The sequence below is a fragment of the Anomaloglossus baeobatrachus genome, chromosome 5 (assembly GCF_048569485.1).
Source record: "Anomaloglossus baeobatrachus isolate aAnoBae1 chromosome 5, aAnoBae1.hap1, whole genome shotgun sequence".
Taxonomy (NCBI): domain Eukaryota; kingdom Metazoa; phylum Chordata; class Amphibia; order Anura; family Aromobatidae; genus Anomaloglossus; species Anomaloglossus baeobatrachus.
Window position 1 is genome coordinate 441,294,373 of NC_134357.1, and position 56,410 is coordinate 441,350,782.

The window sequence follows — 56,410 nt, forward strand, 5'->3', positions numbered from 1 at the left end:
GAAGCTGATTGGCAGTTTAACGGCTTGTAACTGCAGACTAGTGAATGCTTATTGCATGCGCACAGCGAGCTGTCAGGGTTTTCCAGTGCCGGCGGTGAGAGTGGCTGTCATGTGACCACAAGTGTGCAATTTGCATACTTCTAGCCACATCGGCATGAGGCTTCAGACTGATTCACTGGTAGGGGCAGCATGAACCCCAACTACGGCCCTGCCGCTACACTTAACTGTATCATTGTGCGCATGCACGCTGCAATTTTTTTTTCCCAGACCACTTGGTCCAAGAACAAAATTGAACATAACCACTGCCTCATTGGATAACATTGGTCAGAGTGCGATCCAATGTTATGTCAGATCGTACTCAGGACAAAAATACGGGTGTCTACACAAGCTCTGAGCTGAAACCCTAGCTGCGCCTCTGGTGAGGACATGTTTTTATTTTTTTTAATCAGTGAGTAAACAGTGGCCAGAGGTCTGTAGGGGTGCATTATACTATATGGAGGATTATGTTGTGTGCATTTATATGGAGGATTATGGTGTGTGCATTTATATGGAGGATTATGGAGTGTGCATTATACTAGATTGAGGATTATGGGGTGTGCCTTATATGGAGGACTATGGGATGTGCATTATCTTAAATCGAGGATGTGTATTATATGGAGGACTATGCTTTACACTATACTATATGGAGGACTATGTGAAGTGTATTATAATACATGGAGGTCTATGGGAGGTGCATTATAATATATGAAGGGTTATGTGAGACCCATTATACTATATGGAAGGCTATGTGAGGATCATTATAGTATTTGGATTACTATATACGAAGTGGACAAAGATAAAGCATGGCATGGGAAAGTTTTGTGCTGAGTAAAAGAGGTTCTTTCCCTCAGCACCTCAGCACCCAGCTTTTCTCATGCTCTGATATCATGGGAAAGCTGCGTGCTGAGGGAAAGATGTATAGCAGAGCATGGGGAAGCACATGATGAGGACAAGATGTAAAGCAGAACATAAGAAAGCTGCTGATAGAAAGAGATTTCAGATCATAGGAAACCTGGGTGCTGAAGGAAAGAGCCAAGTGTCAGCGACACTATCCTGTACCCCGAGTGTCGTGTACGGTTGGGGGGGCCCAGGTCCAAACTTTGCATCGGGGCCCATCAAACTCTAGTTACGCAACTGCTGGTCCCCTATTGTGCCATTCCACATACGCACAAACACACACACACACACACACACACACATTATGCTCACCTTACCTTCCGTTCCCTCGTCGGCCTCCTGGTTCTTGTAGTCCGCCGGTACAGGATGTGTATTGGGTAACCATTGCGACCGATGCCGGAGCTTCCGCTGCCTGCGCGCTGACGTCGAAGGCATGAGCCGCTTGCCTCTGATTTGTCAGTGCGCTGCCTTTGAGAAGCGGCTGACAGCAGAAGTTTCTCCATCGTCGCCATGGTTATCCGATTCAAATCCTGTAACGGCAAACTACAAGACCCTGGAGGCCGGCGAGGGAACGGAAGGTAAGGTGAGCATAATATATGTGTGTGTGTGTTTGTGTGGACTCCAAGAGCGGGTCAGAGCGCGGTGAAAGTATGGAACCGGAAGCGTGTGCGGCATTTGCTCGAACAGCAAAGCTTGCTCTTAAACTGTTACAAATTTACAGCAAGCTTTGCTCGTATAGCGAAATACTCGCACACCAAGTTACTCGTAAACCGAGGTTCCGCTGTACGATGATCACGCTTATGTTTTCGTGAAATATCTAATGTTTTCATCCCTTGTACAAGGCATTGCAGTATTTGATGCTTTTCGGCAGCAGAGAGATCCTTTTTCTTTCCCATGAAACTTGAAAACTGTGGCCTGCTTAATATTGTGGAACATCCAGTTTTCCTTATACTGGGCTCACCTGGCAAACTAATTATCACAGGTATCTGAGATTGATTTCAGTGATCCAAAGAACGCTGAGACACAGTACCATCAACGAGTTTCATTGTAAAAAAAAAAATGTAATCGCTATGACACTTACATCGAATTTGCATAATAATTTGGATCATGGTATACATGTGATTTCCACAGTCTTCTTTCTCTACATGACGGATGTGGTAATGGACATTGCTGCTGGCATCAGATACAGTTTTTGCACTGGAGTTCCCCTGAGCATCACACGTCCGCCCTATATCATGTGCCTAGGCAGCACTGTCCCTTTAATAGGTGGAGAATGTGGATTTCTTAGAAATAGAAAGTGAAACTCAAGGCTGAAGTTTGCACTTGTCGGTAATCAGGGTAAAAGTTTCATTTCAGTTTGCCCCTTAATATCTTCACTTCAGAAACTCACCTGTACTCCTCCATTGTCCTATAAGAGAGGTAAGTGCATAGTTCTGGCTTTAGAAGCAGGGCTCTGTGTTAAGCTACTATCGTATATTTACCTGCAGTCCTATGTAAGACCACAGATAACACTGTAAGATATGATGTCAACTGTGACAAACCATAAAGCAGATCCAAAAGTAGAAACAGGCTTGATGAAGGCTAAAGTATGACCGAAATGCTGCATCTTGGCTGTATATACATTTGGTTGAACAGTCCTTTGGTGTGCGACTTTCTCTAATTTCGGATGTGTTTTGGGACCACCAAGTCCACTTGATGGTGTGCACCCGAATATCACTACCATACTGCTAATGGCGGCTGTCTGCTGATATGGGGCATGTATTGAAAAGGGCCAGGTGCAAAATGGCACTGCCCCCTACCTTCGTCCAGTTTCTGTATTTTCATCAATGTGCAGATACAAAATAGCTGAATACAATGGTGGAAGAAGGAGCCATCGGCTCCCTGCTCCACCAGTCAGCCTCAACGCACTAAGGCCGGTTTCACACATCCGGCTTTTTGCCGGTTCCGGCGCATGCCAGTACAGTGTATATAGTACAGTGGCAGCGCTGTAACTTCCGGGTCACATGCTCCGATCACATGACAGCATGTCACCGGAGCTTGTCGTGCTGCCACTGTACTGTATACACTGTACTGGCGTGCGCCGGAACCAGCAAACTGGCGAAAAGCCGGATGTGTGAAACTAGCCTAAGTGCAATGATATCACAGATGGCGCTTGCCTGGAGCAGCGCATCAGAGAAATTGGGCTAGGTGAACGGTCTATTTTGTTTTTTTAATTCCAGTATCATACTGTCTCTGTGTGTGTAGGAGGCTTGAAACATTTATAGGGGTGTGTGGAAGCATAGTACCGTATGTGGGGCTGTGGGGGCCATCATACTATGTCAGAGACAAAGGGGGAATCATACTGTGGGGAAAGGCTGGGGTATCGTACCTTGTTGTTGGTCACTGTGGGGACCACTTGTGTGTGGAAACATTACTCTTTGGGGGGGGCACTGTAGGGGCATCATAGTCTGTTGGGAAGCAGAGGACATTATACTTTCTTACTGTTTTGGGGGACAGACATTGGGGTCATCATACTGTGCATGGGGGACATTCTTGGTGGCATCATATTTTATGGGGTATAATAGTGGATGAGAGTGTCGCGGGCGGAGGGGACGCGCTCGCCACGCTCGGGTCCGGGGCATCTGCTGCTGCTCGGTGGCTCGAGCGGTGGGCCGGACCCGGGGACTCGAGCAGCGCTCCTCGTCCACGAGTGAAAAGGGGGGTGGTTTGTTTTGGGAGATAGTTTGTGACGCCACCCACGGGTCATGGTGATTATTAGCACCACCGCTGCTGGTGACTGGGATCCCGGGAGAGATGGTAGGGAGCAGCTAGGATGTTGTCCCCTCCGTGGGTAGGGGTTGGTGATCCCAGGGCCCGGTGGTGTAACGGGGAGGCTGGGATGCAGGGTTGCAGGGGCAGCGCGGCGCGGTGCCGGATGGCACTGGTGTACTCACTCAGGAAGTCAATGACAGAGTCTCTGGTAAGCCAAACGGCTTGATGGACGGGTCCCGCAGCCGGCTGCAGTGTTGTGCTCTCCCCGGACGGCTGATGGTGGTTGTCTTTCCCTGCACCTGTTAGAATGTTCTGGCCTGCTCTGCCGCTTGGCAGCTACATCCCCGCGGTGCCACGGCCGAGGCTGGGTGTCTGGGAGTGGTCAGCGTAACTTGCGGTGCTGGCGTCTGATCGAGGATCACCTCCGTTGCGGCCAGGATGAAAGCCAGGACGGGTGCCAGGGCGGTGACAATGGTAGGGTCCGGGCCTTCTCCCACAGATGCTGCAGGCTCCGCTACCGGTGACAGGGGTAACGGGTCGGTCAGGGCGGTGGACCGCGGGCGTGGGCAGTGAGGAAGGTGGCGTAGTGGATGGCAGCAGGCCGGGCCCCTCAGACGCAGCGGCCATTCCCTCGGAGACATAGGGGCGTGGGTCGCTTACCCGCTCCTCTGAGACCACCTCCACTCCAGATGCCCGCACGGTTGCGATCAGGCCTTTCTTCTCCGACGTCCACTCCGCCATCATGGAGTGGACCTTGGCCTGGAGTTCCTGGCACATCTTGCTGCTGGATCCAGGAACGTGTTCCGGCAGAGTCCTGGCGTCCCTGCACTCTGTAGTGCTAATTACATGCGGTCGTTAAGCACCGCCGCTCCTGCGGCCAGCGCTCCTCCGCCAGGCACGGACATCTTTTTCCCGTCCCCCCTTGGTTCTTTCTAGCACTTCCTCTTTGGGGGCGAGGCTTGACTTTCGCGCCTTCCCTGCTCGGGGAAGACGCTTGAGCGGGAAATCTTCGCGCCAAAGATGGCGGCACTTCAAATTTTTTGGCCGGACACCGCCGGCGGGGACTGCAAGGCGCACTTCTACCGGTAGGTAGACTGGTTCTATCCTGTTTGTGACGCCAAGTTGTCGCGGGCGGAGGGGACGCGCTCGCAACGCTCGGGTCCGGGGCTTCTGCTGCTGCTCGGTGGCTCGAGCGGTGGGCCGGACCCGGGGACTCGAGCAGCGCTCCTCGTCCACGAGTGAAAAGGGGGGTGGTTTGTTTTGGGAGATAGTTCGTGACGCCACCCACGGGTCGTGGTGATTATTAGCACCACCGCTGCTGGTGACGGGGATCCCGGGAGAGATGGTAGGGAGCAGCTAGGATGTTGTCCCTCCGTGGGTAGGGGTTGGTGATCCCAGGGCCCGGTGGTGTAACGGGGAGGCTGGATGGCTGGGATGCAGGGTTGCAGGGGCAGCGCGGCGCGGTGCTGGATGGCACTGGTGTACTCACTCAGGCAGTCAATGACAGAGTTTCTGGTAAACCAAACGGCTGGATGGACGGGTCCCGCAGCTGGCTGCAGTGTTGTGCTCTCCCCGGACGGCTGATGGTGGCTGTCTTTCCCTGCACCTGTTAGAATGTTCTGACTCCTGTGGTTGCCCACCGGTAGTCCGCTCCCCGGCGTATAGGTGCCGTAGGAGCCCGTTTTGCCCGCAGGCGCTGGCCCTTGGATCTCTAGCCTATGGCGGTGGCTGTATATCCTCTCGGTGTGGACTGTTGCCTTCTGACGGGTCTTGGTTGTTTGGAAACCCCTGGGGTTCCGGTCACACTCGGATTTGACCGTTGTTGGCGGCTCCAAGCCTAGTCGGGGTCCGATGGGCCTGCTTGTGTGCTTAGCTTCACTCCGCTCCCCGGTTCGGTACCAGCGGGCCAACGCCCGACCCCGGTCCTACGGCTCTGCAGAGATTCACTAACTCCTGCAGACGGCCACCACCGTCTGCCAACCTTGCTGTTTGTGTCTGGGCCCCTACCCAGACACCGACAGTTTGTGTCCTCTCACTTTCACCTTTAAAACTAGACTGACTGTTTTCCCGCCTCCAGACCTGTGAACTCCTCGGTGGGTGGGGCCAACCGCCTGGCTCCGCCCCACTTGGTGTGGACATCAGACCCTGGAGGGAGGCAACAAGGGTTTTTGTTTGACTGTTGTGACTGTCTAGGGGGAGGGGGGGTGTGTTGTTATGTCTGTGACTACCTGGCTAGTCCAGGGCGTCACAAGAGCACTATGGGGTTTGCGTAAGGGTTCAATTACTGTTTTGGTTTTTATTATACCGCAATACATATCAAGTCGGAAGGCTTGCCATCAGTAGTATGTGCCATGACTCCATTGAATATATTTTTTGAGGGGGAAGTAAGACTGTTAAAGGGAACCTGTCACCACTTTTTCGGCCTATAAGCTGCGGCCACCACCACCGGGCTCTTATATACAGCATTCTAACATGCTGTATATAAGAGCCCAGGCCGCTGTGTAGAACATAAAAAACCCTTTTTTTAATACTTACCTAACGGTCACGCTCCGTTGTCCGGTGTCGGCGCCACCTCTTTCAGCCATTTTTGTTCTGAAGCCTGTGTCCATGTCGCGTCCTACATCATACACATTTGCCGGTCCCGCGCATGCGCACTACAATACTTTGATCTGCCCTGCACAGGGCAGATCAAAGTGCGCCTGCGCAGGACCTCAATTTTCTGGCGAGTGTGGATGACGTAGACGCGTTATGCACCCCGGGTACAGAAGAAGGAAGACAAAGATGGCCGAAAGAGGCGGCGCCAGCACCGGACAACGGAGACGCCCATAAGGCCCAACTCCACCGCAGCGTGACTGTTAGGTGGAATTATAAAGTGATTTTTATGTTCTACACAGCGGCCTGGTCTCTTATATACAGCATGTTAGAATGCTGTATAATATATAAGAGCCCACTGGTGTTGGCCACAGCTTATAGGCCGAAAAACTGGTGACAGGTTCCCTTTAAGTATAGGACACTACGATTTCTATGTAGAACTAGGAGTGCTGCTCAGCTCTGACAAACTGAACTGTAAGGAGTAGGACTCATCAAGTGAGGTGGATCCTCTAAGCCCCAGGTCCGGATGGGCAAATGGACCCTGGGCATTGATGCAGGAAGGCACGTGGGTTCGTGAGGACTGGAAAGGATCACCAGGAATCCAGGAAGAGCAAGAAGGAAGCGTGGACCGGGATACCTGGGCAGATTTGGTGTAACATCAGCTCTGCTTCATCTTGTTACATTATGAGTAACACAGGAAAATCTGGGCCGGTCTGTTGCTCATTATACCTTGCAGAAATCATAAAAATATAGGGAAAAAAGTTTCCCAAGGATTGCTGTATCCACTATATCTGTTTATAGAAAAGCTGTGTGACAGTTTAAAATGGCCGAACAGCTATCAAATGGTTGTCACTCAGCTTCCCTGGCTCCTGAATAACTAATTATATATTAATAAATCAACTCCACCCCTCATCTCGTCTTAGGCTATGTGTGCACGTTGCGTAATTGCATGCAGTTACGCTGCGATCTGCACCGCAGCGTAACTGCATGCGTCCTGCGTCCCCAGCATAATCTATGGAGATTGTGCAGGGGCCGTGCACACATGGCGTATTAGAGCGCAGCGCTTTGGCTTCTGCCCGAAGCGCGCGTTCTAAGAAGTGACATGTCACTTCTTTCGTGCGCTCTGCATGAAGTCCCTGCTCTGTCTATGGGAGGGGATGGGAGGGGCTACATGCAGAGCGCATGAAATCGGCTTTTGTTTCTGTAGCGATTTGAAGTGCACGTGTGCTGTTCAAATCGCTGCAGAAATTTCTGCAGGGCCAGTATGCAATGTGCGCACATAGCCTAAGGGCGGCTTTGCACACTACGACATCGCAGGTGCGATGTCGGTGGAGACAAATTGAAAGTGACGCACATCCGGCATCGCATGCGACATCGTAGTGTGTAAAGCCTAGATGATACGATTAACGAGTGCAAAATCGTCGTAATCGTATCATCGGTGCAGCGTCGGCGTAATCCATAATTACGCTGACGCGACGGTCCGATGTTGTTCCTCGTTCCTGCGGCAGCACACATTGCTGTGTGTGAAGTCGCAATAGCGAGGAACATCTCCTACCGGCGTCACCGCGGCTTCCGTAGGATATGCGGAAGGAAGGAGGTGGGCGGGATGTTTACATCCTGCTCATCTCCGCCCCTCCGCCGCTATTGGCCGCCTGCCGTGTGACGTCGCTATGACGCCATACGACCCGCCCCGTTAGGAAGGAGGCGGGTTGCCGGCCAGAGCGACGGTCGCAGGGCGGGTGAGTGCATGTGAAGCTGGCGTAGCGATAATTTTCGCTACGCCAGCTATCACACGTTATCGTACCTGCGACGGGGGCGGGGACTATCGCGTGCGACATCGCAGCATCGGCTTGCGATGTCACAACGTGCAAAGCCCGCCTTAGTCAAGTAGGCAGATTTGTCATTCATAGGCTTAGAACAGCTGGGCAAGACCAACATGGACTTTATTACATCTTTTATAGGGCTTGTCACCCAGCTTTCCTGGACTACAATGTCACTGTCTGTTCTGGTATATCGGTACTGATAAAGGATTCTTTTTTTATCCACCTCAGGCCTCAGTCAGACATTTCTTTTTATGATGGTGTTCTATCCTTGTGCATCACACACAGAATGTACCCGTTATATTCTAAAGTTTCTACACGAAAACCTCCAAAAATAACTCCATGTGACCATACCCATATCTACTTTTGTATTAGATGGCTGTCTGCACACATGAGGACAAGGATATGGTTCTGTTTCACTTCATTAAATGGTGCAGGCTCATTACACATCATATTTTATGTATATATACACAAATTACACTCTACGTGAGACACAACAGCGCTGTCCTTCAGATTTGTTGGCCTGAATGGAACTACAGGTGCCAGCATATTCCACATATCCTGGCCGTGAAGGCCAAGTTCACACTTCCGTTATTTTGGATCAGTCACAATCAGTTTTGTGGCTGATGTGACTAATATGTTGCAGATTGTGGTACAACTAATGGGCCGGATCCGTTACCTGGCAAAGGGGAGAGAGAGGGAGAGCCCCCATCATCACCGCACACACCGGCACTACTGCCCCCGTCATCACCGCACACATCGGCACTATCGCCCCCATTATCACCGCACACACCGGCACTACTGCCCCAATCATCACCGCACACACCGGCACTACCGCCCCCATCATCACCACACACACCCCGGCACTACCGCCCCCATCATCACCGCACACACCAGCACTACCGCCCCCATCATCACCGCACACACACCGGCACTACCGCCCCCATCATCACCGCACACACACCGGCACTATCGCCCCCATTTTCACCGCACACACCCCGGCACTACCGCCCCCATCATCACCGCGCACACCCCGGCACTACCTCCCCCATCATCACTGCACACACCCCGGCACTACCGCCCCCATCATCACCGCACACACCAGCACTACCGCCCCCATCATCACCGCACACACACCAGCACTACCGCCCCCATCATCACCGCACACACCCCGGCACTACCACCCCCATCTTCACCGCACACACCCCGGCACTACCGCCCCCATCATCACCGCACACACACCAGCACTACCGCCCCCATCATCACCGCACACACACCAGCACTACCGCCCCCATCTTCACCGCACAGACAAACGTTACATTCTGTGTTGCTTCCACCCGACTGTCAGTCATTTCACAACTGATCAGTCGCATAGCGGATGCAAAGCAAGGCCATCAGTGACAATCCGTCATTAATACAAGTCTGAAGCTCTGCAGGATTCAATTGCTTCTCAAAAGGATGGATTGTGACTAATGTAAAACGGAAGTGTGAACTTAGCCTAAGGGGTATGAACAGCCAGTGATGTCTCCACTATTTCCTGGACAGGCCTTGCCGTGTTTTCACTGACCACTAGATGTCAGCACACAGGTCACACTCCACCCTGGAAAGGAATGTCATCTCACTTTACAGCCTGTAGTAAAGCTGAACATAGCAATCTAACGAAGTGCTATAGCCCTATCTGAATAACGGTAACATTTCTAAACCACCAGGTGCTGGGTTGATGGCATTTTACTGAATCTACACGTTTCCTTTTCAGATTGCAGGACGATAAGAATTTTCACATCTTCATTATGTTTCGATTCAATATGGATGAGTCATGGAATTCAGATTATGACTCCACCTGGGAAGATGAGGAGCCCCCCGAAAAGAAGCAGAAGCATCGGGTATGACCCTGCCTCCCATATTAAAACACTGGTGAAAGGCCGGTACTCCCATCCCAGAAATGTCGCCATGTGGCACCTACTGAATCATCAGAAAGTTTTGCCTTTACTTTTACTTCCTCACAAGATCTTTTGCTTGCTGGCAGAAAACAGGAAGACATAGCCATTAACCATGGGTTTATCCTAGACAAACTCTTAGCTATTGCATTTACCAGAAACAAAAATTTTCCCATTTACTGACAGCAATCAGAGATCTTAAAAACACAGACTACAGCAACAGCCCGCTCATGATAGTTTCCCATGCAAAAATCAATGAATCGCTGTGAGTTGCACTCTTACGTTAGGTTAGGCACGTCCACGTGACTTGATGCTGAGGAGATTTTGGTTCTTATCTTTACAGAGCAACTTCGTTAACAGACCGGCGAGAGACATGCAGAACTACCGACATGAATATGGCAAACCGAGCCTGGATACTGCTGATCACTCGGTAAATAAAGTCTCACAGACGCCATCATCTGCCAGATTTGAAGATTCTTCCATGGGCGAACACCTAAAAATAAGGTGGGCTTTGCACGTTGCGACATCGCAAGCCGATGCTGCAATGTCGCACGCGATAGTCCACGCCCCCGTCGCAGGTACAATATCTTGTGAAAGCTGGCGTAGCGAAAATTATCGCTACGCCAGCTTCACATGCACTCACCTGCCCTGCGACCGTCGCTCTGGCCGGCGACCTTCCTATGGGGGCGGGTCGTGCGGCGTCATAGCGACGTCACACGGCAGGCGGCCGATAGCGGCACAGGGGCGGAGATGAGCAGGATGTAAAAATCCCGCCCACCTCCTTCCTTCCGTATAGCCGCCGGCGGCAGGTAAGGAGATGTTCCTCGCTCCTGCGGCTTCATACACAGCGATGTGTGCTGCCGCAGGAACGAGGAACAACATCGTACCTGTCGCGGCACCGGCATTATGGAAATGTTGGTGAATGCAACGATGATACGATAACGACGTTTTTGCGCTCGTTCATCGTATCATCTAGCATTTACACAGTACGATGTCGAAAGTGACGCCGGATGTGCGTCACTTTCGATTTGACCCCACCAACATCGCACGTGCGATGTCGCAACGTGCAAAGCCGCCCTAAGTGTTAGGCTATGTTCACACAGGGCGTTTTTGCAGCGTTTTTTTAGCTACAGATTTGCCTTGGTTTTATGCAAATCCATGCTAATAAAATGCTGCTTTTTACAGTCCCAGCAAAGTCTGAGATTTCTGAAATCTCGTACACACACACAGACAAGTCATGATTTTTTCCTGACGGTTTTGTGAACCAGCTCCGGTGTGGCTGCGTCCTAAAAAGAATGAACATGTCAATTCTTTTTAGCGCTTTTGCTACGGTTTTCACCCTAGTGACAGGCGGACTCCCAGATACCCTGCAGGTCCACCTGTCACTAGATACCTGGAATTGATCCACGGTATCTGGACGGCACTTAAATTGTGGTGGGGATAGGGGGATGGGAGCAGGCGCGGTATATTATGACTGTACGCTCCCGCGGCTCCTCCACTTCCTCACTCATTTCATATTCACTGCTTTGAGCTGTGATTAGTTGCAGTCAGACGCACCCCCAGCATCTAACTTCAACCAATCACAGACCTGGTCTGTGCGTCTATACATGAATGAGTGAGCCGCGCAATCACCGGTGACCTCACTCCGGCTATTTACGGTCACAGTTATTTATTTATTTTTCTTTGTCGCTCCATTGGGAGACCCAGACAATTGGATGTATAGCTTCTGCCTCCGGAGGCCACACAAAGTATTACACTTTAAAAAGTGTAACCCCTCCCCTCTGCCTATACACCCTCCCGTGCATCACGGGCCCATCAGTTTTTTGCTTTGTGTTGAAGGAGGCACACATTCACGCAAGCTCCACATTTTAGTCAGCAGCAGCTGCTGACTTTATCGGATGGAAGAAAAGAGGGCCCCTAACAGGGCTCCCGGCATGCTCCCTTCTCACCCCACTATGGTCGGCGGTGCTGTTAAGGTTGAGGTACCCATTGCGGGTACAAAGGCTGGAGCCACATGCCGTTATCCTTCCCCATCCCTTAGAGGCTCTGGGAGAAGTGGGATCCTAACCGGTCACCATGCACTGGGACCGGGCTCCCTCCGCAGCCCCTGGGGGAATCTGACGGACAGGAGACCGGGTATCATCAGGGACAGGCCCTGCTTCTCAGAGGTACTCTGTGTCCCCTTGGGGACGGCGCATAGAGCGCCTGTGTAACAGACGCTGCAGCTGCTGCTGTGTGTTTTGTGTCGCCGGGACTACCGCGCCGACCGCGCCTGTTTGCCGGCCGCGTTACTAAATTTAGTCCCCGGCTTCTGCGGCCTAGTACCACATACTCCCGCCCCCGGACCTGCCAGTCAGGGGTAAGGGCAGGACGCTAGACTGGACGTCAGCGGTGAGGGCTGGAGCATACTTAGGTATCCTCCTCCCCCCTCACTGAGCACTGTGGGGCACCAGATTCCCGCACTTTATGAGTCACGCCCACGGCTCCCTCCTCCTCTGAGAACGCTGGCAGCCATTGTTATAATCACTTCTGCCGGTGGAGAACTTCAGACCGAGCTCCACAGCTCTGGGAGGCCCAGGCAGGGAATCTGGTGGACACACAACCGCTTTGGGCGGTCGGTAAGCCGCACCGGTTACCAGGTGCTGGCCCCCCTGGGTGCCGAAGTGTATATATATATATCTATATATTGTATACATTTGCTCTGTTCGGCCGCATTATTTGTTTTTGGCTATATACCCTCACTGATTGCTCTAAGAGGAGACAACAGCATGTCGTCCGCAAAAAGCAAGGGTGCCAAGGCACAGGCTTATTTTGCAACCTGTACCTCTTGTGCGGCTATGTTACCTGCAGGTTCCACCTACCCTCATTGTGTGCAATGCTCGGCCCCTGTGACACTCACTCAGCCGGAGCCTCAGGCACTGGTGGGACCCTCGGCCCAGGTAGAACCACCGGCCTCCACTGTCCAGGTGGCAGGGACAGAGTTTGCAGTGTTGGCTGAGAAACTTTCTGAGTCACTTTCACAATCCATGGCTCAGTCTATGGACAGATGGTCTGCTAAGATACTAGAAGCTTTGCAGTCCAGACCGGTAACACAGGCCCCGGGCACTGTTGAATCATTGCCCCCAGGCCCCCCTCGGACGGCGCAGCAAAGTGCTCCTGGGGTGACTCCTAGGTCCCACGGTGAGGACTCCGACACGGACCGCAGTCCCAGACCGGCTAAGCGGGCTCGCTGGGAACTTCCCTCGACTTCATCACACTGCTCAGGGTCTCAGCATGAGGACTCTCTGGAGGATGAAGCGGAGGTTGCAGATCAGGGCTCTGATCCTGACGTTGCTCTCAATCTTGATACACCTGAAGGGGACGCCATAGTAAATGACCTTATAGCGTCCATCAACCAGGTGCTAGAACTTTCTCCTCCAACTCCACCGATAGAGGAGTCAGCTTCACAGCAGGAGAAACACCAATTTAGGTTTCCCAAACGTACACGGAGTGCGTTTTTCGATCACTCCAACTTCAGAGATGCGGTCCAGAAGCACCGAGCATTTCCGGACAAGCGCTTTACTAAGCGCCTTAATGACACACGTTACCCCTTCCCCCCTGACGTAGTTAAGGGTTGGGCTCAGTGTCCCAAGGTGGATCCTCCAGTCTCTAGACTGGCGGCTAGATCCATAGTAGCAGTGGCAGATGGTTCATCGCTCAAGGATGCCACTGACAGGCAAATAGAGCTCCTGATGAAATCCATCTATGAAGCCATAGGCGCGTCTTTTGCTCCGGCATTCGCAGCCGTATGGGCACTCCAAGCTATCTCAGCTTGTCTGTCTGAGATTAATGCAGTCACACGTGCCTCTACTCCGCAGGTTGTGTCTTTGACCTCTCAGGCGTCGGCTTTTTCGTCCTACGCCATGAACGCCGTCCTGGACTCTGCGAGCCGTACAGCGGTAGCATCCGCCAATTCGGTGGCAGTCCGCAGGGCCATGTGGCTACGCGAATGGAAGGCAGATTCTGCTTCCAAGAAGTTCTTAACCGGTTTGCCATTTTCTGGCGACCGTCTGCTGGGCGAGCAATTGGATGAAATTATTAAACAATCCAAGGGAAAGGACTCGTCCTTACCCCAGTCCAAACCAAACAGACCTCAGCAACGAAAGATACAACCGAGGTTTAGGTCCTTTCGGCCCTCAGCCAGGTCCCAGTTCTCCACGTCCAACAGGCCACAGAAGGGCCAGAGGAACTCTGATTCATGGCGGTCTAAGTCACGTCCTAAAAAGACCGCCGGAGGAACCGCCCCCAAGGCGGCCTCCTCATGACTTTCGGCCTCCCCAAACCGCATCCTCGGTCGGTGGCAGGCTCTCCCGCTTTTGCGACGCCTGGTTGCCACATGTCCAAGACCGATGGGTGAGAGACATTCTGTCTCACGGTTACAGGATAGAGCTCAGCTCTCGTCCTCCGACTCGTTTCTTCAGAACATCTCCGCCCCCCGAGCGAGCCGATGCACTTTTTCAGGTGGTGGACACTCTGAAGGCAGAAGGAGTGGTGATCCCCGTTCCCCTTCAAGAATGTGGTCGCGGTTTTTACTCCAACTTGTTTGTGGTGCCAAAGAAGGACGGTTCATTCCGTCCCGTTCTGGACCTCAAACTGCTCAACAGACACGTGAAAACCAGACGGTTCCGGATGGAATCTCTCCGCTCCGTCATCGCCTCGATGTCCCAAGGAGACTTCCTAGCATCAATCGACATCAGGGATGCTTATCTCCACGTGCCGATTGCACCAGAGCATCAGCGCTTCCTGCGTTTCGCCATCGGAGACGAATACCTTCAGTTCGTGGCACTGCCTTTCGGCCTGGCGACAGCCCCACGGGTCTTCACCAAGGTCATGGCAACAGTGGTGGCGGTCCTACACTCTCAGGGACACTCGGTGATCCCTTACTTAGACGATCTTCTAGTCAAGGCACCCTCCCGGGTGGCATGCCAACACAGCCTGAACACTGCTCTGGAGACTCTCCAGAGGTTCGGGTGGATCATCAATTTCCCAAAGTCAAAATTGACACCGACCCAATCACTGACTTACCTCGGGATGGAGTTTCATACTCTCTCAGCGATAGTGAAGCTACCGCTGGACAAACAGCGTTCTCTACAGACAGGGGTGCAATCTCTCCTTCGAGCCCAGTCACACCCCTTGAGGCGCCTCATGCACTTCCTAGGGAAGATGGTGGCAGCAATGGAGGCAGTTCCCTTTGCGCAGTTTCATCTGCGTCCACTCCAATGGGACATTCTCCGCAAATGGGACAGGAGGTCGACGTCCCTCGACAGGAACGTCTCCCTTTCTCGGGCAGCCAAAACCTCTCTTCAGTGGTGGCTTCTTCCCACTTCTTTGTCGAAGGGAAAATCCTTCCTGCCCCCATCCTGGGCTGTGGTCACGACGGACGCGAGTCTGTCAGGGTGGGGAGCGGTCTTCCTCCACCACAGGGCTCAGGGAACCTGGACTCCGACAGAGTCCTCCCTTCAGATCAATGTTCTGGAGATAAGGGCAGTGTATCTAGCCCTAAAGGCGTTCCAGCTGTGGCTGGAGGGCAGGCAGATCCGAATTCAGTCGGACAACGCCACGGCGGTGGCGTACATCAACCACCAAGGCGGCACACGCAGTCGTCAAGCCTTCCAAGAAGTTCGGCGGATTCTGCTGTGGGCGGAAGCCACAGCCTCCACCATCTCCGCAGTTCACATCCCGGGCGTAGAAAACTGGGAAGCAGACTTTCTCAGTCGCCAGGGCATGGACGCAGGGGAATGGTCTCTTCACCCGGACGTGTTTCAAGAGATCTGTTGCCGCTGGGGAACGCCGGACGTCGACCTAATGGCGTCCCGGCACAACAACAAAGTCCCGGCATTCATGGCACGGTCTCAAGATCACAGAGCTCTGGCGGCAGACGCATTAGTTCAGGATTGGTCGCAGTTTCGACTGCCCTATGTATTTCCTCCTCTGGCACTGCTGCCCAGAGTGTTACGCAAGATCAGGTCCAACTGCCGCCGCGCCATCCTCATCGCCCCAGACTGGCCGAGGAGGTCGTGGTACCCGGATCTGTGGCATCTCACGGTGGGTCAACCGTGGGCACTACCAGACCGACCAGACTTGCTGTCTCAAGGGCCATTTTTCCATCTGAATTCTGCGGCCCTCAACCTGACTGTGTGGCCATTGAGTCCTGGATCCTAGTGTCCTCAGGGTTATCTCAAGAGGTCATTGCCACTATGAGACAGGCCAGGAAACCAACGTCCGCCAAGATCTACCACAGGACGTGGAGGATCTTCTTATCCTGGTGCTCTGATCAGGGTTTTACTCCCTGGCCGTTTGCCTTGCCCATTTTTCTGTCTTTCCTTCAATCCGGAATGGACAAGGGTTTGTCTCTCGGCTCTCTCAAGGGACAAGTATCGGCGCTTTCCGTGTTTTTTCAAAAGCGTCTAGCCAGGCTTCCGCAGGTCCGCACGTTCCTGCAGGGGGTTTGCCACATAGTCCCACCTTACAAGCGTCCGCTAGAACCCTGGGATCTTAACAGGGTGCTAACGGCTCTTCAGAAACCACCTTTCGAGCCGATGCGGGATGTCTCTCTATCACGCTATCCCGCCTTTCGCAGAAGGTGGTCTTCCTAGTGGCAGTCACATCACTTCGGAGAGTGTCTGAGCTAGCAGCGCTGTCATGCAAAGCCCCCTTCCTGGTGTTTCACCAGGATAAGGTGGTTCTGCGTCCGGTCCCGGAATTTCTCCCTAAGGTGGTATCCCCTTTTCATCTCAATCAGGATATCTCCTTACCTTCTTTTTGCCCTAATCCAGTTCACCAATGTGAAAAGGATTTGCACTTGTTAGATCTCGTGAGAGCACTCAGGCTCTACATTTCTCGCACGGCGCCCCTGCGCCGTTCTGATGCGCTCTTTGTCCTTGTCGCTGGCCAGCGTAAGGGGTCGCAGGCTTCCAAGTCAACCTTGGCTCGGTGGATCAAGGAACCGATTTGTTACGGGGGGCTGTCTGATAATAACCGAAAGGAGTATCAGACAGTCAGGGTCCACCGTGCAAAGACTTTGCTGCAGACTATGGCAGAGTGCAATACCTCTGTTAACTCACAGAAGGATATAATAAGTAAGTAAATATAATAAGTAAGTAAAGCAATTCCTCCCTTACTTGGAGGGTGTGTGGAATGATCTCTGTTAATAATCACAGAGACAAAGGCAATGTGTGCGAAATGGCACCTACCTAGGTCCGCTCTTCTAGTGGTGCAAAAGAGACGAACAGCAGCATAAGCCGCACAAAGCTCCTACCTGCGTTCGCTCCACTAGTGTGCGAGGACACGAACCACTAGATATGGCACCTGCCTAGGTCCGCTCTTCTAGTGGTGCAAAAGAGACGAACAGCAGCGTAAGCCGCACAAAGCTCCTACCTCTGTTCGCTCCCCTAGTGTGCGAGGATACGAACAACTGCCAGACGCAGTATAAGGAACGTTACCCTAGCGGCAACATCCACCTACGAGTAGAATCACAAGGCCCAGCCAGACCATGTGCCTCAGGCACCTGCCTATGTCCGCTCCCCTAAGAGGTAAGGATACGGACAGCAGCCGAAGCTGTAAGGTATAAGAACGCTACCCTGCCGGTAGCGCTCACCTAGCATAGACAGAGGAATGCCTAGAGGAACGCGCACAGAGCGTCTACTCATATGCATGAACCAAGAGGACTGAGCACCATGCGGCGTGTGTCAGGGTCTTATATAGACTCTGTGCCTCATCCAAGATGGAGGACACCAGAGCCAATCCGCTGCCAGAACGACAGGAGTGACGTCATGCTGGCCTATCACCGAGCAAGACGTCACAAGCACATGACCAGCGACCAATCGGCATAGAAGGTGTCAGAGACATGTGACCTCGTGTCAGCGATGATGTCACCCGCACATGTGCAATGGCTCCAAGATTGGACTTAGTCTCCGGCGCTCGCACATGTGCAGTAGCAAGAAATCTGGACTTAGTCTCCAACTAAGTCGGGAGCATGGACAGCCTCCTCAGGCTCCCAAGAGCGATGTTCCGGGTCATAGCCCTCCCAATCTATCAAGAAGAACCTGCGCCCTCTAACCATCTTAGAACCAACTATGGCTCGGACCTCATAGCTAGAGCGAGAGGAATCAGAGGCAGGAGAGTGCACTTCACGAGCGTGAGGTAAAATAGCCGGCTTTAGCAGTGAGACATGGAATTTGTCATGAATCCTAAGATGGACAGGTAACTTCAATTGATAGACTACAGGATTTACCTGTCGAAGAACCTCATAAGGACCCAGGAAGCGAGGAGCAAATTTGACAGAGCTCACTCTAAGTCTCACGTGTTTTGCAGAGAGCCACACAAAGTCCCCTGGAGAAAAGACAGGAGCCGGGCGACGAAACCGATCGGACACCGTCTTCATACGGTCCTTAGCTGCTTGGATCGACTCTTGAGTCCGATCCCAAACCTCTCTGGCATTAGTTGCCCAGTCGGCCACAAGAGGAGGAGGTGCAGCAGCGGGAAACGGTACCGGTACCCTAGGGTGTTGCCCATTATTGAGTACGAACGGTGTCTGCCCAGTGGCCTCAGCCAGCGAATTGTTAAGGGCAAATTCTGCCCAGGGTAGGAGGGAGGACCAGTTATCGTAGTTCTCAGCAACAAAGTGTCGAAGGTATATAATCATAGATTGATTGGTACGTTCAACCAAACCATTAGTCTCCGGATGGTATGCCGAAGAGAGATTCAACTCAATTTGCAGAAGGCTACAAAGATCTCGCCAGAAACGGGAAGTAAATTGCGGGCCTCTATCACAAATGATACGATCTGGCATCCCGTGAAGCCTAAAGACATGCTTGAGGAATAGTTTGGCTAGTACCCTGGAAGATGGGATTCTCGATAACGGTACGAGATGAACCATCCGGGAGAAATGGTCCGTAATGACCCACACAAATCTATGTCCCTGTGAACATGGAAGATCACCCACAAAGTCCATGCCTACCACCTCCCATGGTCTATCTGGCACTGGTAAAGGATGCAAGAGCCCAGCCGGTCTCTGCCGTAATGGACGGTTGCGAGCACACGAGTAGCAGGAACCGACATATCTCTTGACGTGGCTGGCTAAGTGTGGCCACCAATACCACCTCTCCAGTAACTCTCGTGTCCGCCTAATACCAAAATGCCCACCCACCTTTGAGGTGTGGGCCCATGACAGTATATCATTCTGTCGATCAGGCGGAACAAAGGTCTTGCCCGGTGGGATTTGGTCTAACGTCACAGGGGAGAGCGTATGAAAAACCCTGGAGGGAAGGATAAGACGAGGTTCGTCAATCTCTTCCTGGGTAGAACGCATAGAGCGAGACAGGGCGTCTGCCTTGTTATTCTTACTCCCAGACAGATAGTTGATGGAGAAGTGAAAGCGGGAGAAAAACAAGGACCAGCGGGCTTGGCGAGGATTCAGACGCTGAGCGGTTTGTAAGTACGTCAGATTCTTATGGTCTGTATAGACCTGGAAAGGATGTTTCGCTCCTTCCAGCAAGTGACGCCACTCCTCCAAGGCTAATCTCAAGGCGAGCAGTTCCCTATCCCCAATGGTATAGTTTCTCTCTGCCGGTGAAAAGGTTTTAGCAAAGAAGAAACACGGCCTTTTTCTACCTGCACCGTTCTTTTGATACAAGACCGCACCAGCACCCACTGAAGAGGCATCAACCTCTAAGAGGAAGGGCTTATTCTCATCGGGTCTTTGAAGAACGGGAGCAGTTGAAAAGTGTCTTTTTACTGCCTCAAAAGCCTGAGATGTCTCAGTAGACCAGGCTTTGGGATTAGCACCTTTCTTAGTCAAGGCCACCAAAGGGGCCACCAAAGTAGAAAAATGGGGTATGAACTGCCTGTAATAATTTATCAATCCTAAGAAGCGTTGCACCGCCTTCAAGGAATGAGGTTCGGACCATTGCAGGACAGCAGAGAGCTTTGCAGGATCCATAGCCAGACCCTCTTGTGAGATAATGTAACCCAAAAAAGGCAATGAGGACTGCTCGAATACACATTTCTCGAGTTTAGCAAACAATGAGTGCTCCCTTAAACGGGAAAGGACACGAACGACATCCTGACGATGAGTCTCCAGATCAGGAGAAAAAATCAGGATGTCGTCTAGATACACCACTACTGAGGATAACAGTAAATCCCTGAACACATCGTTTACGAAGTCCTGAAATACTGCGGGTGCATTACATAACCCAAAAGGCATGACGAGGTATTCATAGTGACCGTCTCGGGTGTTAAAAGCGGTCTTCCATTCGTCACCCTTTCGAATTCGTACCAAGTTATACGCACCCCGCAGATCCAACTTCGTAAAAACTTGAGCTCCTCTCAGTCTGTCAAAGAGCTCCGAAATTAAAGGTAATGGGTATTTGTTCTTTATTGTGATTGCGTTGAGACCCCTGTAATCTATGCAGGGACGCAAATCACCCTCTTTCTTCCGAACAAAGAAAAACCCAGCTCCCGCGGGAGAGACAGACTTACGAATGAACCCCTTCTCTAAACTCTCTCTTATATAGGTCGACATGGCCTCCGACTCAGGTATCGACAGGGGGTAAACCCTGCCTTTAGGTGGAACCGAACCTGGGATAAGGTCTATGGCACAGTCATACGGCCTATGGGGTGGAAGAACCTCAGCACCCTGTTTGGAGAACACGTCAGCGAAATCCAAATAGGGTGTAGGTATGGGAGAGAGATCAGTTGATGCAACCGCAACGACCTTAGGTGGTAAGGGAAGACATCGGGACTGACATTTCGAACCCCAACTAATAATGCTGTCAGACTCCCAGTCAATGTGAGGAGCATGAGTCCGAAGCCATGGAAGACCCAGAAGGACGTCGTCTATACCCTCAGGCAAAACAAGAAAAGAAATCTCCTCTATGTGACCCTGAGACAGGGAAAGGCGCAAGGGAACTGTCCTCAATGTAATGGAGTCAGACAACATAGTTCCATTAACAACACGGACAGGAATAGGCGCCTCTAACATGATAGAGGGAATATTGTGTCCCTTTACAAATCCTGAGGACACAAAAATCCCGTCAGCTCCGGAATCCACAAAAGCCATAATAGGCCATGTATTCTCAGATAACGAGAGCTGACCTGGGATACAACACTTAGAGGGTGCAGAAGACGTCTCTAGTAACCCCCCTCTAATGGTTACTAGGCCAGGGAGTTTCCCTGACGACTAGGACACTTGTTGGCATAGTGCCCAGCCTGACGACATACGTAACATATAGGAGGACCAGACTTGCGTAGTCTGGAGAACGTATGACCTAACTCCATAGGAGTGGGAGATGTTTCAGATGCTGAGGAAGATGGTAGTGGACCCTCAACAACTGGAATAGCCCGGTGATTAGGGCGTGAGGAAGAGACCTCGAGTCTACGTTCCTTATGGCGTACATCGATCCTCGTTGCTACTGTGATCAAGTCCTCCAGAGAAGCAGGGACCTCACGAGTAGCAAGGGCATCCTTGACATAGCCTGCCAACCCTCTCCAGAAGATAGGAATCAACACCTTCTCTGGCCAATCTAGTTCTGCCACCAGAGTTCTAAAAGCAATGGCATAAGAACTAGTGGATAACGAACCCTGAGATAGATCTAACAGTCTCAGAGCCGCATCATGGGTAACCTGCGGACCCATGAATACCGCCTTAAGAGCATCAAGAAAGTCTTGATGTCTCAGAGTAACCACATCAGAGCGCTCCCATAGGGGAGTCGCCCATTTTAAGGCTTTGTCCTGAAGTAAGGAGATGATAAAGCCTACTCTGGACCTCTCCGTAGAGAAGCGAGAAGAGTTGACCTCTAGGTGTATCTGACACTGACTAATGAAACCACGACATGATCTGGCATCGCCAGAATATCTGTTTGGCAGAGCAAGTCGAGGATCATGTGCAGATGTCACCATGGTCTGAGGTTTATCCTCTATACTCTTGAGCCGTGACTCAAGTACTTGTATGTAACGGTGTAACTGCTGATATTCTGCCATAACTGCCAGACCCTTGGCTCAGTCCTAATGTTACGGGGGGCTGTCTGATAATAACCGAAAGGAGTATCAGACAGTCAGGGTCCACCGTGCAAAGACTTTGCTGCAGACTATGGCAGAGTGCAATACCTCTGTTAACTCACAGAAGGATATAATAAGTAAGTAAATATAATAAGTAAGTAAAGCAATTCCTCCCTTACTTGGAGGGTGTGTGGAATGATCTCTGTTAATAATCACAGAGACAAAGGCAATGTGTGCGAAATGGCACCTACCTAGGTCCGCTCTTCTAGTGGTGCAAAAGAGACGAACAGCAGCATAAGCCGCACAAAGCTCCTACCTGCGTTCGCTCCACTAGTGTGCGAGGACACGAACCACTAGATATGGCACCTGCCTAGGTCCGCTCTTCTAGTGGTGCAAAAGAGACGAACAGCAGCGTAAGCCGCACAAAGCTCCTACCTCTGTTCGCTCCCCTGGTGTGCGAGGATACGAACAACTGCCAGACGCAGTATAAGGAACGTTACCCTAGCGGCAACGTCCACCTACGAGTAGAATCACAAGGCCCAGCCAGACCATGTGCCTCAGGCACCTGCCTATGTCCGCTCCCCTAAGAGGTAAGGATACGGACAGCAGCCGAAGCTGTAAGGTATAAGAACGCTACCCTGCCGGTAGCGCTCACCTAGCATAGACAGAGGAATGCCTAGAGGAACGCGCACAGAGCATCTACTCAAATGCATGAACCAAGAGGACTGAGCACCATGCGGCGTGTGTCAGGGTCTTATATAGACTCTGTGCCTCATCCAAGATGGAGGACACCAGAGCCAATCCGCTGCCAGAACGACAGGAGTGACGTCATGCTGGCCTATCACCGAGCAAGACGTCACAAGCACATGACCAGCGACCAATCGGCATAGAAGGTGTCAGAGACATGTGACCTCGTGTCAGCGATGATGTCACCCGCACATGTGCAATGGCTCCAAGATTGGACTTAGTCTCCGGCGCTCGCACATGTGCAGTAGCAAGAAATCTGGACTTAGTCTCCAGCGCTCGCACATGTGCAGTAGCAAGAAATCTGGACTTAGTCTCCAGCGCTCGCACATGTGCAGTAGCAAGAAATCTGGACATAGTCTCCAGTGCTCGCAGCAACCGTAACACGATTCTTGAAGCCTACCGTTCGTCTGGGCTTCCGATTCCTTCAGGGCTGAAAGCCCATTCTACCAGAGCCGTAGGTGCGTCCTGGGCATTGCGGCACCAGGCTACGGCTCAGCAGGTGTGTCAGGCGGCTACCTGGTCGAGTCTGCACACTTTCACGAAACACTATCAGGTGCATGCCTATGCTTCGGCAGATGCCAGCCTAGGTAGGCGAGTCCTTCAGGCGGCGGTTGCCCACCTGTAAGAGGGGGCCGTTTTTACGGCTCTTTTTATCGAGGTATTCTTTTACCCACCCAGGGACTGCTTTTGGACGTCCCAATTGTCTGGGTCTCCCAATGGAGCGACAAAGAAGGGAATTTTGTTTACTTACTGTAAATTCCTTTTCTTCTAGCTCCTATTGGGAGACCCAGCACCCGCCCCTGTTCCCTTCGGGCTGTTGTTCTTTTGTGTACACATGTTGTTCATGTTGAATTGTTCTTTGGTTCATGGTTTCAGTTCTCCGAACATCCTTCGGATTGAGTTTACCTTAGACCAATTTATAAGTTTCCTCCTTCCTGCTTTGGCACCAAAACTGATGGGCCCGTGATGCACGGGAGGGTGTATAGGCAGAGGGGAGGGGTTACACTTTTTAAAGTGTAATACTTTGTGTGGCCTCCGGAGGCAGAAGCTATACACCCAATTGTCTGGGTCTCCCAATAGGAGCTAGAAGAAAAGGAATTTACGGTAAGTAAACAAAATTCCCTTCTTTTATTACGGGTTAGTACTGGTTCTGATTGTACTTGGATCAATTCAGGGGCATTGGGTGTTAAGGCCGCTTTACACGCTGCGATATCGTGACCGATATCGCTAGCGTGCGTACCCGCCCCCATCGGTTGTGCGACACGGGCAAATCGCTGCCAGTGGCGCACAACATCGCGCGGACCCGTCACACTACTTGCCTGCCTAGCGACGTCGCTGTGACCGGCGAACCGCCTCCTTTCTAAGGAGGCGGTTCGTTCAGCGTCACAGCGACATCACAGCAGCGTCACCGAACCGCCGCCCAATAGAAGCGGAGGAGCAGAGATGAGCGGGACGTAACATCCCGCCCACCTCCTTCGTTCCTCATTACGGGCGGCCGCAGGTAAGGTGAGGTTCCTCGCTCCTGCGGTGTCACACATAGTAATGTGTGCTGCCGCAGGAGCAACGAACTACTTCGTACACCGAGCAGCAGCGATATTCGACACCGATGAGCGATTTTGACCGTTTTTGCAACGATTCAAAATCGCTCATAGGTGTCACACGCAAAGACATTACTAAAGCGACCGGATGTGCGTCACAAATTCTGTGATCCCCAACGAGATCGCTTGAGCGATGTCGCAGCGTGTAAAGCGGCCTTTACCCTGTATGGCTGTTATATCCCATGACCCTTGGTGAGGATTTTCTTTGGACATATATAAATTCTACATATAGCTATTTAGAGTTGCTGTTACTGGCTTATTGTTATGTAACGGGTCACAGTTCTTGCCTCCCTCCACAGTAATTAATTATAGGTGTGAATCAGTTTACTCACATATCCATATACAATATAGAGACATTACAGCTATTGTAATATATAACAATTGTGGTGCAAAAAACCTTTTTTCTACGACCCGATTAGGGTGAATACTGTTTATTATTGCCCATAACTGTTACTACTGTGCACATAATTATTTACATCTGGCCATATCGACCTATTATTATGTATGTGGTATCTTCTTACATTATTGTATGTGGTATAGGTCTCCTATTTTGGACTCCTTGTGGAATTTTATAATGTATTAATGAAATTAAATAAAGAATATTTTTATGTATAATCTTTGTTTATTAAGAAAAATACAATACAAATGACAAGAACCAAAGCATAGGATCAAATATTGCATACAAATTTGACTTACAAATCAATTCCTTAGAAATACAAAAAAGAGTCATGTAGACATATATCCTTCTGGAAAGTAGCAAAAGGCAATAACAGAGGGAAGGGAAGAAAGGAAGGGGACATGCATATCTCAAGATCTTTCAATTACGAATGTTATCTGCCCCTCTCCCCCCCTCCACATTTGTTTGACTCTACTCCCTCTGTTTACTTTGGATAGGGTATTATTTCAAAACCAAAATATAATGAGAGGGAGTCTACGTACCCACTTGACTCATATACCAGAACATTAGGCACTAAGAAAGCAACTTAAGGTCAGGAAACAGGGTGGAAAAAAAAAAAAGTGGGGGGGGGAAATGAGCTAGCAGTGAAGATAGTAACGACATAGAGAGAGAAAGAAGGTGAAGGGTGGGTAAGTCCGAGGGGGAGGGATGTCCATGTTCTCCCAGGTGCGGCTGTTGGAGAAACCAGGCCCGGCCAGTATTCCCCTTCTATTCAAGGACCAAACAGTTCTCTATACGCATTTGTCTCTTTGAAAAGGATCCAAGGTTGCCAAATCTTTAAGAATTTCTCGCTGTCCTCTGTCACCTCCGCGGAAAGCTCCTCCATATAACATATGGAGGAGAGTTCCTGCTGCCATTCTTGCATAGAAGGAGACATTGTCTTCCGCCAGTGTCTAGGTACCACCGAACGGGCTGCCGAAAGGCAGAATCTAAGTAAGTCTCCTTTTTGTGTCTTAATTGAACCGGGCAACATGGACAGCAGAGAGATCTGTGGGGAGGGCAACACCCTCTCTCCAGAGATATTGGTATATGTCCGAAACACCTCTAGCCAGAAGGGTTTAATTAGCGGGCAGTCCCACCATATATGCAGCATTGTCCCCGGGGAACCTCCACACCGCCAACACAGCTCAGATACAGAGGGGAAAATCCTATGCAGCTTCACTGGGTACAGGTACCATCTTGATAAAATTTTGTAATTCTTTTCTTTCGCATAGCCTGCCGTGGCCAGCTTATGGGTAAACAGATATGCTTTCCGTTTTTCTTCTTCAGAAAAGGTGGTGCCCAATTCTATCTCCCATTGTGACATGAAGTGTGGATCCGTATCTGCCTCAGGAGCTGCCTGACTCAACAATTTATAAATTAATGATATTAAGTGAGAAGGTGGGGACTTCTGCATGAACAACCCTTCAAATGGGGTCAAGGAAGGGTTGGGTAGATGTTTCCATTTTCTCAATCTATTGCTTACAAATGAGTGCAACTGTCTGTACTCTATCCATGATAATGAACAAGGGGGATCCAGACCCTGCAGATCCCCAAAGGACATGATGTCATGTCCTTTTAATACCTGATGAATCCTAACATCATCATCTTTTCCCCAGCGCAAGAAAGTGGAACGGTCAGATCCCGGAGCAAATTCCGGATTGGAAAGGATCGGGGTGAGCAGGAGTGGAGGACCAGATAACGAACTTTTTTGTCGGATCCGATCCCATTCTTTTAGCGTGGCCTTTACCAAGAAGTCAGCCGTAGGCAACTTTACTCCCTCTCGTGACTCCAACCAAGGTAGATACCGCAAGGGTACATGCGCTCCCCCTTGCTCTAATGCTACCCACTTCTTATGTTCAGCAAAAAAGTGCCAGTCAAACATGCGCATTAATAGAGTAGCCTGATGGTATCTACGGAGGTCTGGCAGTCCAGCCCCTCCCCTGTCCGTCGGTCTGGTTAAAGTATGATATTTTATTCTCGCCCTCGAGTGTCCCCATACAAACTTGATCAACGCCGATTTGAGTGTGCGGAAAAAGCTAGCGGGTGGAGATATGGGGACCGCTTGAAAAACATATAGAAACCGTGGGAGTACGTCCATCTTGAAAGAGTTGATACGTCCAAACCACGAAATAGGTTTTTTGTGGTATGATAGGAGATCTTTGAGTGTGCGTGTCAATAGGGTTTGATAATTTAACGCGTAGAGGAGAGAGAGGTCAGCCGGGATCTGTATGCCCAAATATTTAATTGCTTTAGTTTGCCACCTGAATGGGAAATTCTGTTTAGCCAATGCCACTTCGTGGGATCTTAGGGTGACACTCAGTGCTTCCGTTTTTGAGTAATTTACTTTGAAATTGCTTACCTCTCCGAATCTCTCAAACTCCTTCATCAAAGAGGGTAGTGTAATGTGGGGTTGAGAAACATAAATCAATAGGTCATCAGCATACAGGTAAGTCTTATAAGTCTCCTCATCCACCCGTAGACCATGTACACTGGGATTCCCCCTTATAGCGTTAGCGAGGTGCTCCATCACTACCACCTACAGCAATGGCGAGAGAGGGCACCCCTGTCTCGTGCCATTCCTTATCGCAATGGGTCGAGACAATGCTCCATTGACCTTGATCCGTGCCGAGGGACACGTATACAACGCCAATATTTTTTGTAAAAAGAGCGGGCCCAAGCCAATCTTTTGTAACGCGGTTCGGAGGAAATCCCAATGCACCCGGTCGAATGCCTTCTCCGCATCCACAGATAAAAGGCCAACCGGTGAAGAAGAAGAGATCGCATTAGCCATGAGTAATAAAGTCTTATTCACATTGTCGCGGGCCTCCCTACCTTGAACAAATCCGACCTGATCTGAGTTAACAATTGAGGGGAGGAGAGGGGCCAGTCTATTGGCCAGTGTTTTAGAAAACAATTTCACATCCACATTTAATAAAGATATCGGCCTATAATTGGTAACCAGAGATGGGTCCTTGCCGGGCTTTGGCAAGACTGTAATGAACGCCTCCAGGGACTGCGCCGCAAATGGAGTTGTGTCTGAGACCGAATTGAAAACCCTTGTAAGGAATGGGGCTATCAATTCTCTAAATGTCTTGTAAAATGCCGGGGAGAACCCATCCGGGCCCGGGCTCTTTCCTGCAGGAGAGCTTTTAATCACCAGCCCCACCTCCTCCTCTGTAAACTGTTCTTCTAATTGTGAGACCTCCTCCTCCCTCAACGGTGTGGATGCCGTGTCTGTGATGTACTCATTGATCCTCTCCATCAGTTTACTCTGCTCCATATCCGCCAGGCGTCCCTTAATGTTATATAGATCAGAGTAAAATGTCCTCATTTCCTCCATTATCTCCACCGGGTTACTCGTGTCAGTGCCGCCACGCCGCTGTATTCTCGGTATGAATGATGTGTTGTTGCGGGGGTGAAGAAGGCGTGACAGGGGCCTACCACATTTGTCCGAGTGTTGATATAGGAAACGTTGGTAATGAGAGCGGTATTTAAGGTATTTTTCGTTAAGAAGCGTCTTCAAGTCCTCTCTATTTTTAACGAGGTCTGCTAAGACCCCAGCTGATCTGTTTCTTTTATGTGTGGTTTCCAACCTATGTATCGCATCAAGTAGTGTGCTAATTTGCGAAGTCTTCAACTTCTTAATACGTGCCCCATGTTTTATTAAAACTCCCCGAATTACGCACTTGAATGCTTCCCACTGAAAAGGCAGGGAGGTGGAGTCCCCGGCGTGTGTTGCCAAAAAGACCTCTATTGCTTCCTTGACATCATTTGCGCACAGTGTATCCTTCAATAGATTGTCGTTAAGTTTCCATGTCCACTCACGCGTCTGACCCCCCGGGGGCGAAACTGTTAGGAAAATAGGTGCATGATCGGACCAAACCACGCTTCCGATCTCAGCAACTGGGTGCCATGTGAGGACGTGTTGACTTACTAAAAAAAAATCAATACGGCTATATGAGCCGTGTGGGTTTGAGTAAAAGGTATAATCCCTTCCCGAGGGGTTTAATACCCGCCACACGTCCGTCAATTGAACCTGATGCACCTCCCGTTTAAAGGACCGTAAGTGGGATAAGGGGATCGCGCTTCGGCCAGTTGAAGTATCCACCTGTGGGTCTAGGGGCATATTAAAGTCTCCCCCCAAGATGACCACTCCCTCTGAGAATTCTGTAAGGGTTCTGAGAAATCCCCGTCCCGCTTTTGACTGATCTACATTGGGCGAATACCAACCCGCAACTGTGAACACATTACCTGAGATTCTCAATTTAACCATAACGTATCTGCCTTCTGGGTCCAACCTCATGTCTATCAAGGAGTGACTCAATGATTTATGCAAGGCAACAGACACCCCCCTGGATCTAGAGTCTGCGTTAGTACCATGGTACCAGGTCGGGTAGTAACGATTTTTCATGTTGGGGACACAACCAGTTTTATAATGAGTTTCTTGGAGAAGAAGAATGTGCACCCTCTGCTTGTGCATATCATAAAGAATTTGGGTCCTTTTTTGGGGAGTATTAAGTCCCTTCACATTCAAAGAGCCGAATTTTAGATCCGCCATGGTTCCGCACCTAGGGTCCAATCAATCACCTGTGTTTGGAGAAAGGATAATAGGGAAGTTGGGGAAGGTTGTAGAAAAAACAGAGAAAGACAAAAAAAAAAAAAAAAAAAAAAGGGGGGGAGGAGGGGGAAGGATGAAGAGGAGAAAGAAAAAGAAGAAGAAGAAGAGTTAGAAGAAAAAAAATGAAAAGAAGAGGAGAGAGAAGAGGAAGTAAAATAAGAAGAGTTAGAAGGAGAATTAGAACAATTAGAACAGAAAATACTTCAGCACCAAGAAAGGGCTAAAGCGTACCGCCAAACCTGACGGAGTTAATGGGGTAGAACTATATAAAGCTGCACCTAGGCCAGCCAAGTGCAACAACCCCAATAGAGAAGCGGACTGCACACGGAAGGCAGCTCCGCCTGACCCAGAGCATATTATTTTAACAACTTATATCAGCAACCTTCATTTTAAAGTTACACCGCCCTTCAGCCTTTAACTTTAGCACCGAGTGTGTTCCTCGCGGGGGCTTGGCGGCCAATTAAGATGGTCTCACCATCCCCACGACGACGCAGACTCAGGCCACAACCTTTAGACAAAAGGCAAAAGGAGGCCCCTCCAACACATCCTTGGTAATGCAATATAACATTAACTGTCAGTAGTGTGTTAACCTGTAATGAGAAAAATCAAACCACATCTCTGCAGTAATATGACTTATACGCCTTATAAACCTTCATAAATCTTCGCCTCCTTGTGAATGTCCGACCTCAGCCACGACCTTCGGGCACTTCTTCCTGGTTTCTCCTCCTCTCCCAGACCGCCGCAGGGTGGACGCCCCCTGGTCCCCCGGGGGGCAAACACGGCCAGTCTGTGATGGGCACCTCCGGAATCCGTAAGGCCGCTGTAAACGCTGGAACCCCCACCGGGTGGCTCAATACGTGCACCCTGCCCGCCTGCCGTACCCGCAGGCGAAAAGGGAACCCCCACGTGTACGGGATATTCCGTTGGCGCAGCGAGTCCAGGAGCGGGCGTAATGCCCTCCTTTTCTGGAGTGTCCATCTGGAGAGATCAGGCAAAAGTTGTATCCTCCGTCCCTGGTGTCTTAGATTCTCTGCCGAGCGGGCCCGCCCCATTATGGCGTCCTTGAGTTGGTATCTGTGTACCTTGCAGATGACATCCCTAGGACGGTCCGGGTCCTGAGAGCGGGGACCCAAAGCTCTATGTGATCGGTCCAGCTCCAGGGGAGAGTCTAGTGGGACTTGTAACAGAGCATTAAAAATGTGGCGTAGGGTTTTGTCCAAATCCACAGATTCAATCGATTCCGGCAAGCCACGGACCCTTATATTGTTTCGTCGGTTACGGTTTTCAATATCGTCAATGAGGTCAGTCAGATACTGAAAGTGAGCATTGTGGGAAGAAATGCGGGAATCCTGCTCTGTTATTTTAAGTGATAGGGATTGTGCTGCAGCTTCAACAGCCCCCACTCTTTCCCCCATCTGCTGTACTTCGTCTCTCAGGCCTGAGAGCTCTGCGCGATAGGAGCTTTCCAATCTAGTTACATATGAGTCCATATCAGCTTTTGTAGGGATATTTTTGATGTGACTACTGAGGCCCTCTAACACCTTCCACATCTGGAGCAAAGGCTGATGATCTGTGTGGCCTATTCCCCCGCTGGTGCCAGGGTGCCCGGCCTCTTGAGCAGCACTATTAAATGTAGCAGCTGAGAAACACAGGCTTGCAGGGGGGCTCCCTCCAAAGAACACAGTCCCAGCGGTTCCCATCTGCACAGGGAAGACGCACAGCTCCGTGCCTGCAGCAGCACAGTGGTCGGGTGATGCAGCCCTCCTTCCCTCCCCCCTCCGAGTCTCCAGGCCCAGAGTAGCTGGCGATCCTCCAGTGGAAGTGGGGCCAGATGAATCCTCCAACATCATGGACCCCCCCGCATCACTGCCCTCCCCTCCCGCTCCAGTCATGGTAAGTGCCGCCTGGGTGCAGACTGAGTTTTCCGTCACTGTCCCGCCGGCGTTCTGGGCCTCGGCGCCATTTTGCCTTCCCGCCTGAGGAGCCGCTCGAGGTGCCGCTCCGGCCTGCCCCTCACTGACCTGTGCCCGCTCTTCATTGCCGCCTGTGTCCGCAGCCGGAGCCCGGGCGTCAGCTGCATCCTCCGGGTCCTCAGCCGCCACTGCCGCCGCCACGGCTGCGCCCAGGGAGCGGCCGCTTCTCGTATGCCTCGCTGCGTCCGCCATCTTGTGCTCAGGGGCTGCCCGCTCCGGATCCCTCAGATAGCTCCTGATATCCCGCGTTGTGGTGGCCGGTGTTTTAAAAGTATGTCGGGGGCCTCCTCCCCTCCTCCTGTTGCCCATCCGCTGCTCAAATCTCCGTTTTTGTTGCCCTGGTGTTATAAATGCCCGGGTCAGGGCAGGAGCAAAGACACTTCACGTCTCTATCCCTCCATGTCCAGGCCACGCCCCATAAAGAATATTTTTATTGAAGGTTTGTACCACTTTCTTTCGCTGTCATAAATGTATTTACGGTCACAGGTATCGCCAGCTGTGACCGGGAATCACCCGAGAGAAGTGACCGCTGATCGTGCGGTCATTCATTCTCTGGAGATCACAGCAGGCAGTCCTGTTCTATGGCCGCTCGCTGTGATATTCAGATGTAGCAGAGCTGAACCGCCGTGGGACCTCGTGTGGATTACGTCGGACCTGCAGGGGTGTGATTATGGGGTTTAATAAAGTGGTGAAAGAGGGGGCATTTTGTATTTTATTTCAAATAAAAGATTTTTTTGGTGTTTTTGTATCTTGTCACTTATTACAGATTGGTGATGGGGGTGTCATAGACACCTGCCATTACCAATCTAGGGCCTAGTCCCAGCTAGGAGCTGCGATTAACCCCTTATTACCCCGATTGCCCCGGCACCAGGGCATTCAGGAAGAGCTTGGTAAAGTGCTGGGATTGTTGCATCTAATGGAAGCGACAATCCCGGGCAGCTGCAGGCTTATATTTTTAGGCTGGGACTCTCCACCCTGAGAATACCATCCCCCAGCTGTGGGCTTTATCTTGGCTGGGTATCAATATTGAGGGGAACCGCACGCTGTTTTTTTATTTTTTTTTTATTTATTTATTCAAGCAGTGTGGGGTCCCTCGGATACCAAGCCAAGATAGAGCCCACAGCTGGGAGCAGCAGCCTGTGGCTGTAGGCTTTATCTGTGCTGAGTATCATAATATGCAGGGGACCCTACGTCATTTTTTATTTTTTTTTTTACTGTACAATAGATCCACAGACTCCAGTGGGGGGGGGAGCAGTAAATATGCATGAGGCTAATGAGCGTCACCAGAAGTAGAAGGGGCCGTGGGAACGGGTACAGATGATCCTGGAATGTATGGGGTCCTTCCAGGTTAGTGGGTGTGACCAACTGGGTTAGTGGGCGTGAATGACGTCATACCTGGAAGGAGCCCTAGAATCTATCAGAGACTGGTAAGTATAGTGCGCTTGCTTTACTTTTTTTTTTAACTATCCGAGTGCTGGATCCAGGTCAATCTCGGCCTGGCCCAGCACTTGGTTACTGTTGAAACCTTACTGGTCTTGACATCACATAAAAAAACGCTGTAAAGACGCCACAAAAACCGCAACAAAACCGCAGATGACTCCCAGTAGACATCCTGCCGAGAAATTAGGTTTTGGTCAGGAAAAAAACGCTGCAAAAACGTCCTATGTGAACATAGCCTAAATGGCATGTATTGTCCAGACTGTGCGAATTTACATTGGAACCAGTTATTTCATCAACAATTCCAGTCAGATCGGTGCGTGCCTCCAATGATTCTGTCCCTGCATCCGACTTACACAGTTTCTCCATAGGATTCTCCAGAAGACATGCCAAACCTGCTGTTCTACAAGAACGAGATAGCGTTTGAGCCTTACGGTCAGTAAAATCTGAGAAGTATCTATTTTCTCATACTTTCCCAGAATCCTGAATGGCGACATATAATACAGAAATGTGTAATGCAATAGTATATACTGTAATGCAGTTATACATAAGTAGTATATAAAGTATAATATAGTATAATATAGTAATGTGTAACTCAGTAATATATTATACCGTAAACTGTAATACAGTAATTATAGAATACCATAATATATAATGCAGTAAGTTGAAATACAGTAACATAATACCGTAATCTGTAATACAGTAATGTATAATACCATAATATATAATGCAGTAAGATATAATGCAGAAATATGATACAGTAATGTATAATATAGTAATATATAATACCGACCATAATATGCAATAGTCATAATACTGTAATATGTAATACAGTAATGTATAATATAATAATGCAGTAAGGTATAATACAGTATTATAATATCGTAATCTGTGCTACAGTGATATAATACCGTAATGTGGAATACAGTAATATACATTACTATATTTCTGATTGCAGTATAACACCATAATATATAATGCAGTAAGGTATAATACAGTAAAATACTGTAATCTGTAATATAATACCGTAATGTGTAATACATTAATTTAATACCATAACCTGTTAAATAATTCCGTGGTGTATAATGCAGTAAGGTCTAATACAGTAATATATCGCCTTCAATCTGTATTATGCTGGAGTCACACTTGCGAGAGTCTCACATCGCATCACCCGGCACGGCCACACACTCTCCTGACAGGAGCGGGTGAGCTGCATGTATTTCTATGCAGCTGAGATGCTCCTGTCCGGAGAGCTGCAGGCCATGTCGAGTGATGTGATGCAAGACTTGCACGAGTCTCTCGCAAGTGTGACTCCGGCCTTAGGTTTACCACTACAGTGAATGGAAAATGTGACTGAGTGCCCAGATGTAATGCTGACCATATTGGTTGTCACTCAGCTTTCCTAGAAATACACGTGCTCAAGCTTTGTTGTATTGTTAGAGTCTATATTAAATAGAAATCCACTATTTGGGGGCTCAGGCTCCTGTTCCATTTCCACCATGCTTTACACTGCATCTCTGCTTGTTTACATTGGTTTCCTCTCATAATTAATACATTTATGGTGACCACCTTGACTGATTGATTTTCTTCACCAAATGCAGGGGACAAAATAGAGAATTTTCATCGCGATTGGTGGAATGACTATCAGGAGCTAGAACAGAATCACTCCTTCATCCAGTGGTGAGTCTAAGGGACGTGAATATTTTGGGTGGGGGATGGGATCATTTTCAGGGTCCCTATCACTATATAATACAACATTTTAACACTTTCTTTTATATTTTGAATTGTAATTTTCCATCATTTTTTAGACCTCAGTTTGCTGTCAATGAATGGGATCATTGTTTACACCCAGAAGTAAAAACTCCAATACTTGTCACAGCTGAGGGTTTGTTACAATTGTCTCATGAGTCCTATTATTGTAGGCAGTAGCACAATCTTGCTGTCGGATGGATAACTATCCGGTGATGACCCAGGCTGGGAGCCATCGATTTCTCTTGTCCTAAGCGGCTTTATAATCCAGAATATTGTTACAGGTTGTTTCCGCTGCGAGAGCCCGGTGTGAACCCGAGCGCCACACCACTGACCCCGGCAGAGATTAAGGTAAAGTCAATCACTGCCGGACACCATATAATGGACAGGCAATGTGTGCAGAGTGTACAATGTATAGATTGTCATTGTTTTACAACAACAATTTATTTTTAAATCAAGTGATTGTGTTTCCCCAAAACTAAGGCCTAGTAGGATTTTGGGGCTTTTTTCAGTATGCTTAAAATTTAAGCCCTACTCCGAAAATAAGCCCGTTCCGCTGCGGTTCCATAAGGAAGTGTCCAAGCAGATAAAAAAAGGTAAAGAATACAGCAGGACTCTTCATCAAAGAAGGAATACACCCCAAAAGAAAGATGATTCCTGCCCCCCCCTTAAAAAAAAAAAACTCTCACCAGACCCCAAACAATTACGGTTAGCAAGTGCTGATGGAGGATGGGCTCTCACACAGAGATCTGCATGGTGTCAGATCCTTTGCCATTCCACCTGCATTGCACTGCAGCTCTCACAAACAGATTGGATACCAGAATCACTTATGTGAGTACTGCATCCAGGGGGAGGCAACCGCTGTAGATCGCAGGGGGACCTGATAATGACGCAGATTTGTATGTGAGAGCCCATTCACTTGCCAACTCTAATTTTTTTGGAGTCTGGTAAGTGCGATTCTTTTAGAGGGTGTCTGCTTTCTCTTGGGGGTAAACTTCGCAGTACATAGTGAATAATAAATGTAAGCAGGTGGTTTAAACCTTTGTAAATATGGTATGTACCCACCATTATAGCTGCTTCTGCACCATGAGAATAGCAGATCAGATAAGAAAATGTGTATCTGAACCAGTAATAGGATTAACACAAAACATTGATGTTCCAGAATGTGATGACATAATTATCTAATATATAAAGCTGAATGTGTGTATGTGTGTGTGTGTGTATGTGTGTGTGTGTATGTCCGGGATTGGCATCTGCACCGTCGCAGCTACAGCCACAAAAGTTTGCACACTCACACTTCTGGACCCCGAGAGCGTCATAGGCTATGTTTTGAGGGGAAATTATAACCCCTTGCTTTACAGTTATTCACCAAAAAACCTGCCTCCATTAAAGCGAATGGAGCTGGGAGCCACAGTGCAGCCAGAACTTCAGAAGAATTAGCAGCCACGCCCTTAAATGGAATGTTGGCGTGTCACAATGCAGCCAGGGAAAGAGACAGACACAGACAGGGTAAGAAACAGACATAGACAGCGTAAGAGACAGACACAAAGAGACAGACACAGACAAAGAGACAGACTGAAAGGGAAAGAGACAGACAGGGAAAGAGAGAGACAGACAGGCACAGGGAAACAGACAGAGTGAAAGAGAGCAAAAGAGACAGACAGGGTAAGAGACAGACAAAGAGACAGACACAGGGAAAGAGAAAGAGGGAAAGAGACAGACAGGGAAAGAGAGGGAAAGAGAGAGAAAGACAGACAGGGAAAGTGACAGAGATAGACAGACAGGGAAAGAGACAGACAGGGAAGGAGATTGAGACAGATGGAGAAAGAGACAGTCAGAGACAGACAGGGAAAGAGACAGACAGACAAAGAGAGAGAGAGACAGAGAGATATATACAGAGGGGGAGACAGACAGAGAATGGGAGAGAAACAGAGAGACAGTTACTATCCCGGGCGTTAATACATTCTATCCCGGGAATGTTAATACATTCTATTTTGTTAACAACAGTTATTAAGCCGGGCGAAGCCAGGTAGTACAGCTAGTATATGAATAAATGTGGATTGTTGTTCAAGGGAAAATATAAGACATTCCCTGAAAATTAGCCCCAGTGCATCTTTCAAGTCCAAAAATAATATAAGACCCTATCTTATTTACGGGGAAATACTGGAATTTTTACAAAAGTTTTTTTTTTTTTCATATTACAATTTATTATAAAACAAATTGGTAATCATGCAGTTTTGTGGCCAATGGGGCTTTTTTGGATTTATACTCCCTGTTATTTACAGAAGACTTTTCAGTAGTCTCATTATCATCAGGGGCAGACTTGCAATGACAGGTAACAGTTCTTTACAAAGCTGAAAAGATATTTTTAATACAAATTGTGGTATGGAATAAAAAGAAAAACTTTACCCTCCCCCCCCAAGAAAAAAAAACATTTAACACAAAACCCTGATGTAGACAACAGGTAATTTTCCGATTGTGTCTTCCCAGTAATATACAGTGCGTGTATATAACATATGGGCAGTTTATATAATGTACAGAGTGTGTACACGGGCTGTTTACATTGTATGGACTGTTTGTAATGTACAGAACAGGTTTATAATGAATGTACGGCCTGCTGTATATAATATACTGACGGTATATATAATATTTAGAGGATGAGGGCAGATGAAGATGTCAGGTGGAGGCTCCTCGAGTCTTACAAGCTCATGCTCGGGTTCTATGGCATTAAACTGCTGGATAAGAATACCGGAGAAGTATCCCGGGCCGATAACTGGAAGGAGAGATATCACAATCTAAACCGGTGAGTGAGGCTAAGATTTGAGCAAGAGTCATCCAGCTTTTCCAGACACCTGAATGACTGCAGACAGATGGCCTATAAGGCGACTGAGGGAATGAAAGGTTCTGTTACCGGACATGTTCATTTCAAAGTCTTTGACTCTCTTTTTTTTTTTTAAATTTATAATAAACAATTAAATCTATGGAAACAGATCACATACATGTAGGTTGAAAAAGACCTAGGTCCATCTAGTTCAACCTTCCTCCACTAATTATACATTTCGTCACTAAATCATTTATAACCGACAATGTTGTGTACTGAGGAAATCATCCAGCCCTTTTTTAAAAGCTGTTATAGTATCTGCCATTACTACCTCTTGTGGTAGGGCATTCCACAGTCTGACTGCTCTAACTGTAAAGAACCCTTTCCTATTTAGCTGCCGGAATCGCCTTTCTTCCACTCACAGTGAGTGCCCCCTGCTTATTAGAATGGTTTTTCAAACGAATAAGTCATGTGTCAGTCATTTATATTGACCACACATGTATTTATACATATAACACATGATCATACATTTAACAGATCCGCGCTACCCTGGTCACTAGAGGTGTACAGCAACAAAACAGAACAAAAATAGAGACAAAAGTTCCCATTTTTAACATCTTAATGATGAAGCAAATTTTCATTTTCCAAGAGCCATAACTTTTTTTTTTGTTAACATATCCATTTGGGGTTTTGCTTTTTCCTTGATGAGTTGTAGCTTTGAATAACATTGTAGTGAAAATGATGAAAGAAAAAAACAAACAATTCCCACAATATTTTTTTTTTATGTTACAGTTATGTGGTTTAAGTGGTTACACAGCAGTGGTCGGAGGCCACAGTTAGAAGCAGGTGGCGGCTGCACACACGCTGCCGACACACACACGGCTGTGGAAAGAGCACAGCTCCACATCCCACACCCGCGGCCTACACACACATGGCCAGCACACACACACGGGATGCACATACTCTGGAAAGGGCATAGCTCCACATCCCACACCCGCGGCCTGCACACACATGGCCAGCACACACACGGGATGCACATACTCTGGAAAGGGCATAGCTCCACATCCCACACACGCGGCCTGTACAAACACATACACACACACAGACACAGACACACGTCCGGCATATACACTGTGGAAAGGGCACAGCTCCACATCCGACACACATGTACAGCACACAGCTCCAAATCCCACACGTGGCCGGCACACACACACAGACAGCACACAACTCCACATCCCACACATGCGGCGGCACACACACACTGTGGAAAGGGCACAACTCCATATCCCAGACACGTGGCCTGCGCACACACACACACGTCCGGCACATACACTGTGGAAAGGGCACAGCTCCACATCCCATACATGCAGCCAGCACACACACACACGTCCGGCACATACACTGTGGAAAGGGCACAGCTCCACATCCCATACATGCAGCCAGAACACACACACACACATGCATCCGGCACATACACTGTGGAAAGGGCACAGCTCCACATCCCATACATGCAGCCAGCACACACACACACACACACACACACACACACACACACACACACATATGCATCCGGCACATACACTGTGGAAAGGGCACAGCTCCACATCCCATACATGCAGCCAGCACACACACACACACACACACACACACGCATCTGGCACATACACTGTGGAAAGGGCAGAGCTCCTCATCCCATACATGCAGCCAGCACACACACACACACACACACACACACGCATCTGGCACATACACTGTGGAAAGGGCACAGCTCCACATCCCATACATGCAGCCAGCACACACACACACACACACACACACACACACGCATCTGGCACATACACTGTGGAAAGGGCACAGCTCCACATCCCATACATGCAGCCAGCACACACACACACACACACACACACACGCATCTGGCACATACACTGTGGAAAGGGCACAGCTCCACATCCCATACATGCAGCCAGCACACACACACACACACACACACACACACGCATCTGGCACATACACTGTGGAAAGGGCAGAGCTCCTCATCCCACTCCAAACACCTGCACCCTCCCTATGATATACTAGAATACCCTGGGATAGAAGGGGTTCAGATCAGTCAAATGAATCAGTTTAAAAAATGGAAACTTTGGTTTGCAACCATAATTTTTTCTGTTACAAACAGAAATATGAACATAACCTTAGCTTTATGGCTTACCCACCAGCTTTATTGGACCGCTAGGCCCAGGGATGCAGCCGCACCACCCCTCCACTGTATAAAAGGTGCATTTACCATGCAGGGGTCCCAGAAAGCCCAGGGGCCCAGCTTTTTAACACACTAAAAATATAATATTTTGACCTTTTGATTTTCTTTTACAGTCGCAACCACAACAACCTGCGGATCACCCGGATCCTGAAGTGTCTGGGGGAGATGGGATACGATCATTTCCAGGCCCCTCTGGTCCAGTTTTTCTTGGAGGAGACCTTGTGTAACAACCAGCTACCCAACGTAAAAAGAAGTGTCCTGGACTATTTCATGTTCACAGTGAAGGACAAGCAGCAGCGCAGAAAGCTGGTGCACTTCGCCTGGGAGAGCTACAAACCCCAGGAGTCGTTTATCTGGGGGCCAGTGGAGAAGCTCCAAAATCTCACACGTAAGAACCAAAAAGAAAATGAAGGGACTACAGAAGAGGTGAAAGATGGTAAAAATCCAGAAGCTCCTAGTACTGAGGTACACCAGGATCTCCAGCAGAAGACCAGGATTGGAGAGGACACAGGGGACAATGGTGGATCTGGTGTGGATAGGACAGGGGACCATGAAGATTCAGAACATAAAGATACCATGGCCGGCTCAAGAAATGACAAACAGACCACAGAGGGTAATAGTTCAGGTAATGATCAGCTGACAACAGTGGACAATAGCTTGGAAAATAAGAATCTGATAATAGGGGTTAATCCCAGTACTGAGGTACACCAGGATTGCCAGCAGGACACCAGGATTGGAGAGGACATGGGGGACGATAGTGGATCTGGTGTGGATAGGACACAGGACCATGAAGGTTCAGAACATAAAGATGCCAAGAGCAGCAAAATTGACAAACAAACCGTGGGGGGTAATAGCTCAGGTAATGATCAGCTGACAACAGTGGACAATAGCTTGGAAAATAAGAATCTAATAATAGGGGTTAATCCCAGTACTGAGGTACATGAGGATTGCCAGCAGGACACCAGGACTCCAGAGGACAGGGGGGACGATAGTGGATCTAGTGTGGAAAGGACACAGGGCTATGAAGGTTCAGTACATATAGATGCCATGGCCGGCTCAAGAAATGACAAACATACCGCCAAGGGTAATAGCTCAGGGAATATGCAGCTGGTAACTGAGGAAAATAGTTCAGGAATAGAGAAGTTTATAACAGAGGACAATAGCTCAGAAAATGAGATACCGAAAAAAGAGGACAATAGTTTGACAAATAAGAAGCTGATAACAGTGCAGAATATCTTAAGGAATGAGAAGCTGAAAACAGAGGACAATAGCTCAGGAAATAATAATGAGGCTACAGAGAGCACTAACCTCATAAGCCATAAAATGGCACTAGTAGAAGATAAAAAGCTGTTAACACAGGGAATAAGAAATGGAAATGACGGGCTGACAACAGAGGAAACTAGCTTTGACAGTAAAAACACGATCAAACAGACACAACCTGGGGCCCATCAGGCCGAAGACCCCAGAAATGAGGAGGAGCAAAAGCTGGTGTCACGTAAAGAGGATGGACATGGGAATCAGACTTGGTGGGAGTATGTACTTTCTTTACGTGGCCTCTGCTGCTGGTGCTGTGTTTGCTCCCGCCTGTGAACACGGCCTCCACATCTACAGACAGGGATTGATGATGATGATGATGATGATGATGAAGAAGATGCCTCACTATTTAATCATAGACGCAATCAGCATTTAGGTGTAAACGTAATCTCAGGGCATAATACTGGCCTTTTTATATGGTGAACACGACTGCTATGGAGGCAACAACTGCGCTGAGCTTAGAGCGATGCTCGTCACAGGTCTGTTCCTCCCCCTAGTGGTAAGGATTAATATTACAAGACAGACTCAGATCCTGACTTTTTTTTTTCTTTTATGCTCTCTTGGCAGCTGTCGGCTTGTCTGTTATGGTTTTAGTTATAAAGTTTTGAAATTTACTTTTACAAGTCATTTATTTGTTTCTTAAACGAAACATAGGGACGTCAGTGTGCAGCAGACGAGGGGGCCTCGCGTACTATATATACAGTGCTGGCCAAAAGTATTGGGACCCCTGCAATTCTGTCAGAGAATACTCAGTTTCTTCCTGAAAATGATTGCAATCACAAATTCTTTGGTATTATTATCTTCATTTATTTTGCTTGCAATGAAAAAACACAAAAGAGAATGAAACAAAAATCAAATCTTTGATCATTTCACACAAAACTCCAAAAATGGGCCCGACAAAAGTATTGGCACCCTTAGCCTAAGGGGGGCTTTACACGTTGCGACATCGCTTCCGAAATATCGTCGGGGTCACGTCGTTAGTGACGCACATCTGGTAGCGACATCGCAACGTGTAAATCGTAGGTGCGACGATGAACGAGCACAGAAGCGTACAATATCGCTGATCTGCGTAACGTCGTTCATTTCCATAATGTCGGTTCGGCCGCAGGTACGATGTTTTGTTGTTCCTGCAGCTCCACACATCGCTGTGTGTAAACTCGCAGGAACGACAAACATCTCCTTACCTGCGTTCACCGGCAATGCGGAAGGGAGAAGGTGGGCGGGATGTTATGTCCCGCTCATATCCTCCCCTCTGCTTCTATTGGCCGGCCGATTACTGACGTCGCTGTGACGCCGAACGCACCTCCCCCTTGAAGGACGGATTGTTTGGCGGTCACAGCGACGTCGCTGAGCAGCTATGTGAGTGTGAAGCTGCCGTAGCGATAATGTTCGCTACGGCAGCAATCACCACATATCGCATGTGTGACGGGGGAGGGTACTATCGCGCTCGACATCGCTAGCCAATGCTAGCGATGTCACAACGTGTAAAGTACCCCTAATACTTGGTTACACAACCTTTAGCCAAAATAACTGCTATCAACCGCTTCCTGTAACCATCAATGAGTTTCTTACAATGCTCTGCTGGAATTTTAGACCATTCATCTTTGGCAAACTGCTCCAGGTCCCTGAGATTTGAAGGCTGCCTTCTCCAAACTGCCATTGTGAGATCTCTCCACAGGTGTTCTATGGGATTCAGGTCTGGACTCATTGCTGGCCACTTTAGTAGTCTCCAGTGCTTTCTCTCAAACCATTTTCTAGTGCTTTTTGAAGTGTGTTTTGGGTCATTGTCCTGCTGGAAGACCCATGACCTCTGAGGGAGACCCAGCTTTCTCACACTGGGCCCTACATTATGCTGCAAAATTTGTTTGTAGTCTTCAGACTTCATAATTCCATGCACACGGTCAAGCAGCCCAGTGCCAGAGGCAGCACAGCAACTCCAAAACATCAGGGATCCTCTGCCATGTTTGACTGTAGGGACCGTGTTCTTTTCTTTGAATGCCTCTTTTTCTTTCCTGTAAACTCTATGTTGATGGCTTTTCCCAAAAAGCTCTACTTTTGTCTCATCTGACCAGAGAACATTCTTCCAAAACGTTTTAGGCTTTCTCAGGTAAGTTTTGGCAAACTTATGTCTCGGGGTAAGAAGTGGGGTCTACCTGGGTATCCTACCATACAGTCCCTTTTCATTCAGACGCCGACTGATAGTACGGGTTGACACGGTTGTACCCTCGGACTGCAGGGCAGCTTGAACTTGTTTGGATGTTAGTATAGGTTCTTTATCCACCATCGGCACAATCTTGCGTTGAAATCTCTCGTCAATTTTTCTTTTCCTTCCACATCTAGGGAGGTTAGCCACAGTGCCATGGGCTTTAAACTTCTTGATGACACTGCGCACTGTAGACACAGGAACTTTCAGGTCTTTGGAGATGGACCTGTAGCCTTGAGATTGCTCATGCTTCCTCACAATTTGGATTCTCAAGTCCTCAGACAGTTCTTTGGTCTTCTTTCTTTTCTCCATGCTCAATGTGGTCCACACAAGGACACAGGACATAGGTTGAGTCAACTTTAATCCATGTCAACTGGCTGCAAGTGTGATTTAGTTATTGCCAACACTTGTTAGGTGCCACAGGTAAGTTACAGGTGCTATTAATTACACAAATTAGAGATGCATCACATGATTTTTCAAACAGTGCCAATACTTTTGTACACCCCCTTTTTATGTTTGGTGTGCAATTATATCCAAATTGGCTTTATGACAATTTTTTTTTTCTCTTTTTTTTTTTTTCATTGAAGACAAATTAAATGAAGATAATAATACCAAAGAATTTGTGATTGCAATCATTTTCAGGAAGAATCTGAGTATTATCTGACAGAATTGCAAGGGTGCCAATACTTTTGGCCAGCACTGTATGTGTATGTATGTATGTATGTATATAATATATATATGCACACATGATGCAATCGGGGTAATAAGGGGTTAATAACAGCCCACAACTGCCACTAATCCCTAGATTAGTAGTGCGAGGCGTTCAATAGACCCCCTTCCAATTACTAATCTTTAAATCAAAAGAATTCAAATGGAAAACACTGAAAAAAAATCCTTTATTTGAAATAAAATGCAAAAAAACCACACTTTCACCAATTTATTAACCCCCCAATACACCCGGTTCCGATGTAATCCACACGAGGTCCCATGACGCACTAGGTATTTAAGGCACTCTCCCACTAGCGGAGGTGTATGAGCAACATAGTCAGTAAGTGTTGTCCGTCTACCTTGCTAGTTGTCAAGTTCCCGTGTGCACTGTCAGTTCTCCGTGCCAGTGTCCTCCTACTCAAACCTGTCACCCTATTCCAGGCCGTACTACCTGCCTCAGCCATCCCAGCTGCACCTGTCAGCCTCAGAGACTCTGCCTGCCGTCCTGGCTGTACTACCTGCCTCAGTTGTCCTGGCTGCACTTTTCAACCCTAGAGACTCTGCCTGTCCACACCTGGGTCAGTCCTTGCCCTTGGGTTCGGCTGCCACAGTGCTGGTCACTGTCCTGGGAGTGGCACCTGGCATCTGCTTTGGCAGGCGCTTAGTCAAGCCCCTCCTGCTAAAGGTTAAACCCGGGTCCCGACTGTGGTCCAGTGGGTCCACATCCACTCACCACAACCATAATTACCAGTCATGAGCGTTAGTGACCCTCTCTGTACGCCACCTCCAGTCTACTTTTCTGTCCAGGTAGACCCCCAATAACAAAGGAGTAGCTTCAGAATAACTGCGACCATTTTTGACCGGCCCAACCAGAGCCCTGACCTAAACCCAATTGAGCATCTCTGGAGAGACCTGAATGGCTGTCCACCAACGTTCACCATCCACCCTGACGGAACTGGAGGGGATCTGCAAGGAAGAATGGCAGAGGAGCCCCAAATCCAGGTGTGAAACTTGTTGCATGATTCACATGAAGACTCATGGCTGTACAAGCTCAAAAAGGCGCTTCTACTCCATACTGAGCAAAGGGTCTGAATACCATGTGATATTTAAGTTTTTATAGATTAAAAATTTTACAAAAATTTCTACATTTCTATTTTTTTTCTGTCATGATGGGGTGTGGAGTGTACAATAATGAGAAAAAAATGATTTTTTTTCGAATTTACAAAATGGCTGCAATGAAACAAAGAGTGAAAAATTTAAAGGGGTCTGAATACTTTCCGTAACCACTGTATCTAGTGGGTTAACAATACGTTGGGATCACGGGATCTAATCTCTCTTTTTATATACCTTAAAATCTTGTTTGCTTTAGCAGCTGCTGCCTGACATTGAGTACTGCTGCTCAGCTAAGGGTCCCGTTACACGTAGCGACGTTCCAGTGATCCGGACAACGATACAACCGGGTCAAGATCGCTGGTACGTCGATACATGGTCGCTAGTGAGCTGTCAAACAGGCAGATCTAATTAACGACGCAGCAGCGATACGGCGATATATATAACAACCTCGGCGGTCGTTGGGACCCTGTCACACAGCAGCTATTCTGACGACTCAGACCTCGATAGAGGCGTAGTGTTTCCATCCAGGCGTGCCAACGAGGTCGCTCGTCATTGTTATGGCGTCAAACACAGCGATGCATGCTGCCACGCGGGACACCAACGATCAAAAAATGAACCAGGACGTTCAGGTACGATCGGCGATATGGCATCGGGGGGACGGTCGCTGCTATATGTCACACGTAGCGAGATCGCTAGCGAGGTCGCTGTTGCGTCACAAAACCTGTGACGTTTCAGCGATCTCGCTAATGACATCGCTATGTGTAACGGGGCCTTTATTTGTAACCAAAATCCCAAAGTCTTTCTCCTGTTCAGAGGTCCCGAGTTTACTACTATTTAATGTAAATGTGGCAATAGGATTACTCTGTACTAGGTGCATTATTTAATTCCTGACCTCTGGAGTTATTGTGGTATGTTTTTTTTTGGGGAGGGGGGGTTTCTAGCTCTTGGACATCTTTTATTTTGGTCTTCAGGTCTCGTTGTATAATTTTAATTTTCTCTTTCTCCCTTAATTTAAATGCCTTTTTTTCCTGTTAATCAAATGTTTTATCGGAGCTTATTATTTGCAAAACACTTCCATCTTTCTAAAAGGCACCACACGTTAATGTAATCAGAAATGATCCAAGCCACTTCATTACCATCAGCTTAATTTCCTTGTTTCTCATTGTCCCGGTATGTAAGGTGAAAGTATTCTTGTAATGCCGGTGTCCCACTTGTGATTGCCTCGTGTGTATCTCACGGTGCATCACCCGTCCCGGACTTACAATCTCCGGACAGGAGCGGGTCGGTTGCATGTATCTCTATGCAGCCAACCCGCTCCTGTGAGCAGAGTGTGAGTCCGTGACGAGTGATCCACCGCAAAACTCACGCGAGATACACGCTAGGCAATCACAAGTGGGACACCGGCCTAAGAGGTACTTCTCACATAGCGAGATCGCAGCTGAGTCACGGTTTTTGTGACGCACCAGTGACCTCATTAGCGATCTCGTTGTGTGTGACACTGAGCAGCGATCTGGCCCCTGCTGTGAAATCGCTGCTCGTTACACACAGTGCTGGTTTATTTATTGGACGTTGCTCTCCCGCTGTGAAGCACACATCGCTGTGTTTGACAGCGAGAGAGAAACGATCTGAATGTGCAGGGAGCAGGGAGCCGGTGTCTGGCAGCCTGCGTAAGCTGTAACCAAGGTAAATATCGGGTAACCAAGCAAAATACTTTGCTTAGTTACCCGATATTTACCTTGGTTACTAGCGTACGCCGCTCTCAGGCTGCTAGTGCCGGCTCCCTGCACACGTAGCCGGAGTACACATCGGGTAAATAAGCAAAGCGGTTTGCTTATTAACCCAATGTGTACTTTGGCTAGGAGTGCAGGAAGCCAGCGCTAAGCGGTGTGCGCTGATAACCAAGGTACATATCGTGTAACCAAGCGAAGTGCTTTGCTTGGTTACCCGATATTTACCTTAGTTACCAAGCGCAGCATAGCTTCCACGCGTCGCTGGTGGCTGGTCACTAGTCGCTGGTGAGATCTGCCTGATTGACAGCTCACCAGCAACCATGTAGCGACGCACCAGCGATCCTGACCAGGTCATATCGCTGGTGGGATCGCTGGAGCGTCGCTAAAGTGTGACGGTACCCTTAGGCCTTGTGCGCACTAGGCGTTTTTGCCGCGTTTTTAGCGGCGTTTTTTACCGCGTTTTTGTGCTGAAAACGCAGTGACATTGCTTCCCCAGCAATGTCAATGGGTTTTCAGAAGTGCTGTCCTCACACAGCGTTTTTTTTTAGCTGCGTTTTTGTGGTGACCACAAAAACGCAGCATGTCAATTATTTCTGCGTTTTCCACTGCGTTTTTCACTCATTGAATTCAATGAGATGTTAAAAACGCAATGAAAAACGCATATAGCCGCGTTTCTATGACTAAAAACGCAGCTATAAACGCAAGGGGTGGGCACTACAGTGACGTGTACAGGAAGAGGATTCCTTCTGTTGGTAAACACAGAAGCAGGAATCCTCCCGGTACCGTCACCGCTGCTTCCACCTCCCGTCCTGTGCATGTCAGCTCCGTGCGGCGCCATGTACAGGCAGGAGGTGGAGGCAGCGGCGAAAAACAAAGTGAACAGTAGAAAAAAAAAATGTCATATACTCACCTGTCTGCAGGGTCCCGATGCCATGCCCGCTCCCATCTCCTCCCGGTCCCGCCGCTCTGGCGGTGTGCAGTCTCCCCGGGGCAGGACCTTGCTTTCAGGACCTGGCGGTGGATCACCTGATGCAGTCACCTGACGCATCAGCTGATCGCGGTGTCGCCGGCTTTTTCGCGCCCGGCCGGCTATCAGCTGATCCTGCCGTCAGGGGACTTCATCAGCTGATTACCGGCAGCTCCGGCAGCGATCGTATAGGATCAGACTCCTGTCCAATCGATCGCTCCAGGAGCTGCCGGTAATCAGCACAGCACATAAGTGAGTATTATTTTTTTTTTCTTTTGCACTGATGCATCAGCTGATTGTATAACCGGCTTTTATACAATCAGCTGATGTGTGATGGGATTCAGGCACTTGATCCTGACAGATCATCTGATCGCTTTGCCTTCCAGCAAACCGATCAGATGATATTGGATCCGGATTGGACGGCGCGGGACCCTGACCCAGGATTACTGCGGAGGGGGGTTTATTTCAATAAAGATGGAGTCACTAATTGTGTTGTGTTTTATTTCTAATAAAAATATTTTTCTCTGTGTTGTGTTTTTTTTTTTATCATTACTAGAAATTCATGGTGGCCATGTCTAATATTGGCGTGACACCATGAATTTCGGGCTTAGGGCCAGCTGATAATATACCGCTAGCCCTAACTCCATTATTACCTAGCTAGCCACCCGGCTTCAGGGCAGCTGGAAGAGTTGGATACAGCGCCAGAAGATGGCGCTTCTATGAAAGCGCCATTTTCTGGGGTGGCTGCGGACTGCAATTCGCAGTGGGGGTGCCCAGAAAGCATGGGCACCCTGCACTGTGGATTCCAATCCACAGCTGCCTAGTTGTACCCGGCTGGACTCAAAAATTAGGCGAAGCCCACGTCATTTTTTTTTTAATTATTTCATGAAATAATTAAAAAAAAAGGGCTTCTCTATATTTTTGGCTCCCAGCCGGGTACAAATAGGCAGCTGGGGGTTGGGGGCAGCCCGTACCTGCCTGCTGTACCCGGCTAGCATACAAAAATATGGCGAAGCCCATGTCATTTTTTTTTTCTTTTTGGGCAAAAAACTGCATACAGTCCTGGATGGAGGATGCTGAGCCTTGTAGTTCTGCAGCTTCTGTCTGCTCTCCTGCATACACTAGTGAATGGAGGATGCTGAGACTTGTAGTTCTGCAGCTGCTGTCTGCTCTCCTGCATACACTAGTGAATGGAGGATGCTGAGCATTGTAGTTCTGCAGCTGCTGTCTGCTTTCCTCCATACACTAGTGAATGGAGGATGCTGAGACTTGTAGTTCTGCAGCTGCTGTCTGCTCTCCTGCATACACTAGTGAATGGAGGATGCTGAGACTTGTAGTTCTGCAGCTGCTGTCTGCTTTCCTCCATACACTAGTGAATGGAGGATGCTGAGACTTGTAGTTCTGCAGCTGCTGTCTGCTCTCCTGCATACACTAGTGAATGGAGGATGCTGAGACTTGTAGTTCTGCAGCTGCTGTCTGCTCTCCTGCATACACTAGTTCTGCAGCTGTCTGCTCTCCTGCATACAATGAACATTTTGAAGAAGGAAATGACATCAGACCTTTTTTTTTTCATCAACAATCTTTAATGGCATTGTGCACTGATTAAAAACGCAGTGAGCAAAAACGCAGCAAAAAACGCACCAAATCGCGGCAAAACGCATGCGTTTTTGCCGCGTTTTTTAGCCGCGGGTGCGTTTTTTAGACAAACGCACATAAAAACGCAGCGTGAAAAAAACGCCTAGTGCGCACATACCCTTAGTGTCACATGCCCTAATTCCACCATCTGATGTTTATCTAGAGTATCGCCCCGCCTCCCTTACCATTCTTCATAATGTTCTATCAACCTGGACCATCTGAAACGAGAGGGAACATTTCCCATGGACAGAACTGCAGGTGTAAACCTTTCTCTCCTTGACTTGATTTGTTTGCTTGCTCTGCAACCCCTAAAAGGTCTCTGTACTTCACAAGGAACACGATGTTTACCCACTGCAGGAGAAGACATTCGCCTGCGCAGCCCCAGAAGTCGGCCTCTTGAATAAACAACATGTTTAGTAACAGACTTTGGGATATCCATCATATCATTATCCACATCTGACGCACCAAGCCTGTCTGTAATCGTATGTATACAGTGTTCACCAGATGGCTGCACCAATATCCAGGCAGGTAGTAACTGCATGTGTTGTAAAACAGTAGGTGACAGTAGCTGTATTAAATTTGTGTCCATAGATGCCAGTGACTGCACACCTCCTATATCCATAACTGGCATATAACGTCCTGTCCTACGTTACAATATTTGTCTCAGATATATATCTACAGAAGGCTGTGGGTAACAGCATGCATCCATGGGTTGCATTATCTGGGATCGTCCTGGTTGAGTTCCCCAAGATGGCAGTCACTGAAAAGGATTTGTAAGTAGTAGTGGCAGATTAGGGTATAGTGCTTGTGCAGTGCACACAGAGGTACAGTGGGGAAAAAAGTATTTAGTCAGCCACCAATTGTGCAAGTTCTCCTTTAAAAGATGAGAGAGGCCTGTAATTGACATCATAGGTAGACCACAACTATTAGAGACGACAAAATGAGAAAACAAATCCAGAAAATCACCTTGTCTGATTTGGCAAGATTTTTTTTGCAAATTATGGTGGAAAATAAGTATTTATTCACCTAAAAACATGCAAGATTTCTGGCTCTCACAGACCTGTAACTTCTACTTTAAGAGGCTCCTCTGTCCTCCACTCAGGCACCTGTTTGAACTTATCAGTATAAAACACACCTGCCACAACCTCAAACAATCACACTGCAAACTCCACTATGGAGAAGACGAAAGAGCTGTCGAAGGACACCAGGAACAAAATTGTAGCCCTGCACCAGGCTGGGAAGACTGAATCTGCAATAGGCAAGCAGCTTGGTGTGATGAAATCAACTGTGGTAGCAATAATAAGAAAATGGAAGACATACAAGACCACTGATAATCTCCCTCGATCTGGGGCTCTACGCAAGGTTTCCCCCTGTGGGGTCAAAATGATCACAAGAATGGTGTGCAAAAATTCCAGAACCACACAAGAGGACCTAGTGAATGACCTGCATAGAGCTGGGACCACCATAACAAAGGATATCATCCGTAACACACTATGTGGCCAGGGACTCAGATCCTGCAGTGCCAGGCGTGTTCCCCTGCTTAAGCCAGTACACGTCCGGGCCCATTTGAAGTTTGCTAGAGAGCATTTGGATTATCCAGAAGAGTATTGGGAGAATGTTATATGGTCTGATGAAACCAAAGAAGAACTGTTTGATAGAAACACAACTTGTCGTGTTTGAAGGAGATAGAATGCTGAGTTGCTTCCAAAGAACTCCTTACCTATTGTGAAGCATGGGGGTGGCAACATCCTGCTTTGGGGCTGTTTCTCTGCATAGGGACGAGGACGACTGATCCAAGTACATGAAAAAATGACTGGGGCTATGTATTGTGAGATTTGGAGTGCAAACCTCCTATCAGTAAGGGCATTGAAGATGAAACGTGGCTGGGTCTTTCAGCATTATAATGATCCCAAAACGGAGTGGCTTCGTAAGAGGCATATGAAGGTCCTGGAGTGGCCTAGCCAGTCTCCAGATCTCAACCCCATTGAAAAGCTTTGGAGGGAGTTGAAAGTCCATGTTGCTCAACGACAGGCCAAAAAATCACTGCTCTAGAGGAGATCTGCATCGAGGAATGGGCCAACATACCACCAACAGTGTGTGCAAACCTTGTGAAAACTTACAGAAAATGTTTGACCTCTGTCATTGCCAACAAAGGATATATAACAAAAGATTGAGATGAACTTTTATTATTAACCAAATACTTATTTTCCACCATAATTTTCAAAAAAAAATCTTGCCAAGTCACAGAAGGTGATTTTCTGGATTTGTTTTCTCATTTTGTCTCTCATACTTGTGGTTTACCTGTGATGCCAATTACAGGCCTCTCATCTTTTTAAGTGGGAGAACTTGCACAATTGCTCCTGCGGGTCATCTTGGACAAAGCATCCCTGCTGTCCCGTGCCTCCGTGCAATGCTTTCCCTGGTGCAAGCAACACTCCACCTTCAGACTTGCTGGGCCCCCTCAATACTCCAGTTCCTCACTCCACAATGGTCCAGCACATGGGAACAGTGGAATCCACAGAAGGGAAACATTCTAGAGGATCCAAGGTTCAGAAGAAAGTTTGAAAGCCAAGGCTCAGGAAGAAAAAAAAAATTATATAGATATACTGCTCAAAAAAATAAAGGGAACACTTAAACAACAAAATGGTATTTTAGTGTTCCCTTTTTTTTTTTCACCAGTGTGTGTATATATGTGTATATGTATATATAATATATCAGTACAAACCAAAAGTTTGGACACACCTTTTCATTCAAAGAGTTTCTTTATATTCATGACTCTGAATATTGTAGATTCACATTGAAGGCATCAAAACTATGAATTAACACATGTGGAATGAAATACTTAACAAAAAATTGTGAAATAACTGAAAATATGCCTTATATTCTAGGTTCTTAAAAGTAGCCACATATTGCTTTGATTACTGCTTTGCACACTCTTGGCTTTCTCTTGATGAGCTTCAAGAGGTAGTCACCGGAAATGGTTTTCACTTCACAGGTGTGCCCTATCAGGTTTAATAAGTGGGATTTCTTGCCTTATAAATGGGGTTGGGACCATCAGTTGTGTTGTGCAGAAGTCTGGTGGATATACAGCTGATAGTCCTACTGGATAGACTGTTAGCTGCTTTTTTTTCTTGCCATAATACAAATTCTAAGTAAAGAAAAACGAGTGGCCATCATTACTTTAAGAAATGAAGGTCAGTCAGTCTGAAAACTTTGAAAGTGTCCCCAAGTGAGGTGGCAAAAACCATCAAATGCTACAAAGAAACTGGCTCACATGAGGACCGCCTCAGGAAAGGAAGACCAAGAGTCACCTCTGCTGCGGAGGATAGGTTTATCCGAGTCACCAACCTTAAAAATCGCAGGTTAACAGCAGCTCAGATTAGAGACCAGGTCAATGCCACAGAGAGTTCTAGCAGCAGACACATCTCTAGAACAACTGTTAAGAGGAGACTTTATGCAGCAGGCCTTCAAGGTAAATAGCTGCTAGGAAACCACTGCTAAGGACAGGCAACAAGCAGAAGAGACTTGTTTGGGCTAAAAAACACAAGGAATGGACATTAGATCAGTGGAAATCTGTGCTTTGGTCTGATGAGTCCAAATTTGAGATCTTTGGATCCAACCACCGTGTCTTTGTGTGATGCAGAAAAGGTGAACGGATGGACTCTACATGCCTAGTTCCCACCGTGAAGCACGGAGGAGGAGGTGTGATGGTGTGGGGGTGCTTTGCTGGTGACACTGTTGGGGATTTATTCAAAATTGAAGGCATACTGAACCAGCATGGCTACCACAGCATCTTGCAGCGACATGCTATTCCATCCAGTTTGCGTTTAGTTGGACCATCATTTATTTTTCAACAGGACAATGAACCCAAGCAAACCTCCATGCTGTGTAAGGGCTATTTGACTAAGAAGGAGAGTGATGGGGTGCTACGCTAGATGACCTGGCCTCCACAGTCACCAGACCTGAACCCAATCAAGATGGTTTGTGGTGAGCTGGACCGCAGAGTGAAGGCAAAAGGGCTAACAAGTGCTAAGTATCTCTGGGAACTCCTTCAAGACTGTTGGAAGACCATTTCTTATGACTACCTCTTGAAGCTCATCAAGAGAATGCCAAGAGTGTGCAAAGTAGTAATGAAAGCAAAAGGTGGCTACTTTGAAGAACCTAGAATATAAGACATATTATCAGTTGTTTCACACTTTTTTGTTAAGTATTTCATTCCACATGTGTTAATTCATAGTTTTGATGCCTTCAACATTCAATATGACAGCTCTGACAGGCGGCCATCTTTCTCAGGTTCCTGAATGGTAAATATACTGATAGATGTTCTTGGGTATACAAAGTGCAGATTACTGGTGTATCTGGTAATGATGAGTATACCCAATAGTAAAGAGTAATTGTCTTCATATACAATGACGGTATATCATTTATTATCCATCACTTATAATTGGTAGGGGGCAAGCACTATCCAGAGAGGGGCGAGTGTGGGTCCATTCATAGCTGGGTGATCGCTGAGCAAGGAAAATGGACATTATAGATCTGTCAAGAAAAGGATAGAGTGTATAGAGCAGGCTCGGGAGCTGAGCCCCATCTGTGACGCCCTGGGCAAGCCAGGGGTCACAGGTCATGACACCACCACACCCTACATCCCGGATAGGTACACCGAAGCTACACTAGAAATCCTTGTTGCCTTCCTCCAGGGGCTGATGTCCACACCAGGGGGTGGGCCAGGCGGTTGGCTCCACCCACCGAGGAGTTCACAGCCCTGGAGGCGGGAAAACCAAGCAGATCAGTTGGGTCAGAGTCTGAAGTGAGAGTGAAGTGGTAGAGGAGCAAGAGAGAGGAGTAAAAGTGGAAGAGAAAGTGACAGTTGAGAAAGCTTGAAGTTGGTCCGGGTGCGTGCCCCGGACTGAGACAGCAAGGTCAGCAGACGCCGGTGACCGTCTGCAGGAGAGGCTGATCGGAGGTTGCCGACAGGACCGTGGACGGGTGGTGGCCCGGCGGTACCGGAGCGGTATACGAAGAGAAGCCAGCACCATTGGCAGGGGCTTTTCGGATCCCGGCAAGGCTAGGAGTCGCCGTGAATTTGCCAAATCCGTCAGTGAAGGGGACCTCCTGGGTCTCCCAACAGCTAAGTCCCGATTGAAGGCAACAGTCCAACCGTAGGAGAGAGACACCGCCACCGCCAAGGCACCAGTTTCTCAGGCCCAGCGCCTGCGGGCAAAGAGGGGCTCCTCCGGCCCATATCCAAGCCGGGGAGCGGGTTACCGGTGGGAACCCATCGCTACCAACATAGACTTAGGTGCAGGAAAAGGGACCGTCACCGTCAACTACTGGGGAAAAGCAACCGCAGCCGTCCGTGGGAACCGTCTTTCCAGCCGTGTGTTTTACCGAGAACTGTGTCCCCGTCTCAGGCTGAGTGAGTACCACAGTGCCGTGAGGCACAGCGCTGCCTCCGCGTCCCTGCACCCCACCAAGCCCGCACCGGCCCCGCCATCCCTCAGTCCCCCACCTCATCACTGGGCCCCGGGACAACCACCCCCTACCCACGGAGGGGAGAACCAACAACTTTGCTGCTCCCTGTCACCGCTTCCGGGATCCCCATACAGAGCAGCGGTGGTGTCCACATAATCACCACAGCCGTGGGTGGCGTCACGGACAATAAACAATCCCAAAAACCAATCCCCTTTCACTCACGGGCGAGGAGCGCCGCTCGAGTCCCCGGGATCCGGCCCATCGCTCGAGCCACCGAGCAGCAGCAGGCCGCAGCAGCAGCGGCAGCCGGACCCGAGCAGTGGGAGAGCGCAGCGTCCCCTCCTCCGCCCGCGACACATCCACACAGGGCAGGTGTCGGCAGTGTCATACAGTCAGCTCCAGCCTCTAACAAGAGCAATCAGAGCCACCTAAATGCTGATGTCACTTCCTCCAATATTGAGTATATAGTTCAAGTCCCTAAAAAAAATGACAAAAATAAAAAACATAAAATCCCTATCACCCACGTTTTCTCCTTCACAAAATAAATATGTTAAAATATATAACTGAAATCGTCACATCCATAAAACTCAGATCTATCAAAATGGAAAATACTTTAACACCATGAAGATAATTGAATTGAAATATCAGAAATGAGGCTTTTAGGTGCCTAAAGGGAAAAAAAAGCATCATAACACTGCAGGTACCCCAAATAAGCTCCGAAAAAAAAAACCAGCCTGTGTGCAGATCCAATCACGGAAAAATAAAAAAAAGTTTTGGGTCATGGAAAACGGCCATAAAAAAAAAAAATATTATTTATTTTTTTTACAAATTTTTAAGTTACTACAATAAGAAAATAATTCTACAAGTGTGTATCTCCGCGATCGCCCTGTCCTGGAGGTCGTGACTGTGCCCCACAATGAACACTGGGGATTATCCACAAAAAAAACACGGCGCTGGGGGCACATTATATAGTAAAATGACCGGTGTCAGTCAAAAATGCAACAAATCCTGATAAATATAATATGGCGATCAGGATGGGGAAATATAAAATGTTCTGCATCTTGGCCAAAATGAAAAGTGGTTCCATTGTACTAAACCAGCTCTGCGGCCACTTCATGGCCCGGATCCCAGCAGCAATAAAGTGATGGTACAGCATAGGAACACCCCTTTAAGAACTCACCCCACTTTTCCAGACTCCTAATAAGCAGCTTATTGAGGCCTGCAACACACATCCGTGCCTCCGGTACGTGTTTGGTACGTTTTTGCACGTACCGGAGACACGGAGACATGGAGACCCATCCATGTTACTCTATGGTAGATGGCACACACACGTAAAATCACACGGAACGTGTGTCCGTGTCGTAAGTACGTGTGTGCGGTGTTCTACATGGACGACATGTCCGTTTTTGGCCGGCAGCACGCAGGCACGGACCCGCTATAGTCTATGGGTCCGTGCCTGCACGGACCGCACACGTAGTATGTCCGTGTTCAGCACGTTTCGTCCGTGTGCGTTTTTAAACAAGCGATCTATTTTTTTTTTTCTTTTTTATTAAAGTCAGT

General features: G+C 48.6%; 1 protein-coding gene across 1 annotated transcript; it reads left to right on the top strand.

The window, feature by feature from the left end:
* Window positions 1-2,252: 2,252 nt before the first annotated feature.
* On the top strand, window positions 2,253-41,766 carry LOC142311741 (uncharacterized). Its single transcript, XM_075350414.1, has 8 exons — window positions 2,253-2,355; window positions 9,856-9,982; window positions 10,380-10,466; window positions 33,256-33,319; window positions 34,486-34,564; window positions 34,918-34,984; window positions 37,288-37,436; window positions 39,822-41,766. The coding sequence occupies exons 2-8, from the start codon at window positions 9,890-9,892 to the stop codon at window positions 41,296-41,298; spliced, it is 2,016 nt and encodes a 671-aa protein (XP_075206529.1). The 5' UTR covers window positions 2,253-2,355; window positions 9,856-9,889; the 3' UTR covers window positions 41,299-41,766.
* The last annotated feature ends 14,644 nt before the right edge of the window (window positions 41,767-56,410 follow it).

Bases quoted from the DNA above. Each gene is read 5' to 3' on its own strand.
- LOC142311741 (XM_075350414.1), top strand. From the start codon at position 9,890: ATGTTTCGATTCAATATGGATGAGTCATGGAATTCAGATTATGACTCC. The intron at 9,983-10,379 runs GTATGACCCTGC...TTATCTTTACAG, and splicing joins AAAAGAAGCAGAAGCATCGG to AGCAACTTCGTTAACAGACC. The intron at 33,320-34,485 runs GTCAGTAAAATC...CACCAAATGCAG, and splicing joins GATAGCGTTTGAGCCTTACG to GGGACAAAATAGAGAATTTT.